The 72,089-nt window shown below is 37.7% G+C and overlaps 1 pseudogene; it reads left to right on the forward strand.

Moving 5' to 3' along the window:
• Positions 1-3,992: 3,992 nt before the first annotated feature.
• On the forward strand, positions 3,993-44,977 carry LOC120882063 (annotated as a pseudogene).
• The last annotated feature ends 27,112 nt before the right edge of the window (positions 44,978-72,089 follow it).

Below are 72,089 nucleotides of genomic sequence, written 5' to 3' on the forward strand. Positions count from 1 at the left end.
AGCATCTGGAAGTTATTCTTAAAGAAATATGGCATTAGCTAAAATTAGAGTGGTGGGTCAGTTTCTATTTATCCATTCATTGGTCCGTGCTGATGAAAGGTTAATGCAATTTAAACTAAAATCTTCATCCTGTTTTTCATTCTCTTCCTTCTTGTTCCATCATGCTTATTTCCAAATGTGTTTGACAAACATATATTGGTGGCACTTTGCTAAGACTTATATGGACTATTTGCTTAGTTGCTCAGTCATGTCCCATTCTTTGTGGCCCCATGAACTGTAGCCTGCAAGGGTCCTCTGTCCATGAAAATTTCCAGGCAAGAATACTGGAGTGGGTTGCCATTCCCTACTCCAGGGATCTTCCCAACCCAGGGATCAAACCTGTGGCTTTTGCATCTCCTGCACTGGCAGGAAGATTCTTTACCACTAGCCTAAGAGTGGTAAATACTTTTAATCACTCAAGTGAGAGAATTCCAGCATAGGATGTATGCAGTCTTTGGACCCAGAGAGACCTAGCTTTAAATCCAAGTGACATCATTTACTGACTGTAAAAACTTAAGTTACTTGTCTTCTCTAAGTTCTCTATTTATATATATGTGTGGATTAACTAATTACTTTGCAAGATTATTATTAAGAAGTGATTTAGGCAAAATGCTCGACTCATAAGTCGACTCGTAAGTGCTCAGTAAACTGAAGTATTTCTGCTATTGCTGACTGATACCTCACATTTTGTGAACATCAAAATACATTAGAACCACTGTTTGTTTGGGATCAGGTACAGTTTATGCCCATTGGGTTGTATTTTTGATTTTCTGTTTTTTTTTTTCTTTTTCTATTTTTAAAATTTATTTTTCAGTTCAGTTGCTCAGCCGTGTGGGACTCTTTGCGACCCCATGAATTGCGGCACACCAGGCCTCCCTGTCCATCATCAACTCCTGGAGTTCACTCAGACTCACGTCCATTGAGTCAGTGATGCCATCCAGCCATCTCATCCTCTGTCGTCCCCTTCTCCTCCTGCCCCCAATCCCTCCCAGCATCAGAGTCTTTGCCAATGAGTCAACTCTTTGCATGAGGTGGCCAAGGTACTGGAATTTCAGCTTCAGCATCATTCCTTCCAAAGAACACCCAGCACTGATCTCCTTTAGAATGGATTTGTTGGATCTCCTTGCAGTCCAAGGGACTCTCAAGAGTCTTCTCCAACACCACAGTTCAAAAGCATCAGTTCTTTGGTGCTCAGCTTTCTTCACAGTCCAACTCTCACATCCATACATGACCACTGGAAAAACTATAGCCTTGACTAGACAGACCTTTGTTGGCAAAGTAACATCTCTGCTTTTCAATATGTTGTCTAGGTTGGTCATAACTTTCCTTCTAAGGAGTAAGCGTCTTTTAATTTCAAGGCTGCAATCACCATCTGCAGTGATTTTGGAGCCCCCCAAAATAAAGTCTGACACTGTTTCCCCTGTTTCCCCATCTATTTCCCATGAAGTGATGGAACCGGATGCCATGATCTTCGTTTTGTGAATGTTGAGCTTTAAGCCAACTTTTTCATTCTTCTCTTTCACTTTCATCAAGAGGCTTTTTAGTTCCTCTTCACTTTCTGCCATAAGGATGGTGTCATCTGCATATCTGAAGTTATTGAGATTTCTCCTGGCAATCTTGATTCCAGCTTGTGCTTCTTCCAGCCCAGTGTTTCTCATGATGTACTCTGAATATAAGTTAAATAAGCAAGGTAATGGTATACAGCCTTGATATACTCCTTTGCCCATTTGGAACCAGTCTGTTGTTCCATGTCCAGTTCTAACTGTTGCTTCCTGACCTGCATATAGGTTTCTCAAGAGGCAGGTCAGGTAATTTGAGGATAATTGCTTTACAATGTTGTATTGATTTCTGCTGTACAACAGTGTGAATTGGCTATAAATAAACATATAGCCTCTCTATCTTGAGCCTCCTCCCAACCCTCCCTCATCTCACCCCCCTAGGTCATCACAGCACTGAACTGAGCTTCCTGTGCTGTATACATTGACTTCTCATTAGCTATATATTTTATACACAGTAGTGTATTTTCAGGGAAGGAATAGAGATGCAGATATAGAGAACTGACTTGTGGACTGACTTGTGGAAAGAGAGGGTGGGATAAGTTAAAAGAGTAGCATGGGTTTCTGTTTTTAAGTAAGAAAGTATAGTAAGTAAGAGCGCACATTCTAGATCCAGACTGCCAAATTCATATCTTCCTTTATCATTCACTAGCAATGTATCTTTGGATAATTTAATAGACAGTTTACTCAGCCTTTCTGTTTTGCTCACCTCATCTTTAAAAGAGGCTTCCCTGATGGTTCAACAGTAAAGAATCTGCCTGCAATGCAGGAGATGCTGGTTTGATCCCTTTGTTGGGAAGATCCTTTCGAGGAGTAAATGGCAGCTCACTCTAGTATTCTTGCCTGAAAAATACCATGGACAGAAGAGCCTGGTGGGCTACAGTCCAAAGGGTCACAAACAGTTGGACATGACTGAGCACCATCTTTAAATCAGGGTTAATAATGATGTATCTTAGGAGTTTGTAAGGTTTAAATATGTATTTGTAAAGCATTTTACAAGAAAAAGCATCATGTGTGTTAGAATTGTTGATCATATATATATATTTGGGGTTTTTTAGTAAAGTTCATCCTTTACCTGTGCTTTTTTACTTTAATAATAGTGAATATGGTTTATCAAAGAAAATTATGGGTTGTACTTTTACATTGGTCTCAACTTTTTGATGGTGTAATAGTGCGATATGTCTCTGGATTGTTTTATAATCCTTACCCTGAGTAGAGGATCCAGTTCTTCCAAGCATGCGAGCTGTTCACCAGGAGTCAATTACTTGTGGGAGCTTCAATTAATCATCCAAATCAGAGTAATTCATAGAATTGCTTTTAGTAAACTAATTAGTGCTCATGTGATCCAAACATGTGAAAGAACTGTCTCAACATACCTGACTGACTCTCAAAGAAGTAACATTCCTTATGAGAGCTCTGCTCACAATTGAAATAATGGGAGAGAATGATCTAATCTTTTTGCCTTTCTGACAGCATATAGCAATAAAATGTTCTGTGCGGTGGATGCCAATATATGTGATGAATGCTAGTAGAACAACAGAACAATATTTTCTTATATATAAGAGAGAATATCATATTATGCACTTTTTTTATGTTGTCTACTGGAGAAAATTTATTTCAAAGACTGCCTAATTCTTAAAATAAAAACGATTATACCTATATTGTTAGAAGAGAAGTTTCTGTCATAACATTTGCTGTCATGGCCATTTGGGCAGAGAAATATCCTCAGGTGACCAAGAGTGTGAATGTCCTGTGAATACTGTTACTGATGTTAATTCATTCTCTAGGCTGGTGGGTGATAAATCTATGCTGCCTTGAGAAAATTTCCTAGAATGCGTCCCCTCCCTCTTCTGCTTTTGAGAATTCACATCTTAAAACTAAGAAGATGCACTTGTAACACACATTGAATTGATATTAAGTATCACAATTTTCCTGATGTCTGCACAGCCCCAGGGATAGAAAGCCACTTTGCTTTCCTCTCATAGCTGTGATAAGAGCACTTCGAACGAATGGAGAAGCAAGTTATTATGTGTCAGCCTGTTTGGATTCCCAGGGAGAGGGCAGTTGTCTTCTCGGTGACTTTCACTAAGCATTCAGAGGTTTATTCCACCAACACTGAGATTCTCATGTTTGAGAACCTCCTTTCCTGCATTGGAGAAGGAAATGGCAGCCCACTCCAGTGTTCTTGCCTGGAGAATCCCAGAGATGGGGGAGCCTGGTGGGCTGCTGTCTATGGGGTCGCACAGAGTCGGACACGACTGACGCGACTTAGCAGTATGATGCAAAGCATGAGGACGTCTGAATGTGGCCGTTGGAATCTATGGGGGTTGGGTAGTCCCTGAGGGAGCGATACCTTGAAACTTGCCCCTTGGGGCACCAGCACACCAAGTGTGAGGCATGGATGCAGGGCAGGTGTCCCCGGGAGGACAAGGACAAGCAACAAATACGTGGAAAGAGCTCAAAGAGAGAAGCAGTTTCAGAAGAAATGTACCACCCTGTCCAGAATGTGCAGCTGCAGAAAAGAGAGAGTGTAAACGCAAAGGGGAGAGAAGAGAAGGAAAGTGTAGAAAGAGGAAAGACAGCTTATCTGGATTCACCTCACAAACCACAGGACCCTTGTAGGACCCCACCTAGATACTGAGTAAATAGTGGTTCTCAATTCTCTGGGGACACATACACAGATTCAAGAGAAAAGCAGAATAGAAGATAGTTTTTCAGGAGCAGGAATGACGTGCTGATGGAGACACCTACGGCTGGACCGTATTTATGGACACTTTGTGAAGCTGGCTTACTGTTCAAAGTTAACCTCATACTCGTCTGATATGCTTATAATTCTATGTCAGGTTAATTTTAACTATTCATTAAAGTCAGTTAATGGTTTATCTTTAGTTTTGTCGCTTTTAAGCAAATCCTGTTTGTTTTATAAATTCAAATAAAATACTTTACAAAAAGTATGTTTAATAAGGCATGTTTCCTCACTAGTATCCTTGGCATTAAAAAGTAATTGTTGGATTTGTTTTCGGTGTGACTGAATGTGAAATAATAAAGGTGTGCACATAACAAGCAGTCTGGAATATCTGAAACTTCTCAAGGGATGTACTTTGAGGTGGAACTGCTCAGTGTTACTGAAAGCTCTGTGAACAAAATACTATTCTAGTACATTCATCTCATGGTATTAAATTGTCCAGGGAAGACACTTGTTTTGATTATTGCAGATTTCATTATAATGATTCATCACATCATTAGCACAGTAAAAGAAATATCCCTTTAAAACATATTTATTGTGAAGTCTGTTTTTGAGAGAATATTATTTGTGATATCACCAAGTTCCATTTATGGGGAACATTTTTCTTCATACCTGAAAAAGTACTGACAACTAGTTTGCTTTTATCTTGTGGACCGTTAAATCATATGATTGATTATGTTTCCCACTTTGTGTGGCTTCTAGAGAGATTTTAGAGGCAAAATTGTGGCCCATCTAGATCAAATTCACTGGATCTTATTACATGTATTTCATGTACTAGACTAATCACTGGTTTCACTTTCTTGACCCTCATTTTTTATTTTTCCTTTCCTCCAGTTTCCTCTAATTAAAAAAAAAAAAAAAGTTTACAGCTCTAATTCTTCTTGGACTTGGTGGATGCCCAGATGTGTTTACTAAAGTCTGGGTAGCTCCTAGCATCCTACCTGCAGGCCTCCTGGTTAGAGGAAGTTCGGGGTTAGCAGTTCAATAAAGGTAAGTTACCCAAGCTCTCAAAGATATCCAGCCAGTTATTCCTAAAGGAAATCAGTCCCAAATATTCACTGGAAGGACTGATGCTGAAGCTGAAACTCCAATACTTTGGCCACTTGATGCAAAGAACTGACTCTTTGGAAAAGACCCTGATGCTGGGAAAGATTGATGGTGGGAGGAGAAGGGGAGAACAAAAGATAAGACTGTTGGATGGCATCACTGATGTGATGGACATTAGTTTGAGTAGGCTCTGGGAGGTGGTGATGGACAGGGAATCCTAGCATGCTGCAGTCCATGGGAGTCAGAAAGAGTTGGACACGACTGAGTGACTGATGGAGAGGGAAATGGCAACCCGCTCCAGTTCTCTTGCCAGGAAAATCCCATGGACAGAGCACCCTGGTAGGCTACAGTCCATGGGGTCTCAAAGAGCTGGACATGACTTCAATTTCACGTTTCACATTCATGCATTGGAGGAGGAAATGGCAACCACTCCAGTATTCTTGCCTGGAGTATCCCAGGGATGGAGAAGCCTGGTGGGCTGCCTTCTATGGGGTCACACAGATTTGGACGTGACTGAAATGACTTAGCAGCAGCAGCAGCAGAGCGACTGAACTGAGCTGAACCAAGCTTTCTAGTTCTCACTGATGACCAGTTCTTTCTATTCTTTCCACTGCCCTCCCCCACCATACCTTACTTCTGTGGCTTTTTTGTTAGCTTACTATTTTACTTGACTTTTTGGAGGAGACTTTTTGCTCTCTGATTACTCATAAATGATTGTACTTCTTTCTGAAGTGAAATGTTTTTGTATTTTGATTAGAGACCTCCTTGATTTCATAAGCCATTGCTTATAAAAGATTTATGAAACAAATTAATCCTGTTGTGCCCTCTCCTCACATTATATTTAACCAAATACATAAAAAGAAGTGTCTTTGATCAAACTTCATCATTTAAGTTTGCCTAAATAAATGAGAATTTGACTTCTGTCTTAAGCTAAGAAAAGGAAACACTTCCAGAACTTATAAAACAGGTGGCTGGAGGAAAATATGGTAATGTATTAAAGCAAAATCTATTAAATGACAGAACAAAGTCAATTAATAATTCTGAGTTTATGTACAAAGAGTTCAGCAGAAAGAAATTTTTACTTAAAGGTTAAACTGAATGATAGAACTACTCTGAGAATAAAAAATAGGTTGTTTAAAAACAACAACAAAACAAAATCCCAGTTTTACCTTACAGAATACCTTTAGGATACCAAGAATGCACATGCATGTATGCTTTCAGTACTGGGCCAACCCCCAAACCTGAGCTTCTTATTTCTACCTGTATGATTCTTTTGGTATTAAAATGTGCCTAATATTCAAACAGAGGGTGGATGGCAGGTGAGGCGGCAGCAGCGGATGTAGCAAGGAAGTCTGATAAAGTGATTTTTGAACAGAAACCTGGACCAAAACTTGGAATTTGCAGAAAAAGAACATCCCAAGCAGAGAGCACATCACTGCAAAAGCACTACCAGCCCTTCAGTAACCGCTCAGCACACAGTTGGTTTTCTTCTGTAGGATCATGTATGGCCATGTAGGTGATAAGAGAAAAACCTGTAAGAAACCTTGTACTCACACATTTGCATAGATCTCCAGTCTTAAAATTACAGCCAGATTTGTTTTAAACATTAACTTAAGATAATTCATTACCTATGATGCCACATCTCTCTAATCAGCTTTTGTAGGTCTTCCATTTCTAAACATATAAAGGGATAACATAATTTATAAGAAAATGGAACCACAGGAAAGAAGGAAAATGATAGCACTTTGTGATATTCATAACTGAATGTTTCTAGTTTAAAATTCTGAATATCTCAAAAGTAACTTTCAACTAACATTTCATGAATATCAACTCTTTCAGATGATCCTGGAGGGCAGAGCCAGGTCTCCCTTACAACTCAGTGCAGTGACCGTGAAGCTGCAGAACTGTGTCCCTCCGCATATGTTACAGAATGATTTAAAATGCAATTAAGTAATTCCAGAATTTGTTACTACAGCTCATCTGGCTCTTCCATCCTTATTTAAGCTGAACCAGGATAACAGGATTAACTGCAGGGGGCAATGCACATATGATGGATTGTGCAGTGCATGCCTGAGGGTAGAAAGAGGAAACCAAGCAACAGTATCCTTGTGTCACAACTTGCTGACTCTCTATGTTTTCAGAAAGTCTGGTGGCCCTGTCTCTTTCAGACTTGAGACACAGGGGCCCCCACATTTCTACAAATCAGATAGCCATCTGTCAGACTGAGTTGAATCAGATTTCCATGATGTGGAAAAAAGGCTCAAGAGTATTGTAGATAAAGCCATCAAAATTATGTTCCACCTGTGGCCATAGCCAAGCAAAACCTGCCAATTTTATCCCATGGCAGATCTAGTGACAGCTCTCATCACTTGGCTTTGCTTGCTTCGTTCTGCCTTTCTAAATTTCACTCCAAGCTGGATTTTCTTCAAGACAATATAGGCTTGAACAGCAGGTGAATCCAAATGACGAGAAATTCACTGAAAAAAAATCTGAGCCTATTTTCACATGCATAATTCACATTTGTAATGGTTTCATTCAGGTGGCTTATTGAATTCTTTTAAATACAGTAGGGTTTTTGTGTGTGCATTCCTTGACAAAATGGATTTATCTTACACTGTATAAATACTCAGGATAAACTATCAAAAATTGTCTCAAACTGACCAAAATGATTTCTATAGTATATAAAATTAAGTATAAGGAAGAATATAAAATTTAAAATTTGTGGCCTTTGTCCTTTAAATTTTACCTTTCTGGAGTAAATTTAGAGTCCTTGATATATATTAAGGACAAGTGAAGTGAAGTCACTCAGTCGTGTCCGACTCTTGGCGACCCCATGGACTGTAGCCTACCAGGCTCCTCTGTCCATGGGATTTTCCAGGTAATAGTGCTGGAGTGGATTGCCATTTCCTTCTCCAGGGGATCTTCCCAACCCAGGGATCGAACCCGGGTCCTCCACATTGTAGACAGATGCTTTACTGTCTGAGCCACCAGGCCTGTCCTTGATATATATTAATAATAAGAGAAAAGCAAAGAAAATTTAACGTAGTTGTTTTGTAACAGTTTAGGAGTTATTAGGAGTCCATAACTCTAAAGCTGGAAAATAAAATTAATTTAAATATGGAATTCTTTCTCTGAATACGAGTATGTTATTATATGTATATATGCATATATATGATTTATACACACATGTACTTGTTACATGTCAAACCAACCTCACACACAATACACACATATACCTATACACACACCTGTATACACATATATATTATATACATAGGTATAGCTTCATGTGTGTGTATGTATGGTTGATTTCGTTTGGCAAGTAGAAAGGAGACAAACAACCTAATAATATATCATTCTGATTCTGTCTTTAACACCAAGCTTGCTATTGACTTGTTCTAACTTCCCAAGCCTTACTTTACTGTTTTGTAAATAAGAACTAAAGAAATGGAGAAGATTCAGTGATTTTTCCAGATGGTGCTGTGGTGAAGAATTAGCCTGTCAGTGCAGGAGACTCTGGTTCCATCACTGGTTGGGAAGATCCTCTGGAGAAGGAAATGGCAACCAGCTCCAATATTCTTGCCTGGAAAATTCCATGGACAGAGGAGCCTGGCAGGCTACAGTCCATGGGGTCACAAAGAATCAGACACAACTAGGTGAGTGAGTGCAAGGGCTGACAAATACAGATGGGATATATTTTTTACTGGCTATACTATTATACCTGAAGTGTCTGTTGATTATTCTACCCCTATGAAGCTGCATCTTAAAACTCCAAAGTTGAAAATCCAAATTTCATTATTTGTTATCTTCAGGTAAGCTTCAGCTCCCTAATACTGACAGATGTCATTTTAAACTCTGCTGGAACAAGGAAGAAAATAAATAAACACATTCAGAGATACAGATCTTACTGAACTTAAAAGAATTTCAGGCAAGAGGCCAACTTGGGATTTGGACTGGAATTGACAGTATGTCCAGATAATGTTATTAACTAACATTTATTGAGTGCTTACTATGTGCCAGATACTGTTCTAAATGCCATAGCATGCTAACTCATTTAATCCACTTAAAAATGACTATCTTAATTTTACAAATGAAGAAACTATGCCTTAGTGTGGTTCTGTAACCCAACTAAATTTGCCTGGATTTAGAATCAGGGAGTCTGATTCCTAAGTGGTATGACTATTCCCAGGCTAATAACAGTCATCAGCTAAGTCACTTCATCTCTCTAAGCTTCAGGTTTTTCATCTGTGAAATGGAAGTAAACCAAAGTTCTTCTTTCCTAAGGTTTAAATGAGATAATAAGAATTTAGTATTCTAGGGATTAAATGAGACAATACTTAAAACCACTTAGCACAAGGAAAATAGTTTGGTAATTGCCTAACATGCACTTATCATATGACCCAATGGTTCCATTTTATTTATCAAAGATAAATGAAAACATATATTACCACAAAGACCTTACCTAAATCAAATGCTTTATTTATAATTATAAAAACTGGAAGTGACCCTAAAGTAATTCAATAGGTAAATGGAAAACCTGTGGTATTATAGAATATTTCTCATCAAAAAAGGAACAAAATATTAATACATGCAACAATATGGATTACCCTCAGAATCATTATGCTAAAGCAAAGAGTTTACACACAAAAGGCTAATGATATATAAGTTGCAGCTCCATTTATATGAAATTCTGGAAAATTATAAATCAACAGGTACAGAAATCAGATGGTCACTGCTATCTAGTGTCTAGAGGTAGGGTTTTGGGGAAAGAATTGATTACAAATGGGGACAAATGAATTATTTGGTGTGAATGAACAATTCTATAATTTTATTGATGTTGCATGACTATATACATTTGTCAAAACTCAGAACTTTACATTCAAACAGGTTGAATATTACTCAACATAGATTAAACCTCAAACAAGCATTTTACCAAAAAATGTTTTTTAAAAAGAATATTTAGCAAAGTTCCTAGTATATGTGTGCATGTGCACAGTTTCGTCCAACTCTTTGTGACCTCATGGGCTGTAGCTTACAAGGCTCCTCTGTCCATGAAATGTCCCAGGCAGAAATGCTGGAGTGGGTTGCCATTTCCTTCTCCTCCTAGTATATAGTAATCATAAAATATTATATATGATTACAGCCACAATGCAATGTGGCTTGCTTGCTCCTTGGGAAAAAAGCTATGACAAACCTAGATAGCATATTAAAAAGCAGAGATGTGAGAGATGGACTGTTAAGAGGGCTGAGCACCAAATAATTGATGTTTTCAAATCATGATACTGGAGAAGACTCTCCTGTGGACAGCAAAGAGATCAAGTTAGTCAATCCTAAAGCAAATCAACCCTGAATATACATTGGAAGGCATATTCATTGGACTGATGCTAAAGCTGAAGCTCCAATACTTTGGCCACCTGATGCAAAGAGCTGACTCATTAGAAAAGACCCTGATGCTGGGAAAGAGTGAGGGGAGGAGGAGAAGGGAGTGACAGAGGATGAGATGTTTGGATGGGACCATTGACTCAATGGACATAAATTTGAGTGGATTCTGAGAGATGGTGAAGGACAGGGAAACCTGGTGTGCTGCAGTCTATGGGGTTGCAAAGAGTCAGACATGACTTTAAGCTATTGAATAATAGCTTATTTGTCTTTCATATTTGATCTTTCTTTTTTAAACATAATATATAATGGCTGAGTCTAAATTAGAATAAAACTGCTTTATTAAATGGATGGCTATTAAAGAGTAATGCTCTCTAAGGCACTTAGTCCATTACACTGAAAACAACAACTCTAAATTTATTCTTGACTTGATTTCTTGTGAGTTTGGGGCTTCCTCTCAGAAGTCTTAACCTTACTGAATATACTTAATGGCCTAACTTTTATCTTCAAATGATAAAGATGACTGCTTCCTCAAACTACATACCACATTGAAATCATTTAGAATATCCATCTCAATAATGTTCAGATGAAATACAGTTCTCTGTATTCTCACCTGCCAGTGAGGTATTTTATGATGAATTCTCTTATCTTCCATACCTCCTATATCAGTCAGGGGTTTGGGGATACCACTGAGAGAGCTGCTGTAATTTGGGGTTCACAATTTACTTTGCCAACAAAGGTCTGTCTAGTCAAAGCTATGGTTTTTCCAGCAGTCATGTATGGATGTGAGAGTTGGACTATAAAGAAAGCTGAGCACCAAAGAATTGATGCTTTGGAACTGTGGTGTTGGAGAAGACTCTTGAGAGTCCCTTGGACTGCAAGGAGATCCAACCAGTCCATTCTGAAGGAGATCAGTCCTGGGATTTCTTTGGAAAGAATGATGCTAAAGCTGAAACTCCAGTACTCTGGCCACCTCATGCGAAGAGTTGACTCATTGGAAAAGGCTTTGATGCTGGGAGGGATTGGGGGCAGGAGGAGAAGGGGACGACAGAGGATGAGATGGCTGGATGGCATCACTGACTCGATGGACATGAGTTTGAGTGAACTCCGGGAGTTGGTAATGGACAGGGAGGCCTGGCATGCTGCAGTCCATGGGGTCACAAAGAGTCAGACACGACTGAGCAACTGAAGTGAACTGACCTGAATTTGACAAGATCATAATCACTGGTAGGTCTGAAGGACAAAGGGGATAGGCGGCTCTTGGAATTCAGGGAGGACAGTATAAGGAGGAAGCAGCCTGATTGGAGACCTTTGGAGGAATTTCATGGCCAAACCACAGTGACCTAACAGGAATGGAAAGTGAAAGTGAAAGTATTACTTGCTCAGTCATGTCTGATTCTTTGCAACCCTATGGACTGAAGCCTTCCAGGCCCTGTCCATGGAATTCTCCAGGCAAGAATACTGGAGTGGGGTGCCATTCCCTTCTCCAGGGACTTTTCCCAACCTAGGGATCGAACCCATGTCTCCTACATTGTACATTCAGAGTCTTCACCATCTGAACCATCACAGAAGCACAATTAGGGAATAAATATCTTACCTCACTCTCCTTCTCTTCAAAGTCTGCAGGTGACTTTCACTGCCAGAGGAAGGAGAACCTGTTGGAATCTATAAAGACGTTGAGGTTGTCAGCCTTCCAAGCGGCTCAGGGGTAAAGAATCTGCCTGCCAATGCAGGAGACACAGGTTTTATCCCTGGGTCAGGAATATCTCTGGGAGGAGGAAATGGCAACCCACTACATATACTTGCCTGGGGAATCTCATGGACAGAAGAACCTGGCAGGCTGTAGTTCATGTAGTTCCTGAGGCTGCAAAAGAGTCAGACACGACTGAACGACTAAGCATGCACACGTAGAAGCTGTCATCACAGACACAGGGTGAATCCAAGTGGAGAATGGATCTGGAGGGGTTACTAGAAGACGGCCAGCACGTTGCCCTAAAAATATTCAGAACCACGAAATTTCTCTTCCAAGTATTTTCTGTTTTGCAGATTAGTTTCCCATTCTCTTTTGTTTGTTTTGCACATTTTCAATACTTTTCACTCTCCTCATTATTTACCTTGCTCTTGTCAGATCCCTTTGTCAGTCTGAAAGTGCAGGCAGGGACCTGCCTCCGTCTATGGCCATACCACCCTGAATGTGCCCAATCTTGTCTGAAAATGCAGCTGGCTGTCTTTTCGTGTTGACCTAATTCAGGGTCTTTCAGTTTGGCCAAATGGCCTAAACCAAAGTTCTAGAATGGTGTAGGAAGCCGAACTATGGATGGAGCAGATAGGCTGGCCCCTGGACACAGAAGGGGGTAAGTAGGACAAAAGAAGTGAAAATTTACAGTTTTAAGAGAAACTGGGGTTGTGGGGCAAGTGAGGAGCATTTTGTCATAGAAAAGTGTCTGGGACTTGGAGTAAACTATCTGGGTTTTGTTCTGGGCTCAACAAAGATTTACCATGTGGCTTTGTACACCTTTACCTAGTGGACTTTGGTTTTCTTATTTATAAAAGGAGAACTACCAGAGGCCCTATGTGGGGATAGTACAGAGGTTCAGGTGTGGTTATAAAAGCCAGTGTGCCTGGATTTGAATCCTGACTTTGCCACTTACTAGTTGTGCAAGTTACTTAACTTCTCTGAATTTAAGTTATCATGAAGTATCTATCTAGCTCATAGAAATTATTTAATAAAGGTGAATTACTAGTATACCAGACCTAGAGGTCAGTTACAGTCATATTTAATCCTTCAGTTAATTACTAGCAACATAGATTATAAATGATGCTTTAGTCAGTATTTAGTCAATTATCCTTAGAGTTTGGGCTATGAACTGTTAATCACTATATTAATTATGTATAGGATATTTCTTTGCTGTTGTTCAGTTGCCCAGTCATGTCCAACTCTTTGCAACCCCATGGACTACAGCACGCCAGGCTTCCCTGTCCTTACAAATAGGATAAAATTCTTCAAATATTTATATGCTTAGCAATGGAAATTTTTAATAAAAAGATGGACTTTAATATAAGAAATATTATTTTTAATATTCTAGTTTTGAGTGTCCATTTTGTCCCAATTTTATTAGATCTCCATTAACAGTGAATTTTTTTATAATGGCATAAAATATTTCCAAATGATTTGCCATATGTCTCATATGTATTTATAGTAAAAAAAAAGATGCATTTACTACACTACCTATTTTTCTAATTGAGACTCTAAAGAGCTATATGGACAAAGTCAAAACACGTATTTCTAATCTTCATTTTAGGACTTTGTTTCCTCTCAGAATAAAGGTCTGTGAATATATATGATATATGTATGCTTCAGTCATGTCCAGCTCTTTGTGATCCCATGGACTGTAGCCTGCCAGGGTTCTCTGTCCCTGGGATTTTCCAGACAGAAAAAATTGGATAGGGTGGCCATTTGCTACCCACTGTAGTTAATTATTGTTAGTTAATTAACCCAATGTAGTTAATTATTAATCACTAAAATATTTAAATTATTATATAAATATTAAATATTTAAAACTATTATATAAATTAATTTTAAGTAACAGATTTGTTGAACTATTTCTAAATTTAATAATGAATTCAATTGTATTTCATTGAGTTTCCTATGGTTGGTTTAATTAATTATATCAGAATGGAAACAATCCAACACATATATCAGGAAGCATGAATAAAATATTTCTAAGTTTCTCTTTTAACAAAGGAAAATAACTCTTTCCTGGATATCTTCTCCTTATATTTATCTCCAGCTATTTAGGGAGTCCAACAAGATCTTCTTTACATATACCCTTTCATGAGATTGTAAGTGATCCAAAAATTAGTCCATTTAGAATAACAATTTATGGTATTGTTATTGATTGGTTGGCAGTATTTGTTGCTATTGTCTTCCAGTTAAGTTTAACAATGGGAAGAATCAATACAACAAGATAAATTCCATAATTGTCACCTACTAATTTATGGAGAAAACTTTTTTGTAATGTCTGACTTCAAAACAAAGTTATAAATTTTTCCTGAATAACAGTATATAGAAACATTATTTAATGAGATATATCTAGCTATAAATATCTAGAAATTTTATTAACAGCAATAATTAACAATAATAACTAGTAATTAAGTTAAACAATAATTAACAATAATAATTAATAATTAAGTTAACTTAGTTTTATTAACAATAAATTAATGTTTGTTTTATTAGTTCCTCTGTTAGCACTCTAGACATTGAAGTTCATTTTTTGAAGTTATGATATTAATTTTAAAGACTTTTATTTATTTTATTTTATTTTTATTTATTTATTTATTTATTTAATTTTACTTTACAATTCTGTATCGGTTTATTAAAGACTTTTAATATGGCATTTATAAATATCAATACTGTTTCATTTGCATAGGAAATGAATATGCATGTGTTTTTTGAAATAGACACTAAAAATTCATTAATTTCATTAGTTTCTTTAAATGACTACAGATGATCCACACCTGTTTTGTATTTTCTGAAACAAATTCCAAGAACAAAACAATAAAACAGCCTCTAGAAAACATTTTGTCTTCTGGGAACAGAAAAAAAATGCAACTTCACATGAAGGATTGTTAGATCATATATGTTAGAAAATTATTTTTAAAATAAACTTTTATTGCATGCTGTCATGGAGTTAGATTGCAATTTCATTTGTCATAGTATTATAACTTTGTTAATTTTGAGAAAGAAATTTGTTTTTATGCCAGTGTATCCAAACTGAAAATAAAAATTAAAAAATAAATATTCATCCATTTTTTCATTTATTCATTCAATAGGCATTTTGTGAGTATCGATTAGAGGGCAAATATCATGTTAGACATTAAGGTGAGGGGATGAATGGCTCCTTTCTTGAGGTGTCTACAGTCTGGTGGAGGAGGCAAAAATTATGACAAAATTATGAACAGGATATTAGGAGCCACTAAGGATGAGTGTCTATCTCAAGCAAAGGAGTGGAAAACAGAACTGAATCTTGAAGGATAAATAGTATTGTGTAGTCAGAGAAATAAAATTTAGTACTCTAGGAACTCAGAATAATTTTTTTGTTTTCTACTGAAATACCCTGTAGCACTCCTTAATCTGAATGCTGAATTTTAGCAACTGATGAATGGTATCAGATCTGTTTTCTTGAACTCTGCCTTAAAGCTTAAGGACATTTAACCCTGTCATCCAAGATGGCTGAGTATGTTAAAAAAAAAAAAAAAGTCAATTTAATTGCAGTATATTATGAACATTTAACATAGGATTCCTATGAATCTTACATATCCTAGTGACTTCTCAGTTTATCTGTATTCAAAATACCTGTTTTTTTAAAAAATATAAATAGTATAGAAAATGATGCTAAAAGCAATTACGATTGACCCTCAAACAATGCGGGGTTTATGCGTTGACCCTCAAACAATGAAGATTTTCAACTGAAATGCAGGTTTCCAACCCTCCAATCAGTTGAAAATCTGAGTATAATTTATAATTGGCCCACCTTACACACCGTTCCTTAGTATGCACAGTTCCGTAGTCACAGATTTAACTAACCACGGACCAGTATCAGTTCAGTTCAGTTCAGTCTCTCAGTCGTGTCCGACTCTTTGCGACCCCATGAATTGCAGCACGCCAGGCCTCCCCGTCCATCACAAACTCCCGGAGTTCACTCAAACTCACGTCCATCGAGTCGGTGATGCCATCCAGCCATCTCATCCTCTGCCGTCCCCTTCTCCTCCTGCCCCCAATCCCTCCCAGCATCAGAGTCTTTTCCAATGAGTCAACTCTTTGCATGAGGTGGCCAAAGCACTGGAGTTTCAGCTTTAGCATCATTCCTTCCAAAGAAATCCCAGGGTTGATCTTCAGAATGGACTGGTTGAATCTCCTTGCAGTCCAAGGGACTCTCAAGAGTCTTCTCCAACACCACAGTTCAAAAGCATCAATTCTTCAGCGCTCAGCCTTCTTCACAGTCCAACTCTCATATCCATACATGACCACAGGAAAAACCATAGCCTTGACTAGACAGACCTTAGTCGGCAAAGTAATGTCTCTGCTTTTGAATATGCTATTTAGGTTGGTCATAACTTTTCTTCCAAGGAGTAAGTGTCTTTTAATTTCATGGCTGCAGTCACCATCTGCAGTGATTTTGGAGCCCCCCAAAATAAAGCCTGACACTGTTTCCACTGTTTCCTCATTTAGTACTGTGGTATTTACTACTGAAAAATATCCTTATATAAATGGACCCATGGAGTTCAAACCCATGTTATTCAAGGATCAATTCTAATGTAAAAGTAGCAGTTTAACATAAATATTAAAACAAATAATTAATATAAAATCAGTCTGTCAATATATTAAGCTTTCCCCCATTAAGTCTTTTAAAACATGATTTGCTTTTTTTGGGAAAAAGTTTCCCTCAAATATAATAATAACACATTTAAAGTATGATGCATATTGATAATTAAAAATAAAATAATCTTTAATAAAATATTTTATTAATATTACCTAGAAATTACAAGTTGCAAATATAGTGTCTATTAGATATTTAATTCAACATCTTAAGTATTAAAAGAAAATAATAATGCGCTAAAAGAAATAGGACATACTATATTCACTTGAAAAATTCGACCCACTAAGAAATATTAAAAGCAGTCCCTGATATCCAGAAATTGGCCTGACATGAGCAACAAGGCCCCAGTGTCTTAAAAGCTGGCCTGGCCCTTACAGCTAGGCCATTCTGTTCTTCTGGACGCAGTCTCAAAGAATACCAAGATCAGATGAGGTCACTCTGAGACCATGATAAAATGAGACAAAAGCAAGACCATTGCACAATTTTGTCTAGGTGCCAACAGAAAACAAGGTCATTGTGTAAACCACAAAATACCAATTATCTTCTCATGATTAACTTGAGTGACTGCTGATTCTTCACTAGTTACAGCTTGATCCTCACCCTAGTCTTTTCTTCTTTTTATAGGCAGAATTTTTTGAGATTGCCAATCATAGATTTGCACTCACTTTCTGACAGCATCTGTAAGTGAAGGAAAGTGAAAGTCACTCAGTTGTGTCTGACTCTTTGTAACCCCATTGGAATTCTCCAGGTCAGAATACTGGAGTAGGTAGCCTTTCCCTTCTCCAGGGGATCTTCCCAACCCAGGGATCAAACCCAAGTCTCCCGCATTGCAGGCAGATTCTTTACCAGCTGAGCCACGAAGGAAGCCCTAGTGGATTCTGATAGCATCTAGACTTGGGTAAATCCTCCCTTCCTTAAGCCCTCCTGAAAGTCATCCAACCAAAGCTCAAATTGAAAATAGCTATTTCTAAAACTCTCTTGCAGATACTACAGATTTCCAAGATGTGTGTTCTTCCATGCTATGGTGTAAAACAAACCCAACTTATTCAACTCCAGGTATTTTCTAGCGGTCCTTGGCTGTAGTAAATTAATACTAGCTAAAACCGTGCCCTAGATTTAGATTCTATATTGTAGGATAACACAACCACATTACTAGTAACTGATGCTGTATCTTAGTACAGGTCTTCACAGCAGATCTTATATTTAAGAGCATGCACTTTGGATCCATATTCCCTAAAGTCAAATTGTAGCTCTGTCATTCATTAGCTATGTGGTTCTTAGTAAATACTTAATCTCTGAGCCTCTCTCTATTGATATATCCATAAAGTGGGGAAATAATCGTACTTCTTTTATAGGTTTTTATGAAAGTAACAGTTCTTTGGAACATTGTTAATGCTAAATAAATGGTAGCAATCATTATTTAAAATTATCAATACTCAAAAAGAAGGAAACTTTTTACCTAAAATATGAATATTTCAGTAATGGGAGTAGTCTGAAACCTGATTTATGAAACATATTTTTGCAAACATACTGTCATAAAGATGAAACTCAATATATTGATCTTTCGGTACTGTGTAGAGTAATCTGAGACATTAAATGAATAGATATTCTATACCAATTTAGGCCCTGAGTCTATAAATTTTTTAAGTTCAATTTTTTCTTTTTGCATAGAGGTTCTGTCTGAATTTTTATATAAAGTCTTAGTTTGAGGTCTGGTAACTGATCTTCAAAGATGGCTCCTCAGTGAGGCATGACCCCTGATGTATCCAGGCCCTTGGGTGGTTCCTTCCTCTTGAACTTAAGTTGACACTGTAACTTACTTTTGAACACTAGAATATAACAGAAGAGATGCCATATGACTCCTGAATCTGGGTCACGGGAAACTTGTGTCTTATTGCCTAGGTATTATGGGACACTTGCTCTTTGGACACTCCATCTTGAAACCAAGCTACCATGCCATGGGAAGCCCATGGCACATGGAGAGGTAGGTTTAAGATGTTAAAGTTTATAACACCAGCTAAACTTAGAGCCAACAAGCTTCATCAACTGTCAGGCACATGAGTGAACCCTTATGGCTATATAGTCCTGTCGAGTCTTCAGATGAGTATATCTCCTGCTGATATCTCACTGCAAGGGTACAGAAGACTTCATCTGAGACCACTCTGTGAGCTCAGTCAAGCCCCAGATTCATTAGGATAATAACAAAATGTAATTTCAAGATATTAAGTTTTGGGTGTTTATTACATAGCAATAAATAACTGAAAAAAGTGTACGGTTTTAATGGTTTGTGTCCATTTGAATATTTGAATAGACTGACTGCAGGAAAATTTTTGCTAGCCAACATATTTTTGATGAGGTCACTAATTTGATAAAAATAACACAAAGAGTCCAACACCTTTGAACACACTCCATAAGTATTTCCTTCATGGTCAATGTTCAAAGAGTTTCATTCTCATTTCTTTTTTATTCTGATATTTTAAGTTCTGGTATTTATCTTTTCCATATGGCAGAAAAAGAACATATTAGCTGTTGGAGAAAAGGGGAAAGAATCTATGACTTAAGCAACACAAGAAGTGGCTTATCATTCTTGATAGCTCTACAAGAAACAGATGTCACCATGGTGACTTCCTGCCAGGGAGTGTGAGAGGAATTCTGGGAAAGCAAATTGGATACCAGCAGAAGTGTGCTAATGAATCATGTGATAAGCCACATGGTAATTGCTAATAAGTGGAATAAATGATTACTTCTGGTGGAATGATAACTTTGATTGAAATATTTCATGTCTAATAGTCTCAATCAACTTCATGTGTGCCTTCTGGATGCTCCAGGGAAAAAGTACTTTGCAGATGTTTTTAAATACAACTGAACTTTCCCTGAAACTACCTCCTAAATTGTTGGTCTGATTCACTACCAAATTTTATGAGTTTCATATTGGCATCAGAGATTTCTTAAAGTTACATAGATGGAAATCTGGATAAGAGGCAAAACAATTCTAATGAGCCTGTAAAACTGAAAAATTTAGACAAACATGAATTAGTAAAACAAGATGGAGATATTTAATGGTAGAAATAGATGGAAGAGAAATGTAAAAAATATTTTCAGTAATCATCAAAATAATGGACTCTAGGATTTTTTTCCTCTCTCTCTCAAAGGAAAGTTTAGAAATGTGATGATCAGTTCAGTTCAGTTGCTCAGTCGTGTCTGACTCTGCGACCCCATGAATCGCAGCATGCCAGGCCTCCCTGTCCATCACCAACTCACAGAGTTCACTCAAACTCACATCCATCAAGTCAGTGATGCCATCCAGCCATCTCATCCTCTGTTGTCCACTTCTCCTCCTGCCCCCAATCCCTCCCAGCATCAGAGTCTTTTTCAGTGAGTCAGCTCTTTGCATGAGGTGGCCAAAATACTGGAGTTTCAGCTTTAGCATCATTCCTTCCAAAGAACACCCAGGACTAATCTCCTTCAGAATGGACTGGTTGGATCTCCTTGCAGTCCAAGGGACTCTCAAGAATCTTCTTGAGAGTCAAAAGCATTGATGATGCTTTTGAGTTCAAAAGCATCAATTCTTCAGTGCTCAGCCTTCTTCACAGTCCAACTCTCACATCTATACATGACCACTGGAAAAACCATAGCCTTGACTAGACAGACCTTTGTTGGCAAAGTAACGTCTCTGCTTTTTAATATGCTGTCTAGGTTGGTCATAACTTTCCTTCCAAGGAGTAAGTGTCTTTTAATTTCATGGCTGCAGTCACCATCTGCAGTGATTTTGGAGCTCAAAAAAATAAAGTCTGACACTGTTTCGTTTCCCCATCTATTTGCCATGAAGTGATGGGACCAGATGCCATGATCTTAGTTTTCTAAATGTTGAGCTTTAAGCCAACTTTTTCACTCTCCTCAATGTGATGATACGTAGATTTTTTTTTCCCTTAAAAGTGTAATTTAAAAATGTAAGTCATTTCCCCCATTTTATTTCCTTCATCTTTGTTACATTTATCAAAATTGACAATCTCTCCCTCAGTCACAAATAAGTAGCATTTTTCTTGTGAATATATCCTTACTACTATTTTTCCAAAATATTCCTCTTCTTTAGTAAATAATGTTGCTTTAATCTGGTTTGGTGGTGCCAGACCATATATTTATTTTATTTTTTGGATTACCTCTTGGATTCTCTACATTTATGAAGCACTTTCTTATTTACAAACCCTGAGTATAATTAAAGGAACTATGGGTACTTGCAAAGAATGCAGAAATTCTGGCTTCAATTTCTAGTCATAGGTTCACTCTGCAGTCACACTTGTTATTTACCATGTTTCTGGAATGTTATGTGAGAGGTGATATGTTCTTTTAAAAGAATCTTGGGCTGACGTATCTTATCCACGTGAAAATAACCAAAGTAAGGAAAACAATGGGACTTACTGTTCCCTAAGAGCCACTTTCTCCTGTTCGTTCAAATGAATGGCAGTTATTTTTTATAAGATCTGATGGCAATCGCCTCTCTTTCTGGTCTCCTTTCTCCATTCACACTATCTCCTTTCTCCTTTTCAATATTACAGAGTTGAGCTTGACCACCTAGTCCCCATTCCCAGGCCATGGGCCATAAATGATGAGATATGACCCTGTGTCTTCTAGTCTGGTCTGAATTGTTATAATTTCCTGGAGTGAGAAAAATCCAAACCCACACACCGCTGGCAATTTGGCCAAACTTATTGAGACTGGGTCTTTTTGAGTGTTTCAAGCTACACATGGCCTTAATAATGAAACAATTCCTGGCTTGATCCCTGACTTCAAAGATTAAAGATCCAGTTTTCCTAGGATACATCCCATTCTCAATCTTTTCCCCTTGATTTATGTCCCCAAGTGCCCACTATATTTCTCAAAGCATGTGTTTACACCACTTTGCATTTGGAAATTGTCAAATTTTACAATTTGCAGCCCATCCAACACATTGTTGCTGGAGTTATCTTTATAAAGCACAGATCTTATTTTTTTCTGATTATGGCACTTCTTAACTCAAAGTCCAACTGAATGGTTCTCCCTCTAAACCCTTCACTTGCTCTGTTACAGCATGACACAGGTGTACCTCAGAGTTGACTCATTGGAATAGACTCTGATGCTGGGAGGGATTGGGGGCAGGAGAAGAAGAGGATGACAGAGGATGAGATGGCTGGATGGCATCACCGACTCGATGGACGTGAGTTTGGGTGAAATCTGGGAGTTGGTGACGGACAGGGAGGCCTGGCGTGCTGCGATTCATGGGGTCGCAAAAAGTCGGACACGACAGAGCGACTGAACTGAACTGAACTGTGGTCAACTGTGTACAGTAGCATTATGTTTAATAAAACAGTAAGCATACCTTAATTTTTGAAATGCTTTATTGCTAAAAAAATGCTATCATCTGATAGTGCAGGATTGCCACAAACCTCCTGTTTGTGTAAAAACTGCGATAACTGTGAAGCTCAATAAAAAGAGCTATGCCTGTATGTTTTCATTATGATAGATCGTCTCCTTATTGTCCCACATTTAAGAAAAAACAGGCACTATCAATATTATAAGAAAATAGATACAAACCTAGAATTACAATCATGCTAACTACAGGTCACTCTATTCCTCATGATTTAACACACCAGATCCTCAGTCATTCCACAGCCAGGCATTTCAGCTTTCGAGTAGTTTTTCTTTTCCTCAAAACAATAATTATGATTGCTAATATTAATGTAGTAACTCACTGCATCCTCACAACAACTCAAGCAATTGATCCTATTATCCCTTGTACATAAGAGGAAACTGAGGCACAGAGAATCTAGGGAACTGATTAGTCACTGATAATGCCTGAAGAATGTGAAAGTGTGTGAAAGTAAAAGTTGCTGTCATGTCTGATTCTTTGTGACCCAGAGGACTGTAGCCCACCAGGCTCCTCTTTCCATGAAATTCTCTAGGCAAGAATGCTGGAATGGGTTGCTGTTCTCTTCTCCAGGGAATCTTTCATGACCCAGGGAATGAACCCAGGTCTCCTGAATTTTTGGTGGACTCTTCACCATCTGAGCTACCAAGGAAGCTATGAGAGAGCCAAGATTCAAAGGGGAACAAGGCTGGCTCCAGGGCCCTTTCCTGTTAATGTTACTGAAGGATTTTTTCATTCATTTACTTCCTAAATTTCCATTCTTTAGGAAGAATAACACAGCATTTGAGAGAAGTCCTGAAGTCACAATCTCTGGGTTCCAGTTTGGGCTCCACCAGATGGTTGGCTATGGGTAAGTTATTCAAGTTTTCTAAGGTTCCATTTACTTCGTTTTCTATGACCCAGTTTTAAGGGTCATTGTGATGGCTAAGTTAAATCATGAAAAGATTTGAGTATATAGCAAGCTCATGATGATTAGTTTCTATTAATATTAAATGCTACCTCTTCCTCAAAGAACTTCAGTTTCCCCATTGTTGTAGCACTTTGTTTTCTTGCTGTGAACCTTGGAGAATTACTGACTGGAGAAACACTTAAAGACTTCTGCTGCAGTTCAGATTTAATATCAACATTTCTAAGGGTGGGACTAGCCATCAGCATTTTTTTTTTAACTTCCAGGTGATTCAAATATGAAGCCACTGTTGTGAAAACTGCCTTAAAATTTTTCTAATATGAAAAATCTTTGTGCATATGTTTCTCTTTCCATAAATTTCAAGGTCCTTGATTGCAACTGCTCCATCAAATTCATCTTTGTTTTTCCAGTGGTAACTAGCACAGTCTTACATAGAGTTGGCACAAACAATTATTTATTCCTTTGAATTAAAACATCCCCCAAATATGCTCACTGTTATAGAATGAAGGATAAGCTCTTTTTTGCCATCACTAAATTGGCCACCTCACGCAGAGAGTTGACTCATTGGAAAAAGACTCTGATGCTGGGAGGGATTGGGGGCAGGAGGAGAAGGGGACAACAGAGGATGAGATGGCTGGATGGCATCACTGACTCGATGGACATGAGTCTGGGTGAACTCTGGGAGTTGGTGATGGACAGGGAGGCCTGGCTTGCTGCAACTCATGGGGTCGCAAAGAGTCGGACACGACTGAGCGACTGAACTCAACTGAACTGAACTAAAAGAACTCAATGCCTGTCTTAATCAAAGATTGGCAGGATTCAGGTAAACATATTCGGATGGGAAAGTGGCAAGAATGTGGTGATAAAACAAAACACCTCGTTTTTAATTTTAAAATAACAAGCTGCAAACTTGACTATGCTTTATAATCATCTGGGAAGATTTTTACCAAAAAAATTGAGACCCTCTGTTTCCCAGGAAAATTTCAGTGTTTTATCAAGCTTGAGAAATACTGACTTAGATGGATCATACAGACTCAGGACCTGCCTCGTTTTACCCCAAGGTTGAAAGTCAACCACTGCAGTTTACATTTAAATACCAAGTAATGAAAAGAATAGAGAACACCCTGTTGTGTAAGTGTACCTGCATATCTAGGAGAAGCATGACATCAGGATGGGGAAACATACATGCATGTGCAGACACACATAATACATTTATCTGTTTTAAGTTACCTTTCACCACAGACAATGAGAACCAGAGTATAGGATCAGTCCATAAAGACAGTATGTCCAAGACATTGTTATTGGTGAGGTCATTCTTTTTCGGTGAAGGAGTCAAGGAGATAGCTTTGCCAAATAACTACCAAATATGCAGAGTCATTTTTAAGGGGGACACTTAAGTTTAATTTACTGTATGATAATCTGGACTGAATCTAGATGATGATAAACTTGCTACCTTAGAATTACCATATCTAGCGTTGTGAAGTACTAGAACCGTTTTTGCCATGTTTCAACCACAATTAATTCTCAGATGGGAAGATTTCACATTATAATATTAGCCTGTTCAATGCTCTTTAATATTTTAACAAATAATAGGAAATAAAAGATTAAGGGTACAATATATTGACACCGTGATAAAGAATGCACCTGCCAGTGCAGGAGACGCAAGAGACTCGGGTTCGATCCCTGGGTTGGGAGGATCATCTGGAGAAGTAAATGGCAACCTGCTCCAGTACTCTTGCCTGGAAAATTCCATGGACAGAGGAGCCTGGTGGGCTACAGTCAGTGAGATCACAAAGAGTTGGACATGATTGAGTGACTGAGCACACACACTAAAAACAATATGAATGCTGTTCTATGATGTACAGGTTGCTAGCATTTTATATATTATTTCAAACTGAGATAAAACAGTGTTTGTACCATACTATATTCTTTTAAATTGTTGTAAACTTTTTTTCAACATGCCACATCATTCATCCAAATATCTTTCAATTTAAGTTAATCTTAAAGCTATTTGTTTTCTCTTTCTTGATAAGAAAAAGAAAAATCATGATAAACAAAACATGTGAATAACATCATATTTTTAAAAATTAAATTTTTTTCAAATTTTTTCAAAAATATACCAATAATATATCCCTAATTATTGGTCTTAACATCTTTTTTGTAAAGAGATCAATTAATATGATATTATTGATGTACATAAGAAATACTTAAAGCCAGATAATATTGATATGTAGTGGAAAATTCTCATCATATCATCCATCTACTATGAACAGATAAAAATGAGTAAAGCATGATTTATAGTCAACTTCCCAAAATCAACTGCAGTATTTTAAACAAAAAAAAAGTAAATGAAAAAAATCCATTATTATTTCTCCGTCTGTGTGCCCCAAAGAACTTTAATTACACTTTTTAGTCCCTATTTAAAGTTTTTATGTGTTATACTAAGTTATTAAATTATAAACTGCTTGAGAGAACATATATTAATTATTTCTGGATTTTTTGCAGTTCCCAACAGGGTAATTTATACATACAATGTGTTCAATAAATATTTTATTGAACTAAAGTGTAAAGCAGTTTTTAAAGGCTGCCACATTCTAACCTTATATTAAAGCAGTATAAAATGAAAATGTGGTCCACGGATGAGCATCAGCATAGCTGTGAACTTGTTAGAAACGCAAATTCACAAGGCCTACTCTATCAGAATCTCTGTGGTAAACCTATGTTTAACTAGCTGATCTTTTAATCCAGGTGATCTTTATGTCTTAAGTGAGAGGACTGACAGTATATTTCACATCAATTTCTTATGCAAATGGGTAATACATATTAAATCTGCTGATTACCACTAAGCTGGCAATGATAACTAAATAGACCCATCATTTTGAGGGGAGGGAGATTGAATTAAAATTCTAAAACTAGAATAATTGTTGTTTCTAATAGAATAATATTAAATATAGATAAACATAGGCTATTGTACATTAACCATATACTTTTTTAACAGCAACTATTTGAGCAAATTCTGGGAGATAGTAGAGGATAGAGGAGCCTCATGGGCTACAGTCCATGAGGTCACAAACATTCAAGACAAGACTTAGGGGCTGAAAAACAACAGCAACAACATTATATCAAATACTATGCCAGATAATGGGATGGATACAAATATATTTCCTGCTTTCAAGGAGGAATATTTAGGCTGAAGAGACACTTATCCACACAAATAACTTAAAGTTCAGTGAAATAAGTGTGTCAGTTGTTTAGTAATTGTCTCCCAGTTCAACATCTACCACCATATACATCTTCATTAATGTTTGGGCTGGGACACCACAAACCACATTTTTGGATGGGCAGCTGGCTCCCTTTTAACCTCTGAGTGGGATGCTGCTGCTGCTGCTGCTGCTAAGTCACGTCAGTCGTGTCCGACTCTGTGAGACCCCACAGATGGCAGCCCACCAGGCTCCCCCATCCCTGGGATTCTCCAGGCAAGAACACTGGAGTTGGCTGCCATTTCCTTCTCCAGTGCATGAAAATGAAAAGTGAAAGTGAAGTCGCTCAGTCGTGTCCGACCCTCAGTGACCCCATGGACTGCAGCCCACCAGGCTCCTCCATCCATGGGATTTTCCAGGCAAGAGTACTGGAGTGGGGTGCCATTGCCTTCTCCGGATACTAAGGTGATAGTTGGTTCCAATCACACCAGCTGAATTCAGTTTGCAGTTTTTTTGAATACTTTTAGAAGCAGCCTCCTCTGCACCTCTTTAGAAACATCAAAACTTGTGGGCTAGTCCCCCTCCACAGAGGTCTGAATTCCAGCTGCTAACAAAGGTCTGTCTAGTCAAGGCTATGGTTTTTCCTGTGGTCATGTCTGGATGTGAGAGTTGGACTGTGAAGAAGGCTGAACACCAAAGAATTGATGCTTTTGAACTGTGGTGTTGGAGAAGACTCTTGAGAGTCCCCTGGACTGCAAGGAGATCCAACTAGTCCATTCTGAAGGAGATGAGCCCTGGGATTTCTTTGGAAGGAATGATGCTGAAGCTGAAACTCTAGTACTTTGGCCACCTCATGAGAAGAGTTGACTCATTGGAAAAGACTCTGATGCTGGGAGGGATTGGGGGCAGGAGGAGAAGGGGATGACAGAAGATGAGATGGCTGGATGGCATCACTGACTCAATGGACGTGAGTCTGAGTAAACTCCGGGAGATGGTGATGGACAGGGAGATCTGGTGTGCTGCGATTCATGGGGTCACAAAGAGTCAAACATGACTGAGCGACTGAACTGAGCTGAACTGAAAGTCCCTTTTCTGGGCTAAGAACCAGCGCTAGCTCAGAGGCCATCATCAAAGCATCTCAGGTTTAACAATCACACTGTCTTCTGTTTATTCTCTAGCCCTACATGTGGTTGCTGCTTCCTCCAGCTGCTCCCACCACAATAACCTAGTGCTCCATTTTTGCCTTTGTATCTTAATCAACTTTAAATCCATTAACAATTTTTTATATTATCTGTGTTAGAATAAACTGGTGAGTTTTCTGTCTCCTCACTGGACATTAACCAATGTAATAAATGATAGAAGACAGGGAATGTGAAGTGGTTAAACAACAACAACAAAAATCCCCAAACTATTTAAGTCATAGAGTATATGTAATTGAATTCGATTCTAAGACTCATAGCAACCACATTTTTGGCTAGTTGAGAAGAAATAACTTTTCAGGTCTGACCTCATTTTGGAAATGAATTTTAATTTTTTGCCAAATGTAGAAAACACCTGTATTGGGGAACCATTTATTCGATATTGTTGTATGGTGAAAGTCTGTAATTGGAAAGGTCATTGAATTAAATGGCAAATTAATTTTGGGGGTTCTATGATAATGGTATTTGTATATTAATTTTATTATCCCCTTTTCCAGCAAAATAAGTGTTTCTTGAAATGCGTAGAACATGCAAAAGGAAGTAAGATAAAGGAGTGCATAAACTGAATGTTTATGTCCCCACATAATTCATAGGTTGAACTTAATCCCTGATAGGATGACATTGGTATGTGGTGCTTTTGGGAGGTAATTAGGTCTTGAGAGTAGAGCCCTCATGAGTGGGATTAGTGCACTCATGAAGGAGAATCCAGGGAGCTCACTCAAACCTTCTACCAAGTGATGACAAAGTAAAAAGAAAGTCATCTTTGAACCAGGAAGTGAATTCTCACCAGATGTTGAATCTGCCAGCACTTTGAACTCTGACTTCCCAGCCCTCAGTACTGTGAGAAATAAGTTTCTTTTAAAATATATATATTTATTGAACTATAGTTGGTTTATACTGTTGTGTTAGCTTCTGCTGTACAGCAAAGTGACTTAGTCATCCACATATATACAATCTTTATTATGTTCTTTTCCATTATGGTTTATCTCAGGATATTGAATATAGCTCCCTGTGCTATACAGTAGTACCTTGTATACATTTCTATTGTTTATAAGCCACTCAATCTATGGTGATTTGCCAAAGCAACCTGAATGTACTATGACAGGGAGTAAGATCAGAGTTAGAGGAGGACGTTCATGGTACTTGACTGAAGCCTGCGTAGGTGGTCAGGTACTGGAGCAGGGCGGTGTATTAAGAAAGTAATTGTAAAGAACTTGGGCAAATAGGCTGACAAAAAAAAATCCCTCCTATCTCTGGACCCTTCAGTCCTAGTAATAAGCAAGGTCAGAAACCCCTGCAGCTGAGGTTTGTCCTTGTCTCAGCTTTCATAGGCCATCTTTGAAATGCTCTGTTCCAGAACAGCATGTACACATGGAAAGTGCTTATCTGTGAGATGGTTGCTTTTTCAATCTTGGTTTTTTCTTTTTTTTAAGTTTGCTAAGATAGTTGCAATAAATTTGAACTTTATGTTATATTGGAACATGATACAAAATTCTACTGACATTTCCAATACAAATATTAGAAAATTTTCTACAATATCATCATCAGCCGTGACAACAGCACATTTTATTGGAATATGTCCCTTTAAAATTTATCCAAACATAGTAAATAGACAGCAGCAAGAATTCTTAGTGTTTATGAGATATTAGAAACACATGCATGCCAGTTTCTATAAATGATGTAAAAAGAACAATCTTATATAAGATTGGCAAGTGTGTTGGGATTAATTAGACAAATCTGCCAAGTTTTAGACATAGCATTTTGTAGACTTCACATATAAATGTATTAGGGTGGATTCATATTCATGGGAATTGTCCTATTATTTTACTTTTACTTAAACAATGCTGAAAGTTGCATATTAAAAGTGAGGGAGACTACAATCTGTATTCTTTGTTTATAATATGCCAAATATCCCATTATTTAGAATATCCAAGTGTTTAATTTCACTTAGACTCTAATGTTTAGTTAGTGAACTAACATTTCATTTTGTATCTCAGTGCTATAGCTTCATAAATACATAATCAAGAAGGCAAAGTTTTAGTTTTCCAAAATTAGAGTGTATTCTTGAGGTTTTATTACATACTACATAAGAAGTTATAAAATTCGTATTGTGGCAGGACATTAGATAGAATTTTCTAGATATCTACTATTCACTGACATGTATCTTATCTTTACATCAACCAAGCCCTCTGACTAATGAGAATAGAAAGAGTATTATTTCACCTGAAAATGTAATGTTCAGAGGGAAACTTTCAAGGAACAGGATTGAATATTTTCTTCAACAGTTCTTAAAGACTGTCTTGGAGAAGGGAATGGCAATCCACTCCAATACTCTTGCCTGGAGAATCCCATGTACAGAGGAGCCTGGCGGGCTACAGTCCATGGAATCACAGAGAGTTGGACACGACTGAGCAACTAACACAACACAAAGACTGTCTAATAAATATATTAGGATTAAACACAATACTTTACACTATTCTTGGAACTTTAACACACATTTTAAAGGTTCACTGAAGTGATGTCATGTGTCCTACGACAAGGATCCTCTTTATTTAGATTCATTTATCATTATTTTCATTGCAGAAGACTTGTGATACTGAGACGTGTTTGTCTGTAAGTAAAGTTCTGGAGTGGTCAATTGTATTCTTAAATACCCATTTTAGCTATGTTGGTCATTTAACTATATTTCCATCCCAATAGTTCTATGTAAAGCTAAATCACAAAGTTAAGTGAGAAACTTTTAAAATCTCACGTCAGAGCCAAAACTCGATAAAGTCTGTGTTAGAAATGGAAGTATACACTGGTGAATCTGACTTGAAATATCTATTCTCTTAAGACAATATGAGTACAATAAAAATGGATTGTTTTTCACTTTTGATTGGTACTGATTACAAAAGTACCAAATATGTTTACTTCTCAATGGGAGATCTGGTTTCCATGGGGACCAAACCAACCTCATCTGCTGTTTTGCAGACCGTGCTCCATGTACCACCTCCACTTTGGCAGGAGTAGAGAGTGGCTGAACACAGCTACCCTGGCAAGTGTGCACAGCCCTCTATACAGTTTCTCCTTCATTTTCCATCCCCTTCCAAGAACAGAGCCCGGGGTGGTGGCGGGGGGAGGCTTCAAAGATGCGCGGCTTTCCTCCCACTTTCAAGTTGCATCACTTGTGATGCTCTTTGAAACTGGAACATTCTACATGATGATGATAAACATCCGCCATGTGTCACAATGTTTCTTCAAGTTAAGTGTCAAATTATCTGGCACTATAAATAAGTGCCTATTTTTTATTGTTTTAATGCCTCTGTTACAGATCCTGCACAGATCAATGATATTTCTTACACAGATGGATCAAATATCTATCATATGCTGGCAATTTGCCCTATTTGATAGATATTTACTACTAATTCAGGTGTACATCCTACACTTAACAGAGCTTGCTATGTGCCAAAAATTGTTCTAAGCCTGAGGGATATAGAGATGAGGAAAACGAGTTCTTACTCTCAATAGCTTAGAATCTAGAAGAGAAATAAGAATCACAGAAGCAGTATTTATAAACCACTGTGGTAAGTTTAATGATACAATATTTACATTGAAAGATATGGAGTCACAGCAGGGACCCCAATCTCATCCTATGGCATTAAGAAAGGCAAAAGGAGGCTTTCTGGGAGGCTGGCTTAAAAGAATGAAGACAAATCAGATGGTGAAGAAGCAGTAACTTCAAGCAGTAAAGTAAGAAAACAGCAGCTTCTGGTTTCAGAGACAGAAGCAATTTTGTGCTTGACCAAAACTTGTGAGGTGAGAAATAGTAAAACCAGTGAGCTGAAGTCAGGTCATCCATCCCCCAGTGAATATTAGAAATTTTGGATTTTCTCCAAAGCCACTGAAAAATATAAAAAGGAATCATAATGAGGACCACTGGTCAGTTGTGTGTTATTGAGTAACAAGACCCTGTGAAATATTTGAAGATCATGAAATGCTTAAATAAATAAATGGTCACTTAGGGGGCCAGAATATAGCCTTGATGAATGTTAAAGCCAAAACTTTTAACATTGAAAACTCAAGATTTCACTGAATACAGTTCATGTGTTATCTTTAAAATCAATGTGTTACATTTTATTTCCACTTAGCTTAGAAAAGAGAAATATGGTGGGAGGATGGCATACCAGCAGGCCTGAGGACATGTGAATAACTGTGGCTCTTTGGGTCACTGGCATATAGTGAATCAATGGACAAAAGGTATAGGGAGTCAAGAATATTCTTAAAATTTGAGCTTTTTCCTTTGGATTATCAAAAAATATTGTGAATTTTTCACTGTCAGAAGTAGAAAGGCAAAAACCTAATAATTTAAAGGTGCTCAGAGATTACTAGTTCAATTATTTTATTTTGTAAAAGTGCAAACAAAGATTAAACAGGTAAAATGATTTGACTAAATCACACAGGGATTTCTACTTGCTCTTTGTTCATAGTTTTTTTTTTTTTTTTTTTTTTCTATTCAGTTGAACAAAGTACAGAATAAACAGAAGATATAAAAAGATAATTTTGGGCATTGGGAGAGATATTAAATATATCATTATATGGTCCTATCCTAGTCTAACTCTCCATGGGTTTTTAAAGATGTTCTACTTTAAAATTTGATAAAATGTTGGCTAATGAGTTGAAACCCTCTGACTCCTCTCCAGTCAAAACTAATTCATTTGAAATAACCATATTTTTTCTCATTATCTTATTCCTATTACTTTTTTACTTTATACTATTATTACCTTGTTGACAGTTTAGAGTATAAATTATTGTTTACTATAATTGTTTACAGTAAATTACTATTTATTTAATAAATTTACTGTTTACTAAACATGAATTGATGGGCAATATAGGTAAGACAGTTTCTCTATTATAGAGAGAGGTGCAGCCAGTGGCATGATCATATATCATTAAAACAACAAATCTTATTCCTTAGGAAATTGACTTTAGATCATTCTGCTAGTCATTTATAGCAGTGTTTTGCAATAACACAAATAACACAAAGCAAGGAGCAATATTAACTTAAAATGTGAAGCCATTCATTATGAGAAAAAACTCAGAATGGATGAAAATTTGTTTCTTGAAAACTAAAAAAAATCTGGTAAGATGCAAAGCCAAAGATTTTGAATAGTTTAAGAAAAAGTCTTTAGAAGTATTTTGGCAAATACTATTAGAATATTAAATGAAAAGGTAAAGCATTTGTCTTTCATCCAGAATAGTATTAACTATTATTCAATATTTCAAATTAGAAAATGTGTGGACATTTGTGTCTGTGTGGGTGCCATTCAGTTTGGTCTTGGGCAATTGAAATGGCTAAATAACACCCATATGGTAAACAGCTTGGTACGCCCAGTATAAAGGAAAAGGTGTTGGCAGGGAATCTGTGAAGGAGGCATTATTATTTGCACTCTTGGAGGTGATGTAAATATCCAGCTTCAAGGGCTTTGTTTCTTTTCTTTAGTTTTTTTCTTTTCCTTTCTTTCTTTCTGAAGAGGTGTTAGACTTTGGCTGGGTTTTCATAGAATAGAATATTTTTCAATATTAAATACTCATGTCCAGATAAAAATTATGTAGTTTGTTGCCTTGGAGGGTGATGGAAGGAAACCTATATATTTAGTTTCTATAACAAGAATCAGGGGTATTAGAGAGTTATGGAAAAACATAAAATGATTTTTATCTGAAAAAAAACTTGCATTCTTTATAGGTCAACATGATACATGAAGGAAAGATATTCAATAATAATGCTTAATCATATTAACAGTTAACATATACTGAATATCAATTATCTGCCAGGGCCCTTTGAGAAGGAAATGGCAACTCACTCTAGTATTCTTGCCAGGAAACTCCCATGGACAGAGGAACCTGGTGGGCTCTAGGTTCACAGGGTTGCAAAGAGTTGGATCCTTTTGAATGACTGAGAATGTCAAGGCCCTTATTAATAATTTCCATGTATTGTCCATTGATCTAATTTCATTTCATTCCCATAATATGTCTATGAAACTAGCATTATGACGTCTCTGATTTTGCAGGTTTAGGAACTGAAGAACTGAGAGGTTAATTTAAACCACTGAGTGTGGGGTCAGGAATCTAATCCAGGCAGTCTTGTTCCACAGACATACTTGTCACTAGAGTGGTATGATGCCTTTTTGTAGTAAGATACCAATTTTTGATGTTTTTGCAACATTTAAAAAGTTGTGGGACTAGAGAAGACATTTAATATGATGTTTATAATGGACGTGAGCAAGAGCTCAGAACTTGGAGTAAAGAGAACATAGCTTCACTTCTCCATTCTGCCAGTCTTAGGAAGTATTTACCTTCCCAAAAAGGTAAAGTGAGTCTCACTGTCTTCATCTTTTTTTCTCTTTCTTTTTTGTTTTTTAAATTATGGATATGGGTATTTTTAATATATTATAAATTATATTTAAAATATATTTAAGGTATGATAACACATTTACAGAAGACTTTTAAAATGACGACATCTTTTCCCACATAGTGTTGTTTTCAGGATTAAATCTATACGTGTAATGCATTTACCTAATTGCTCGTGTGCTTTCAGTGAACTGTTATTTTTTTCAAAGCAAAGATCAAATGTTTACAGAGAATATATTGTGTGAACCATTTATCTTCATTTAAGCAGAGTGACATTTGAGCATCAAATAATTTCTGAGGCTTATATTTCTGAATTAGAAGATGAACATTAAGAAATCATTTCCTTTTTTATTTAATTTTGGAAGTCAATAGTACATATACTTAATTCTGGTGCAATATAATAATTTTAATTTTGAACTTGAGTTTAGAAGATTCAAACTGATACTCACCAAAAGTAAAAATTGAATTATTTGTCTGTGTTACAAGAAGTAATATTTTTAACACACAGTTTAAGATTGCTAACATCAGGGACATTAAATACTATACCTAGACTAAATAAGTAACTTTTCTGAGGTTTTACATGGATTTTTCAATAGAATGTAAAAAAAATTATATATCCATTCCTAGAAATATTTCTTAGTAATTACCATAGAGGGTGATGTGGAAGACAATTTTTATGTTTTCTTCTTATGTAACAGGAATCAAAACTTTAAATTCTCACAGAAAATTTAACTAATCTGTTAATTTTTAACATGTTTTGAAATATAAGATTACTAAAACAATATATCTTTGAAGTGGAATAATATTATTAAGTATTATTAAAAAGTAGTCAAAACGTGACATAATAATATCCTAAAACATTTTCTTATTATATTTAAAAATAAATTTTTAGATATTTTATAAGTACATCATTTAGGAAATGATGTCCACAATATAAGAATATCTTCTGAAAATGAATCTAAAAGAGATTAAGCACTATATTTAGTGGGAATAGTCTGTCATAGGCAATTGAACACAAACCAATTTAAATAAGATATTCCATAAATATGTTAAATAAATAAAAATCTGATGTAGAGCTCATACATTACATAAAAAGAAAAAATATGACACTTTCACTTTAATGAAGCTTAGACTTTTTATGTATTTTATACTTACACAAAATAAACTATCACTTAGATCTAAACTTTTAAGGATTTTCACTTATAAAGACTCAAAACTGTAGGACTTTCAGAATCATCTGCCTTTTGACATAGATTTGAAAACTCCAAATAACTTTTAGTTTCAATTCTGTGGCAACAAGGGGATCATCACCACATGCTGAAGTATCAGTATTATTTAACTCCTCCCCTGGACACTTAAAGGAGCAGCCTACGATGTGGTTTGGGACAGCTGGATCCCATGGGCCTTGGTTTCAGTATTTATCACTGGGGTAGGTGAACCTCACCTTGAAATGTGGGCAGAATAGTCTCTTCACTCAGCGTGCAGAAGGCTATGTGGCAGGGTTGAAATCAATATTCACACTTGCCCTGTGAAATCTACTTGATTCAAAGTTTTCCCTTTGTGGTATTAGCAATGGTGAAAGATGATATTAAACTCCATAACCAGTTGGAATTCATGAATTTCAAATTAAAATTTGAGTCTTCTATAGTAAAAAAAAAATCACATCTTCTCCCTCTGGGGTACATGGAAAGACTTCAGGGGACCAAGGGGCCTGGAACCAAGTTGAGATTGTGTGCTGTTCCATGTGTATGCACATTTTTCTATGAAGCAGGCTCTTAACTTCTATACTTCTGGTACATTCTCATGAGGATATGTAAACTATATATATATATTTATATATAAATATATATAAAACTATATAGTTATATATATATATATATATAAAGAATGTAAGAATCATTATGTTGAGAGAAAAGGAACTCCAAACTTCTGTCACAGGTTTTAAAGAAGCCAGGAACAATTGACATGAGCTTAAATTTTGTGTCAAAAAAATTGCTTTGTACAGGCTCTCTAAATAATACTCAGAAATGCCATGAGGCAATCAGGGAATTATCTTTAATATAGCAGGGGCAGCTGCGATGGTGCACATAGTGGCTGAGAGGAGCTACCCCACGTCTGAGGTCAGGGGCAGCGACCGGGAGGAGCAACCCCACGTCCAAGGAGTGGTGGCTGTGCGGGTGCAGGAGGGCCTAGAGGAGCTATTCCACATTCAAGGTCAGGAGGGGTGGCGATGAGAAGATACCCCTCATCCGAGGTAAGGAGCAGCGGCTGCGCTTTGGTGGAGCAGCCATGAAGAGATATGCCACATCCAAGGTAAGAGAAACTCAAGTAAGATGGTAGATGTTGCAAGAGGGCATCAGAGGGCAGACACACTGGAAACCATACTCACAGAAAACTAGTCAATCTAATCACACTAGGACCATAGCCTTGTCTAACTCAATGAAACTAAGCCATGCCTGTGGGGCCACCCAAGACAGGAGGGTCATGATGGAGAGGTCTGACAGAATGTGGTCCACTGGAGAAGGGAATGGCAAACCACTTCAGTATTCTTGCCTTGAGAACCCCATGAACAGTATGAAAAGGCAAAATGATAGGATACTCAAAGAGGAACTCCCCAGGTCAATAGGTACCCAATATGCTACTGGAGATCAGTGGAGAAATAACTCCAGAAAGAATGAGGGGATGGAGCCAAAGCAAAAACAATACCCAGTTGTGGATGTGACTGGTGATAGAAGCAAGGTCTGATGCTGTAAAGAGCAATATTGTATAGGAACCTGGAATGTTAGGTCCATAAATCAAGGCAAATTGGAAGTGGTCAAACAACAGATGGCAAGAGTGAACGTCAACATTCTAGGAATCAGCGAACTAAAATGGACTGGAATGTGTGAGTTTAACTCAGATGACCATTATATCTACTACTGCAGGCAGGAATCCCTTAGAAGAAATGGAGTAGCTATCATGGTCAACAAAAGAGTCCTAAATGCAGTACTTGGATGCAATCTCAAAAACGACAGAATGATCTCTGTTCGTCTCCAAGGCAAACAATTCAATATCACAGTTATCCAAGTCTACACCCCAACCAGTAATCCTGAAGAAGCTGAAGTTGAATGGTTCTATGAAGACCTATAAGATCTTTTAGAACTAACACCCAAAAAAGATGCCCTTTTCATTATAGGAGACTGGAATGCAAAAGTAGGAAGTCAAGAAACACCTGGAGTAACAGGCAAATTTGGCCTTGGTATATGGAATGAAGCAGGGCAAAGACTACTAGAGTTTTGCCAAGAAAATGCACTGGTCATAGCAAACACCCTCTTCCAACAACACAAGAGAAGACTCTACACATGGACATCACCAGATAGTCTACACTGAAATCAGATTGATTATATTCTTTAGTCTACACCGAAATCAGATTGATTATATTCTTTGCAGTCAAAGATGGAGAAGCTCTATACAGTCAACAAAAACAAGACCAGGAGCTGACTGTGGCTCAGATCATGAACTCCTTATTGCCAAATTCAGACTGAAATTGGAGAAAGTAGGGAAAACCACCAAACCATTCAGGTATGACCTAAATCAAATCCCTTATGGTTATACAGTAGAAGTGAGAAATAGATTTAAGGGACTAGATCTGATAGGTAGAGTGCCTGATGAACTATGGAGGGAGGTTCCTGACATTGTACAGGAGACAGGGATCAAGACCATCCCCATGGAAAAGAAATGCAAAAAAGCAAAATGGCTGTCTGGGGAGGCCTTACAAATAGCTGTGAAAAGAAGAGAAGCAAAAAAGCAAAAGAGAAAAGGAAAGATATAAGCATCTGAATGCAGAGTTCCAAAGAATAGCAAGAAGAGATAAGAAAGCCTTCTTCAGCAATCAATGCAAAGAAATAGAGGAAAACAACAGAATGGGAAAAACTAGAGATCTCTTCAAGAAAATCAGAGATACCAAGGGAACATTTCATGCAAAGATGGGCTCGATAAAGGACAGAAATGGTATGGACCTAACAGAAGCAGAAGATATTAAGAAGAGGTGGCAGGAATACACAGAACTGTACAAAAAACATCTTCACAACCAAGATCATCACAATGGTGTCATCACTCACCTAGAGCCAGACATCTTGGAATGTGAAGTCAAGTGTCCCTTAGAAAGCATCACCACGAACAAAGCTAGTGGAGGTGATGGAATTCCAGTTGAGCTATTTCAACTCCTGAAAGATGATGCTGTGAAAGTGCTGCACTCAATATGCCAGCAAATTTGGAAAACTCAGCAGTGGCCACAGGACTGGAAAAGGTTAGCTTTCATTCCAATCCCAAAGAAAAGCAATGCCAAAGAATGCTCAAACTACTGCACAATTGCACTCATCTCACATACTAGTAAAGTAATGCTCAAAATTCTCCAAGCCAGGCTTCAGCAATAGGTGAACCGTGAACTTCCAGATGTTCAAGCTGGTTTTAGAAAAGGCAGAGAAACCAGAGATCAAATTGCTAACATCCACTGGATCATTGAAAAAGGAAGAAAGTTCCAGAAAAGCATCTATTTCTGCTTTATTGACTATGCCAAAGCCTTTGACTGTGTGGATCATAATAAACTGTGGAAAATTCTGAGAGATGGGAATATCAGACCACCTGACCTGCCTCTTGAGAAACCTATATGCAGGTCAGGAAGCAACAGTTCGAACTGGACATGGAACAACAGACTGTTTCCAAATAGGAAAAGGAGTACGTCAAGGCTGTATATTGTCACCCTGCTTATTTAACTTCTGTGCAGAGTACATCATGAGAAACGCTGGGTTGGAAGAAGCACAAGCTGGAATCAAGATTGCCGGGAGAAACTCAATAACCTCAGATATGCAGATGACATCACCCTTATGGTAGAAAGTGAAGAGGAACTAAAAAGCCTCTTGAGGAAAGTGAAAGAGGAGAGTGAAAAAGTTGGCTTAAAGCTCAACATTCAGAAAACGAAGATCATGGCATCTGGTCCCATCACTTCATGGGAAATAGATGGAGAAACAGTGGAAACAGTGTCAGACTTTATTTTTTGGGGCTCCAAAATCAATGCATATGGTGACTGCAGCCTTGAACTTAAAGATGCTTACTCCTTGGAAGAAAAGTTATGACCAACCTAGATAGCATATTCAAAAGCAGAGACATTACTTTGCCAACAAAGGTCCGTCTAGTCAAGGCTATGGTTTTTCCATTGGTCATGTATGGATGTGATAGTTGGACTGTGAACAAAGCTGAGCGCCGAAGAATTGATGCTTTTGAACTGTGTTGTTGGAGAAGACTCTTGAGAGTCCCTTGGAGTGCAAGGAGATCCAACCAGTCCATTCTGAAGGAGATCAGCCCTGGGTGTTCTTTGGAAGGAATGATGCTGAGGCTGAAACTCCAGTACTTTGGCCATCTCATGCAAAGATTGACTCATTGGAAAAGACTCTGATTCTGGGAGGGATTGGAGGCAGGAGGAGAAGGGGACGACAGAGGATGACATGGCTGGATGGCATCACTGACTCCATGGATGTGAGTCTGAGTGAACTCCTGGTGTTGGTGATGGACAGTGAGGCCTGGCGTGCTGCGATTCATGGGGTCTCAAAGAGTCGGACACGACTGAGCAAATGAACTGAACTGAGATGGATTAACTGCTACTGAGAAGACTATGCCTGAGAGTCTGAAATACATAATCAGAGGGAGGGGTAAAAGTTAGAAAGTGAAAAAGTCATCAGCAACTATTTAGGAAGCATTATCTACTAGCCACTGAAGTAGGCATGTTACATATGTGAATATAGAGCGACCTCAAACATCACTTGGCAGTTATCACCATTATTCTCAATAGACAGATTACAAAAGGAAACAAAAGTTAAGAATCTTGATGAAGTTAACACAAATAGCTTAAGAGGGAGATCTGAAGTCCTTACCAAGTTCTGACTAGACTGCAGTATTTCTGATATATCATTATTTTTTGTGTTTAAAATCTTAGCATTCTATAAGTAAAAAATTTCAAGAATTTTGTTTTATTCACCAGTATGTAAGGTTAAGTTTGGTGCCTAGAACAAAATAGGAACTAATTGTAAAATGAATGCATCTAGCCCAAACTACCATTTAACAGAGAAAATAGGAGAACAAGAGAGGGAAAATATCTTATTAAAGGCCACTCACCTAGTTAGCAGCAAAAGTAATGGAAGCCCAATATCCTGTATCCTAGATAAATATGTTGTCTACTGCATATGAGTGGTAAAGCCCATTCCAGAATACCTCTTTATCTTGGATCAGTACTGGCTCTCTGAAGTAGATGACTTCTTCTAAATTATTCTATGTAATTGTACCCACAAAACACTCTATCTGTAACAAGTTTTCATTCTGTTCTTAAAAAGAATTTGTCCTTAATTATGATATAGTTTCCTTCATCTGGTATATTTTGCTAATGTTCTTATTTTGTCCTTCTGATCTATAAAGAATCATATAATTCTTCACACCCTATAAATTCACCTTCAGTATATGTCTAGCAAATAAAAGAGAACATGTCCCAAACTGACTCTTGCAATGCAATTTGTGTTGATTACAGAGTTCAGCTCTTGTTTTAAACTTTCAATTGCTCCAGCTATATTGTTTATTCTTCTGAATCCTGATAGAACTTTTTACCTCAATTTAAGCAGTCACCAAGCTTTATAATTATTCTTGTTTGTGTATACATTTAATCTTTCCTAAAACAGAATTTACATGTGATTTTATATCTTACCTAAAATAACTCTTGTTAGGTGCTCATGCCTTGCTAATAACCTTGCATCGCTCTGAATTAGAGTTGGGGCTTTGAGGTAATTCTAGTCCTGAAAAGTTATTTAATAGCTGTAGTATTTATAGAAGCTCAACTTTCCCTCAGCAATTACCAGGCTACCTCCTTTGTCCTTTTACATTTCCTCATATATCCTTAATTGATCTCTGTACAAACATGTATTTTCTGATCATCTATTTATTAGGTAGAAAGTTAGGCCTGAGCCTAGCAGAAAAGGATGCAAGCAGATCTCTAAACCCCACCCTAGTCAGGGGCCAACAGGGCCCAGGAGAACTCACAGATATCTACAAAATAACCACAGAGACTTTTCTAACTCTGGCACCTGCATCCTAGGTACACACGATACAAACTAACCATAGGGGCTTCTCCAACTCCAGTATGTGAATCCTTGATACACAGCTGTATCCCCAAGTGGCCATAGGCAGCCAGGAGCCCATTAAAGGTTCATAAACATTCAATACACACATACATCTGATTAAAGCAGACCAAATTATGGGAAAGACATGCTCAATAGAGCCTGTTGTTAGGTAACTTGTAACTGTCAAATCAAAATTGTCAGTCTAAGCCCCTTAGATGAATATGTAAAAGCCGTATCTTGAAAACACTGTACCTCATCATTCCAGCACCAGTACCTTTCTTGGCTTGGCCCACCTCTTGCTGAGGTATTCTTTCCTTAGTAAACTTGTTTTTGTCATAGGTAGGATTTCAGATTCTTCTTTGTATCCTTACCAAGTTCTGACGCCCATGAGGGAGGGTCCTCTTTGATGCTCCCAAATCCAGTTACATATTAATACATTGGCCAACACTGATCTCAGGTCCCTGTTGTGTCTTTTAGTTGTCCTAAAGATTCTCTAGGCTGAGAAAATTGTTAATATTGCCAAATATACCTCCTGATATCAATAAGATACAATTATCATCAACTTCTTATGAAATGAAAACAATACAAAACAAGGCCACATAGGCCCCAAGGAACTATATTCTCTGAGGTACAGATTACACTTTAAATTCTGAATTTTACTTTAAGATACTGTTTATCTCTACCTTTCAAAAATATGGAAAGCAGATATATATATAATTGAAAAAAATTAGTTCTATTACAGTTACCTCAGGTTTTTCTCCCCTTTCTATGGGAAATACACTTGGCTTTAGCAAGAAGGACTGGAAGAGAAAAAAATTTGCATTTAATGTGTATGCCAGACACTGCTGAGGAAAATCATCCTACTTCATTTGCTTACCATGTTCTTTCAGAGTAAATTTCCTTCAGTTAAAGGGAGATTGTTAATGTCAGATCTTTCTATATCTAACCAAAATATATCAAATATTGTTCAAAGAGCTGACTCACATTATGTCTGTGTATTGTACAAAGGGTGCATTAAATATAAGTTTTTAATAACCAAGAAATTACTGACAGACAATCCTTAAAAAGAAGCCATATAGTGAATGTGGGATTAAGCCCTTAACAAGAGTCCTTGATACTTGCAGACGTCCTGCAGCTCTCTGAATTCCCATCATGGTTTTAATCATAATTGCTTTCTTAGCACCCATCTGGGCTGCTATCAACAGAGGCCTATTACTTCCAGAAAAGAATAAATAGGGAGGCAAGTGAATTCTTCGGAAGCTCCAGTTCTGCCTTGGTGCAGATTTCTCCATAATAACATAAAAGAAGGAAGCATTAAAAAAAAAAAAAGATTTAACTGAAGCAAGTATCCCTAAATAGATTATTTTCCACAAAGAATCAGTGGGTGCTAAATGTTCCCTTGTTGGCTATAAAATCACTGGGGGAGAAATAACAATTCCAGCAATCACAGCATTAGTTTAACCCTACGAACTTAGATACAAAGAAAAAATGAAAAATACTTTCAAAAGACCATCCTAAAGAAGGCCACACAATTAAGATGGTCATTAGTGGGAGGTTTCCAGCTTCTTTGCTTTTGCTCTGGAAGGGGCTCCATAGGGTCTATGATTACCCTTCAAAGCATAACAATATGTGTTTCTGTTCATGGATTTTGGGGATTGAATATGTTATTAAAAGAATCGCTGTAGTTTCATCACTTCTAGTATCTCCTGGGGCATTGTATACAGCTGCATTCAAAGAAAATGAACTGTTTTAGACTTGATCATATTCGTCCCTTGGGCTCATCTGATTACAAAATTGCCCAATGAGCTGTTACAGTATTTTCAACTAATTAAGTAACACATATATTGGGATTTCTTTCTTCTTTTTTTGCCTTTATAGTATATGTTTCACCTGTCTCTAACAGTGTGAATGTCTCAGTGTTTGTTGTGCTGCCAAAACACTCAAACCGCATCCCTAAAATACATCTTTCCTCACATCCCTCTTCATGTCAAGGAGATGAATAGTGCGCATTTGTTTTGCCGTTTTATTGATTCTTAATCAGAGCCATTAGCAAATCTATTCAATCCAGGAACTCTGAGAGCTACATTTGACTACCAGATCATGCAGTTTCCTAAATCAGTGGGTGACAATTCAAGAGTCCTTTGGGACATAGTTACTACATTGAAGCAAGGAAACAGAGGCACATCTTCAGTGAAATCAACTGTCACATAGAGGAAGAAGTGAATCCTTCAGAATGAGTGTTTTTGCCATGTTGCAAATTTCTCTTTGAAATCAAGGAATGATGCATTAAAAAAAAAAAAAAAAAAGCCATTCAGTGCTACTGAGAGAGGGTTCCATGCAGCACTGTTTTGGGATCCCAGCTTAATTCAAAGGGAAATTTTTGCAGTGTCTAGAATCCTTGATATACTACAACTGAAGGAAGAATATGTCCTCAAATTCCTTGTAGCAGGAACCCATCAGGTGGCACCAATCTGGACTTCCAAATTGAACAGTACATCTACAAAAGGAAAAGCGATGGCATCCACATCATAAAAACTTAGTTCACAAGACCTAAGATCATGACATCTGGTACCATCACTTCATAGATGGGGTAAAAATAGAAACAGTTACAGACTTTATTTCCAGGGGCTCCGAAATCACTGTGGACAGTGACTGCAGGCATAAAATTAAAAGATACTTGCTCTTTGAAAAAGCTATGACAAAACTAGACAGTGTATTAAAAAGAAGAGACATCACTTTGCTGATAAAGGTCCGTATTGTCAAAGCTGTTTTTTTCTAGTAGTCATGTACCAATGTGAGAGTTGGACCATAAAGAAATCTGAGTGCCAAAGAACTGATGTTTTTGAGCTATGGTGCTGGAGAAGACTCTTAAGAGTCCCTTGGTCAGCAAGGAGATCAAACTAATTAATCTTAAAGGAAATCAGCCCTGAATATTGATTGGAAAGACTGAATGCTGAAGCTGAAGCTCCAATACTTTGGCTACCTGATGTGAAGAGCCAACTCATTTGAAAAGACCCTGATGCTGGGAAAGACTGAGGGCAAAAGGAGAAGGTAGATGGGATGGCTGGATGGCATCATTGGCTCAATGGACATGAGTTTGAGCAAACTCTGGGAGGTGGTGAAGGACAGGGAAGCCAGTGTGCTGCAGTCCCTAGGATCGCAAAGAGTCAGACATGACAGAGTGACTGAGCAGCAACCACATCATAAATCTGAAGAGAACCTGGGAGAAACTTCTTCCAGCAGCTGTGTCATTGTTGCCATTGAAAACAGCCGATATTAGGGTCTTACCCTCCAGGAATATTGGCTAGCGAGTTGTACTGAAGTTGGCTGCTGCTTCTGGAGCCACTCCTACTAGTGACTGCTTCACTCCTGGAAGCTCTACTAAGCTAGATCCAGGCAGCTATTGCTCTGTGTAACACAGACTTTCCTCTTTGTTATGTGGACGTTGCGATCTGAGCAAGAGCAAGGGAAATCACGCAATGGGTCTGATGTGCAGGATGCTGGCCTAGGAAGTTCTGCACACACATGGCACCATGTCCCCCTGAGCAACCTTGAGAGGTCTTGCCTGATATTTGCTTCCAGGGATAGTAAAGAGATTTCTAAAAAGGCTTGTGACCAAGGAGGAAGGTCAGGGCAAGTGGACCAGTCCAGCTTCTGAGTTTGTTACTACTCAATCTGAGGTTGCAGACTAAAGACACAGAGGAGTCCTCTGTGTCTGTCCAACAGTTTCCTACTAAAGATGGGGATGGGGCTTCCCTGGTGACCCAAATGGTAAAGAATCTGCCTGTAATGCAGGAGACTGGGTTCTATCCCTGGGTCAAGAAGATCCCCTGGAGAAGGAAATGGCAACCCACTTAAATATTCTTGCCTGGAGAATCCCCATGGACAGAGGAACCTGGTGAGCTACAGTTCGTGGGGTCAAAGAGAGTCAGACACAACTGAGCGGCTCACACACACACACAAAGATGGTGGTACTCAGTCCACCACCAAAGGCTCATGGGCAGCTCCCACTGCTCAGGCCACTGAATGGCTAAGAACAGCCCCTAGTGGTTTTAACGTGCTCCTTAATCTTAAGAATTAAGGGTGGGGGGAAATAACCAGTTTCTTTGAAAAAATGATTCAGCAATACAAGTGTTATGGATAGAATGTGTACCCCTAAAAGGCATGTATTGAAGCCTTTCCCCTCAGTGTATTTGGAGACCAGGTCCTTAGGGAGATAAGTAAGGCTAGATGAGGTGGATCTTGATCCCACAGGATTGGTGTCCTTAGCAGAAGAGAAAGAGGCACTACAACTTGTGCCCTTTTCCCTCAAGAGCCAAGGGAAGAAGCCATGTGAGGACACAGAAGGGGCAGCTGCACGCCAAGAAAAGCACTTTCTTCAAAAACCGACCCTAATCCTGCTTGCACTTCTGACCTCCAAACTGTGAGAAGATTAATTTCTGTGGTTTAAGTCATCCTAGTCTGTGGTATTTTTTTATGACAGTCCTAGCAGAGTAGTACAGTTAGCTCTAAGGAAATTATTCTATAGGAGAGCAAGGACAGTTTTCCTAAATTAAAAAGAAATAGTTTGTTGTTTAGTTGCTCAGTTGTGTCAGACTCTTTTGTGACTCCATGGAGCCCACCAGGCTCCTTAGTCCATGGGATTTCCCAGGCAAGAACACTGGAGTGGGTTGCCATTTCCCTCTCCAGGGGATCTTCCTGACCCAAGGATCGAACCCACATCTGTTGCATCGACAGGCAGATTCTTTACCACTGAGCCACCAAGGAAATCCCATATAATTCAAAATAAGTGAATAAAAGTACAGTTTAGTTCAGTTCAGTCACTCAGTCATGTCCAACTCTTTGCAACCCCATGAACTGCAGCACGCCAGGCCTCCCTGTCCATCACCAACTCCCGGAGTCTACTCAAACTCATGTCCATCTAGTTGGTGATGCCATCCAGCCATCTCATCCTCTGTCGTCCCACTCTCCTCCTGCCCCCAATCCCTCCCAGCATCAGTGTCTTTTCCAATGAGTCAACACTACATGAGGTGGCCAAAGTACTGGAGTTTCAGCTTCAGCATCAGTTCTTCCAATGAACACCCAGGACTGACTTCCTTTAGGATGGACTGGTTGGACCTCCTTGCAGTCCAAGGGACTCTCAAGAGTCTTCTCCAACACCACAGTTCAAAAACAGCAATTCTTCAGTGCTCAGCTTTCTTCACAGTCCAACTCTCCCATCCATATGTGACCACTGGAAAAACCATAGCCGTGACTAGATGGACCTTTGTTGGCAAGGTAATGTCTCTGCTTTTGAATATGCTATCTAGGTTGGTCATAACTTTCCTTCCAAGGAGTAAGCGTCTTTTAATTTCATGGGCTGCATTCACCATCTGCAGTGATTTTGGAGCCCCCCAAAATAAAATCTGACACTGTTTCCCCTGTTTCCCCATCTATTTCCTATGAAGTGATGGGACCAGATGCCATGATCTTCATTTTCTGAATGCTGAGCTTTAAGCCAACTTTTTCACTCTCCTCTTTCACTTTCATCAAGAGGCTTTTTAGTTCTGTACAGTAAATGCCAAAAAAGCTATATTCTTGCCAAGATAATCATAAGAACAAAATGCTATAAATCACTGTCTGTTTTCATTCAAATCTGCAGTAGAATCAAAGCACTGTACTAGTCACATGTCACAGAGCTTCTCAGAATCCAGCATACTTCGGTGTTGTCTTTTAATGACCTATATATGACATCATCCTTTTTTGATAGTGGACTTTGAGATGCTGCAATGAACAGCATAAAGATGGCATAAAAGCTCATAACACATTGTGGGGCTGTTACTCGTTTAGAGAAGGCCTGTGCCTGAGAGGTCACAGTGCATCCAAAGGCAGTAGATGGACAGTCAGTTCATGATGTTACTTGGAACAGTGCCATCTTCAATGTCTTATCAGATGCCTGAGTGGATTTTTATTAAATTAGTACAACATGATAATATAGTCAGTGTGATAGTTGCAGAGTTGTGTAAAAATAGCTAATATGATTGCTAGAATCAGATCTAATCATATGCCATCTTAATAAGGTATATTGACTGCATGCGAAAATTTCTTCTTATAAAGGAGATATAAGATAACTGAAATAATGAGATTATGTTTGTGAAGTTCCCATTGGCATTATTCAGAGGGCACCTCAACATTCTATTTCCTAGTTATACATGTAGCCTAAATATCTCCCAACCCCCGAGCCTTTCCCATGATTAGACATAAATCTCTTTTCATGGGAGATACAACAGCCATCACAGTACTATGGATGACTGCTTAACTTTCTGTGCTTTCTCTACTACTTTGGATTCTCAATTCTCTCCTGCCTTCTCGTTTCCTTCAGCTGCTGTTCTTTGTTGTGGCTCCTTCTACTGCCTTAAACGGGCAGAGACCATTTCTTCTGTATTCACCAAAGTAAATCTAACATGAAACTTCTGTGCAGAACAGAACTTTTACTGAAAATTTGGAAGTAACAGAGGAAAAATATCCCCAACAAAAGAGGAAAACATGAAAACTGCTATTTTCCTGTTGGTTGCTCTTGTAGCAGGGAATTTTCTCTAGCTTGCTCACATTGCTGCGGGGTTTTTTTTGCCAGTCCTTTCTTGTCCTTGGGAAGGGAGTTTTCAGTTTTCCCAATGTTTAACTTATGTGACCATAAGGCAACTGCATAATCCCAATTATTTCATTTTACAAAGCAAATTATCTCTCATTTTGTTTTATGGTCTTTCATCAGACCAACACTGAAACATATATTTCAAATTATCATTCAGTAAAATTGCATTTTTACTCTACTGTCTTAAGATCTTTAATAGATACTCACTAATCAGATTATAGAACAGTTCCATCACTCAAAATTCACTTGTTCTATGCCTTAGAGAAAGCCCTCTCCCATCCCTAAGCCTTGACAACCGTTCATCAATTCTTTATCACTATAGCTTTTTGAGAATATCACATAAATGGAATCATAGATTATGTAACCTTGAGGGTGTTTTCTTTCATTCAGCACAATGCCTTGAAATTCATCCAAGTTATTGGATGTATCAATCATTTCAGCCTTTTTACTGCTGAATAAAGTTCCATTGTGTGGATATACCACTGCTTATGTCTCATATGCTAAAGAACTTTTGAGTTGTTTCTGGTTTAGATGATTATAAATAGGATTGCTGTAAAATTCTGCATAGAGATTTCTGAATAAGCATGAGTTTTGTTTTGTTTTGTTTTTAATTTCTCTGAAGAAAATATCCAATATTTTCCAGAACATCCAGTAAATATCCAGTAAAATATCCAGAACAGGTAGGACATATGGTAAGTGCATGTTTAACTTAAAACAAAAACCTGCCAAACTTATCCAAAGTAGGTGTATCCATTTTTTTTTTTTTTTTTTGCATTCCTACCAGTAATGTATGAAAGTTTCAGTCATTCTACAGCATCAGTCACACTTGGATTGTCAGATAATTTTTAGCTGTTCTAGTGTTCTTGCCTGGAGAATCCCAGGGACGGGGGAGCCTGGTGGGCTACCGTCTATGGGGTCACACAGAGTCGGACACGACTGAAGCGACTTAGCAGCAGCAGCAGCAGTAGGTATATAGTGGTATCTCATCATGCTTTTATTTTATATTTCCCTAATAGCTAACCATATTGAGCATTTTTCATATGCTCATTGTCCATCCTATATCCACTCTGATGAAGTATCTTTTCAAGTCTTTAGCCTACTTTCAAACTGGGTTATTTGCTTTTATAATAAGTTTTCAGAGTTCTTCAGATATTAAAAAAATTTGTCTCATCTACAACATTTTCTGATTAATTTCTAAAGGGCAGTTATTCTGATGTTTTCTCCCATTACTGCTTTTAAAAAAATACAATCTCAAAAGAAATACCCTTTCCATTTGCTAAGCCTAAAATCAGTACCTATGTTCATCATCTGTATTCCTCTATTTGTGCTATCTGTCTTATGCTCCTTCAGTTACATTCTTTTTGATAGTTCCAAAATCTTTTGCATGGTCCATTCTTTCTTTTAATGTTAAAATCTTTATATTGAATATAGAAATAACTTATGACTCCTAAGTCACTGCCTTTCTGTCATTGCCATTAGGCTTCCTGAAAAATGTACTATACTTTCTGCCAAAGTATAGTACAACTTTGTAGTACTTTATATAACTTTATAGTGTTTATGCAACTCAAACTCTGCTTTCATTATCATTTTAAAAATGATCTCAAAACAATCATCAGCGACCAGCAGTTTCCTCTTTTGAGGGCCTCTTTGTGTTCATTCTTAGATGACACACTTGCCTACGACTTCTCTCTAGATAATGAAAGTATCACAGAGAAATCAATCATTGTAGTTACAGAGAAAGAGTAACGTAAATATTTTTGGAAACAGAATCTTATGCTTTCTGAAAAAAAAAGTTTTATAGAAAAATTCATGTGGATAAAAGATGCAGAAATGCTCAGAATTTAGCATCCACATAAAATTTAACTGGGTATATTTATATGTGAAAGGCATTTGTGTTCATGGTATCTTGTTTCATTTGAACTCGTTCTTCCAGATTGAAGTATGTGAATTTGGTTTACTGATGTAATCCTTCAATGCTTTGTTTTTCTGATTTGTGAAATGGAGATAAAAATAGCAGCTAACCCAAAGAAGTTTTATAAATATTGTAAAAGATTATGAGTGTAAACCCAAAGAAGTTTTGTAAATATTATATGAAATTATGAGTGTAAAGCATTTATTAGAGTAATGAAATACAGAAAACAATTAATAGGTAATCTGATTTTTTTCTTTTGCAGTATTTCTCTAATTCATTTAAAAATATGTTTTAAAGATATGACAGTTCATTCAGTATGAGTCATTGACACTGGTGACCTATAAATTTTGTGGAGCTTTGAACAGTTTTTTCCTTTTAATTGTGAATGTTTAGATGTACAATATATGGTGTTTATATGCCTTTTACATATGTTGGGTAAGTTTTCTCTTTGCTTGCCTGCAGAGAACCTCTACATAAACCAGATTTGTAGAGTTTAACCAACTCAGTGGGAACTCTACATTATGAATGTATTTTAACTGACAGAGAAGAGAATCATGAAAGAGTTCAACCAAAAGTTTGAGTGCTAATTAACAAAAAGCTTATGCTTAGTTATCTTTTCTTTCTTAAAATCAGTTACTTGTAACAAATTATTACATAAATTTTTGTTCATATAATTCAGGTCCCAAGATATTCCTGGGTGCTTTTATTCTGTGTAATTCTTTAAAACATTCTGCATTATCTATCATTTTAGGAGTCTGGTGATTTATTCTCTGTAGGATAGCATATGCATACACTGGAGGGTTTTTGTTTTGCCTATTTACTTCCTTTGTCTACATAATTCTGTTGAGAGTTTCTTGTATAAACCACATTGTCTTTTCCTTTTTTATTTTTAAGTATTCACCTGTGCTCTTATAATTCCAGTTTTACAAAGAAGCAAAGGCTATTAATCAAATTTAACTGAAAATAGCTCTTCTTAGGACTGTTTCTTTTGGCAAGAGCAAAGAAGTGAATCATGTAAAAGGAATCCATTAGAATCATCATACCTAGCATTCCTAGAAAATAACATATTTATGGGTTTATGGCTAATTATAATAATGTTCCTTGGTAATATCTTGATTTTATACTTGAACACACAATAGAAAATTGCTCAATGTTCTTATTTCTCTTCATCCATTAAAGACGGAACAGTTATTTTGAAACAAGTTTCATGGACATGTGGACTATGCATCTGTGTGTGTGTGTGGGGGGCAGTTAAAATCTTATTTTTTCCTGTAAATATCTGGCATATATTTATTTTAAAATGGTTTTTTAATATGTTTGGTTTATTTATTTATTTATTTTTAAATTAATTAATTTATTTATTTTTAATTTTTACTTTACAATTCTGTATAGGTTTTGGCATTTTTTTAAAGGTGCATAAGCATATTTATTATATAGGATGTCACCTCTGAGTGATTTTGAAATATTCAAATTTTAATTTAATTAGTTTTAATGTTGGTTTCAAAATTTTCACAGTAAAATATAATTTGTTATTTAATGCAAATGCACTTGTTTATTTTTTGTTGTTGTTTTGTAAAACATTCAAACAATACAAAGTAGATGAAGCTAATGGATTGCATTACCATATCCATTGGTGATAACATAATATGGCTTTATTTAGGGCTTGGCCTGGTAGCTCAGCTGGTAAAGAATCCACCTGCAATGCAGGAGATGCAGCTTTGGTTCCTGGGTTGTGAAGTTCCCCTGAAGAGATAGGCTACTCATGCCAGTATTCTTGGGGTTCCCTGGTGGTCAGATGGGAAAGAATCTGCCTGCAATTCAGGAGACCTGGGTTCAATTCCTGGGTAGATCCCCTAGAGGAGGGCATGGCAACCCACTACAGTATTCTTGCCTGGAGAATCCCCAGGGACAGAGGAGCCTGGTGGGACACGACTAAGTGACTGAGCACAACACACATGTCCACACATTAAAGTTGATGAACTACAATATTACTTTTTTCTCACAATTTTTCAACTCCCTTAGATAAACGAAACTCAAGTAAATAACATTAATTTGAAACTCGTTGTGCAAAGTATTTCAACTAGAAAGGGGAGAATCTCAGGTCAAATCTCCTCTAGTTCTTTACCTTTTCATCTCAAAATTTACTGTATGTACTGATTACCTAGTGTTTTAGTCAATCTGGGCAGCTCTAACAAAAATACCATAGACTGGGTGGCTTAAGCAACACACGTTTACTTATTACTGTTCTGAAGGCTGGGAAATCCAAAATCAAGGCACTGATATAATAGGTTTCTATTGAGAACCTCTTCTTGGTTCATTGCCCTTAGGCTTATTGTGTCCTCACATGGCCAGAGAGCTCTCTAGAGTCTCATTTATAATGACAGCAGTCCCATTCATGAAGGTTTCACTCTCATGACCTAAATACCTTTCAAAAGTCCCCATCTCTAATTGCCATCACTTTTGGAGATGCATTACGGTTTTGTCAGGTAGTTAGAATAGGAAAAAGGGGTCCAAAATGGCAGCTAAAAGACAAAGAAGGGAAAAGCCCTCAAAAATAGAACAAAGGAAGATCTGAGGACTGGAGTGAGGACCTCAGATAAAACAAACAGCCCTCCAAGCTAGCCCAATTTACACAGAGCAGGCTCAGGGGGAGGAGCCAAGTGTATAGATAGAGGAAGCCTAGAAGGATTGAAGCCTCTCTTTGTCTTTTGGGTCATTGTCGTCCCACCCTCACTCCTTCAGGGTGTAGTATCCTTTGTTTTTCCTAATAAAACTGAGCTATGACACTGGTCTGTCTATCGCTTCAAATTTTTGCTGCGGTGAGACAGAACAGAAGAAATTACATACTCCTACAACAGTTTCAACGTGTATTTTTTGGGGAGGACATAAACATTCAGTCTAGGATACCTAAAGAACCTCGCCAAAAGGCAGATTGTGATTCAATATATTTGGGGTGTGACCTGAAATCCTGCTTTTCTAATGGCTCCTAGGTAATACTGATACTTTCCCTGTCTAGACTGGGCACTATCAAAAAAATTATTTAAGAAGGCAATTTAGAAAATACAAACAAAGTTTATTTAATATTTCTGCTGCTGCTGCTAAGCTGCTTCAGTCGTGTCCGACTCTGTGCAACCCCATAGACAGCAGCCCACTAGGCTCCTCTGTCCCTGGGATTCTCCAGGCAAGAACACTGGAGTGGGTTGCCATTTCCTTCTCCAACACATGAAAGTGAAAAGTGAAAGTGAAGGCGCTCAGTCATGTCCAACTGTTTGAGATCCCATATACTGTAGCCTACCAGGCCCCTGCGTCCATGGGATTTTCCAGGCAAGAGTACTGGAGTGGGTTGCCATTGCTTTCTCTATTTGGAGAACTGCAAAATGGGGCAGAAGACAGGAAGTTTTTATAGGATAAAAAATAATCAACAAAGGAAATATAGGAAATATGAGATTGGTTAGGGCCATATAGTTAAAACTTTCTTGGCATGGGAATGAACAAGAAAACAAGTATAGAGTTGGCTTGGCATTCCAGAATTGGCTATTGGATGTACTGCATGTATTGTCAAACAGAGCATTCATAGTGATATAAGTGTTACCTGAGTTTTGGTGTATTGTCATGAAACCCTAGGCAGGAATATATCCATCCTGGACCTAGAAATTTATTTCAGCAGTACTGTGATTATTCTCCAATATTCGGCAGTTTCTTATGGGGAGTCAAGGCCATCTGGCAATAAACAGGGTACTCTATTACCAATTATTTCTTTTTTTTTTTTTTCCTTTCGATGTGCAAACTTTGTAAACTTTTTGTTTTGGCCTTGGCATTGATGTCAGACACGGAGAAGGGAAGAGGTGTAAAGATCCAAGCCTATCTTTGTACCAGATGCCAGCAATGTTCAGACCCATTTGGATCGAACTTTTCTAGTTCGTTATGGGTAGGTGCTTCCTGTCACAAGCTGTCAGTGGACCTCCCTGAGTGGGGCTTAAAGTGGTCATTTCATTGCTGGGCAGATTCTGGCATCCCTCAACTCCAGGTGTCATGATTCTCAAAGGCTGAAAAGGATACAGTCTTGCAAAAAAGCATAAAAAGTATTTGGTATTTTAACTTGTGTAATTTTGATTGTTTAAAGGAATATAGAAGTTCTTAATTTTCAGCAGAATATTTTATTGGCTTTTAACAGTTTGATCCATAAACATCCTAATACCACTTCTAGTCCTGTATGGATTCCTAAGTATGTAGGTAGTACCTAGTTAAGGCAAGAATGGTTGCTCAATTCTCTCAGTAACAGCTGGATCTGGATTTCCTTGTTACATCTTTTTAAGTGAAGAAAACAAACATACAGAGGGAATATGGAAATGTAATTTATAAAAGGTGAGGGAAGAGACTTCCCTGACTTCTAAAGAAAAATAAAGCAAGACATTTGAAAGCTCCTAATGCTATTGCCATGTTTAAGGCATTTCTTATATTTCTATTGCTTTTCCATTTTGCTTTGTTTTCCCAGAATAGCTTGTTATTTGTGGGCAATTGTCTGGAAACGATAGGAAATTATTTTTAAATTGTAGACATCAATATGTTACAAAGCCTTTGCGTTAGGCACTGGCTTCTATAAATTTATAAAAAGAATTATTGAAAGGAGCCAAACTCAAAGAAGTTTGAATCATCCAAACATTTTAGACCATCAGGAACTCAGAGGTTCTCGTACTTGTAAACACAAAAGCAAGTTTAACAACAGGCTTTGTTTTGCGTGAGACTGATGCATAAATTACTCTCAAGAAAGCAGAGAAATTTATTGCTCTACCCTTCCCTGCAGGAATACTTCAAAGGAAAACTAATTAACAGTACTTTGCAAATTTTGTAAAGCTACAGGAACATCACAAAGTCATCATCTATGGCAAAGGTATCCTAATGTGCTTTGGATGCTAAATTCATCTTTTATGAGGTGAGAATGCAAGGTCCATCCTGCTGAGAAGTCTTTGTTAAAAGATTTATGAGGGACAATGTACTTGTCTCCAACACAACCAATGGTTCTTGGGCCTTTGTATTTTAAAGATGAATAAATAGCAAAGCAAAAAAAAACAACAACAAAAGACATGGTGTAAACTAATTTAACCAAAATAAGTGCTTCAAATAAATCAGTTATTATCACTATTATTTCTATAAAGAAATGACATTGTCATTACTATCATTCCTTAAAAGAAATAGCATGTTAACACAGAAATGTAAGTAGGGAAAATCTCTAACATGACACATGTTGACTAAAAGAAATAGTCACAACCTAGAAATTGAGAGTTATATTTTATTTGGTGGGAATTGTTAGGACTTGCTTAGTGGGTAAAGAATCCACTGGCAATGCAGTAGCCACAGGAGATATGGGTTTGATCGCTGGGTGGGGAAGATACCCTAGAAGAGGGGATGGCGACCTACTCCAGTATTCTTGCCTGGAGAATCCCAAGGACAGAGGAGCCTGGCAGGCTACAGTCCAAAATGTCGCAAAGAATCTGACACAACTGAGTGACTCAGCATGCACGTATGGTAGGATTTTAAGCCTGGATACATTCAGTACTAAAGACCAATATAGGATCTCTCAGCTGTCAGTAAATTGCTCTCATTCTCAGACCATGGAAGTGATATAAATATTCTCTTTGTCTTTTTCATGTGTTTGTTTGTTTTTGTTTTACAAATAGAATATAACTAACTACCAACTGGTGAAACTTCATTTCATCGGGGGAGTTTGTAATTTCCTCGGTTCTGTCTCGTCGTGACAAAAATTTGAAGCAACGGACAGACCAGTGTTACAGCCCCGTGTAATTTCCTCTGACAGACCAGTGTTACAGCTCTGTTTTATTTAGAAAGTAAAGGAAAATACATCCTCTACATGTCAGGGTGGGCCAACCCAAAAGACATAAAGAGAGTCAGAGCTCAGTTTTGGCTTCTCTTTTTATACGTTTTTCCTCCTCCCCCTGAGTCTACCCTGTGTAAACTGTACTAACCAGGAGGGCTGTTTGTTTTACCTGAGGTCCAGACTCCGGGTCCTTGGACCTTCCTTTGTTCTATTTTTGAGGGCTTTCCCCTTCTTTGTCTTTTAGCCACCACTATTCTGGACTGCTTTTTCCTATTCTAACTACCTCACAATTTCAAATCATGGTTCAAGAATAACATACTGGGAATTTTTCCCTTGGTAAAGTGGCCAAAGCACTAAGATTACTGGTTCAATTAGAATTAAACTTATGGACATTTAATGAATTAGAATTTAGCAGAATTAGTTAATAGATTGTGGCTTTCATGAGGAGAGGAGTGGCAGCTTAAATTCTTTTTTAAAAAATTATGGTCTCTTTATGAAACTATTCTAAATTAATAATAAAATAACATTTTACCACAACAGGATATACATACAAAGACAGAAGAACACCTCCCATGGAAACTTATACATCACCTTCTTATTGTAACCAACAGCCCCACTCACTTGGAGGGTGGGAGGATGCTGGCATGTCCCTCAACTGCACTGTGAAACATTAATGCTAAATCATGTTCTGAATTGCTGTGATTGTTGATCCTTCTTAAAACTTCTTCAGAGGAAACAGGCACTTTCAAGAGGGACTATAAAGTAACTCATTGAGATGTTTTCACTGATAAATGTATTATATGCATATTTAAGTAGTCATAATCATTTGCAATATTTGAAGCAATAATTAGACTATAATGCTTGGTTCGTGTAACAGTGGATCCCTTGAGAGCTCATAAAATATGATGCAATTTAAAGTATATTAAATATATTCATCTTCCTGGGATAAGAAAATATCCAAGCTAAAGCAAAGGTCAGTTCAACAAATCAGTCTTTAGAATAAAATTTGACTTTACATGCTCATTTTGAAAGATGACTAAAAGTAAAACTGGAGGAAGAGAGATAAACAATGCTGTCCTCTTATAGCATAATTATTCTATGTTATGGGAAATAAAACAATATTAAAATATTTGAAATGTGGTATTGGAAGCACTTATTAAGAGAATGATAACCACTTTGGTTCTATTTAATGAAACTTAAAAAAAAAATCAGTGCGTTAGAGTACTGAACAAAAATGAGATAGTGTGGTAAATATTTGGCTGAATTAAGTATCTAGTGTAATGTTGGGCACTTACTATGCATGAATGCTGAGTCGCTCAGTAATGTCCGACTCTTTGTGACCTTGTGGGCTATAGCCACTAGGCTCCTCTGTCCATGGGATTCTCCAGGCAAGAATACTGGAGGGGGTTGCCATTGCCCTCCTCCAGGGGATCTTCCCAACCCAGGGATAGAATTCACATCTCTTCTGTCTCCTGCAATGGCAGGTGGATTCTTTACAGCTAGTGACACCTGCACTTACAAGGTATTTAGGAAATATAAGATTAATGAGTGAATGAATAAAAAGGCAGCTGAGTTTTTGAGTTTCTCACTTCTTTGATAGTATTTCTGCATGTGTGTACATATGCAAATTATGTAAATAGCCTGCAATTCAAAAGGGCTTTAAGGACTTAATTGCTCCATGCCTCAGGCATGGGGGGATCTTGTTCCTGGGACCAGAGATCAGACTTCATTCCCTGGAGTAGAAGCAAGACGTATTAACCACTGGGACCAGAGAACTTCCAAAGTGTAGGGATTTAAGATGAACGCATAGATATCCTTACTTGTGAGAAATTCATAACTATACAATATTTAAAATGTGGAATTGACAAAGTAGGGAAGAAATTTATTTCTATTACCACAGACTCAGTGGGTATTTTCAGCCCATGCTGTATTTTATGGATAGAAGTTCTGTGTTTATGTTCAGTAAATTATTTAAGAAAACATACATATTACAAAGTCAAAAATTTTATAATTTTTTTCAGAAAACTTGGCTATATAATAAACTCAATATCTAAAGAGAGAAAAAAATTTAAAAAAACTCAGTATCAAATGGAGGCAAAGGAAGCAAATTCCTACAGGAAAAAAATATTTCCTGTCCTCTTGAGTACAACAAATGAATGATTTCCAAAGGAAATACCAGTTGTAACATGTATGTATATACTAGTCTCTGGGATATATAGATTAGTTTGCTAAAAAGACAATAACATAAATCTACTTATTAAACCTTTTAATATCAATAGCTCTTGAATGCAGAGTAGGGTTGTTGTTGGTTTTTTTCCCCCTATGAACACATCAATCATTTTCTTCTGGGCAGGAGTTACCTTTCCAAAGCAGCTTTGTTAGAATATATCTTGAGGACAGTTTTACAAAGAACATGAAGGCAACTTATCTCAGTGCAGTGATTTGGACTGACAACTGCATTTTGGTACACAGTTTACTGATGCATAGTAATGTATATTAAACTCGAATTAGAAGATCGTGAGCTGCAATGATACAAATTGCTTTTACAGAGTATTTCTACATGACACAGCATACAGTAATATATGTCATTAATAATAATAGTCAATTAATATTTTATTAATTGATACCAACTAATATTGATATATTAATTGATATTAATCAAGTAATGTGTTATTAATTGATTAATATCATTAATCTTTTATTTCAAGCCACATTGTTTACTTTCTCTTTCATCTTTTTAAGTAGCTGTATATGTAATGCAATGCAATGTATCTGCAATATCAAACCTGGGTCAAACCCAGGGTTGGGAAGATTCCCCTGGAGAAGGGAAAGGCTTCCCACTCCAGTATTCTGGTCTGGAGAATTCCATGGACATGTATAGCCCATGGGGTCGCAAAGAGTCTGACACAACTGAGCCACTTTCACTTTCACTCTCACATATGTAATGCTGAATACAGTAAGTCCCCTACATACAAATGAGTTCCCTTTCTGAGAGCACATTCAGAAGTCCAACAAAGTTAGCCTAGGTATCCAGCTAACATAATTGGCTATATAGTACTGTAATGTAATAGGGTTATAATACTCTTTACACAAATAATACATTAAAAAAAACACAAAAATAAAACATTTTTAATCTTACTGTATAGTCCCTTGTAAAGCATAGTAGTACAGTACAATAGCTGGCATACAGGGGCTGGCCTTGCATGAACAGGCAAAAAGAGTTACTGACTGGAGGAGGGAGAGGAGGTGGGAGAAGGTACAGCTGAAGTATCATTAGCATTAGGAGATGGAGGCAAGCTATAATTTCACTCACACTTGATGTTGATGGCACAGGTTCTGGTTCCTTGCAGATTCAATTCTATCTACCCTCTTGAAAAACAATTCAGTGATTTCGAAGTACAAAGGTCCGTCCACTCAAGGCTATGGCTTTTCCAGTGGTCATGTATGGATGTGAGAATTGGACTATAAAGAAAGCTGAGCACAGAAGAATTGATGCTTGTGAACTGTGGTATTGGAGAAGACTCTTGAGAGTTCCTTGGACTGCAAGGAGATCCAACCAGCCCATCCTAAAGGAGATCAGTCCTGGGTGTTCATTGGAAGGACTGATGTTGAAGCTGAAATTCCAATAATTTGGCCACCTGATGCGAAGAACTGACTCATTTGAAAAGACCCTGATGCTGGGAAAGATTGAGGGCAGGAGGAGAAGGGGACGACAGAGGATGAGATGGTTGGATGGCATCACCAACTCAATGGACATGGGTTTGGGTGGACTCCGGGAGTTGGCGATGGACAGGGCGGCCTGGCGTGCTGCGGTTCTTGGGGTTGCAAAGAGTCGGACGCTGCGGTTCTTGGGGTTGCAAAGAGTCGGACATGATTGAGCGACTGAGCTGAACTAGGTGGTCGCTCTTTTTTTCTCATCATGGATGATCTGGTAGCACTGGACTGCATTCTGAATGGCTACTGCAGCCTTTATGAACAATTCCACGTTTGGGTCTTATGTCTCAAAAACTAACAGTGCCTCCTCAAATAAAGAAAATCCTCTTGCCATTTCCTGCATCGTGACTCTCTTCAGTTCTTCAGCTCCTTCTTCTCCATTTTGGCTCTCTTTGTTTTCTCTGAGCCTCCACTCCCATCAGGTCTTCATTGGAAAGCTCCTTGTGCTGCACGGCAAGGAGTTCAGTGGTCTTCCTCACACAAATCTAGCTCCAGCTTCCTGCTGAGGGTCAATAAGTTGCTGAAGACCTCTTTGGATTTCTCATCCTCCTTGTTTTCATGTATAGTGGATCTAAGCAGACTATTCCTAGAGAATAATTATTTAGCCACTTAAAATTGTTGATTGATTCCTCAAATGAACACCTGAGCATTATTAGAAACATCTATTGATTCATACAAAAACTCTGGAAACCACTCATCTTGTTCTTCAGGTGATTATTGATGCTGCTCTCAACTCTTCAAGCAACCGTTCTTGTAGAAAGGTTTATTGGTTATCACATAAATGTTTAATAACCATTCATTGGCCTCTGACAGTACAAAAAAATAGGTGGCAAGCTATATTTGGTCCATTGGCTGTAGTTTGCTGACATTTGTACAAGACAATAATGATTCTGAGAAATGTACACTTCTTAGCACAGAGTAGACCCTCAATAGGCTAACTCACTATTATAAAAGTGTGTGTGTGTATACACACATATATGTATAAATATTTATATATCTATGTGTCAATATGTGTTAATTTTTTGTATAAGTTCCACTAAAAATAGACATAGATGAAAATATAAACCATGCAACCCATTTTTGGGGACAGAATTATGTGCTGGGGGTAGCTCAGATGAGTCAATTATTAAAATTACTGAAATTTTGAGCCCCAAATTAAATTATATATACTTACAGTGAAACAAACTATACTAGAAAGATAACAGTTACTCAAATTTTACCTGTACATAATTATCTTTCCATATTTTACTGTTACATATGTTTTTGAGGTTATGTCTATTGTATTAATACCTTTATGTTGGAAATAACATACAAGGGTGTGCAACTATGAATTACTTTCCAAATCTGTATTCAGCAACTACACATAATACATGTTAAAATTGGCTATGAAGGGTATTTACACACAGCGATAGGCAAATTCCACAAGTCAGGACCTGATGTACAGTTTTCTTGATTGTCTAGAGATAAGAAATTAATGGAGGAAAGAGTAATACAGATTAAATATAAACATGTATTGGGTCTGTAGTCATTACATTATAGAAAATGCACCCATATACAAATCACATTAGAAAACTATTATCCAAATTAACAGGGAAGTTGCTCACAGAGAAGTCACTTCACGATAACATGAATATCTGATGTACATCCATGTTTTATTTCCTTTCACTCACTAATGTGCTTGAAAATAGCAGAGGGCTGTGTGGTGACCATTCCCAGTCCACCATTGGTCCCTGAGGCTGACTGCTTGGACCCTACCAGGCTGACCCTTAGTCACTGGGTGTTTGGGTGCCTTTTAAAGGAATGACTCCAAAGGAAAGAGGGGGAAAGCACAAAGGAAGAGCCTCCCTGGAGCTGACTGCTCATGGTTATCACTGTGTTGATAATGCAGTGCTCAGTGTGCAGTCCTCTGTAAATATCAGCTTAGCAGAAAGTGATAACCAAGAACTGATCCCTCAGGGCAGGGTTGGTGAGGGTCATGTGGCGCCCTGAAGTGCAGTTCTGAGGCCCTTGGAGGGAAGTCTACTGCTCAGAGTGGCTGTCCCTTCTGTCACATCCTGCCTTGAGACAAAGTCCGACCAGAGTCCTGCTTTTGATCCCGAGGGTCTCCCTGGCAAGCTTTATGGGCTCTACAGGGCCTAGGCAGGATGGATAGCAAGGGTCAGAGAACCTGGTGGCCTTGGCACATCCAACCATTCCCTCCTTCCCCCTAGGCTGCTTATTGTTCAGCTTGCCAGGCTGATAAAGTTTCTTTACAGAACCCTATAAAGTAATGTCTCTTTATAGGAATGGAGCAAGACAGTTCAGTTCAGTTGCTCAGTCATGTCCAACTCTTTGCAACCCCATGAACTGCAGCACGCCAGGCTTCTCTGTCAATCACCAGCTACTGGAGTTTACTCAAACTCATGTTCATGGAGTCAGTAGTGCCATCCAACCATCTCATCCTCTGTTGTGCCCTTCTCCTCCTGCCTTCAACCTTTCCCCGCATCAGGGTCTTTTCAAATGAGACAGTTCTTCACATCAGATGGCCAAAGTATTGGAGTTTCAGTTTCAGCATCAGTCCTTCTAATGAATATTGAGGGCTGATTTCTTTTGGATGGGCAGGTTGGATCTCCTTGCAGTCCAAGGAACTCTCAAGCATCTTCTCCAACACCACAGTCTAAAGGCATCAGTTCTTCAGTGCTCAGCTTTTTTATAGTCCAATTCTCACATCCATACATGACTATTGGAAAAACCATAGTTTTGATTAGATAGACCTTTGTTGGAGAAGTAATGTCTCTGCTTTTTAATATGCTGTTTCGGTTGGTCATAACTTTTCTTCCAAGGAGCAAGTGTCTTTTAAATTCATGGCTGCAGTCACCATCGGCAGTGATTTTGGAGCCCCCAAAACAAAGTCTTTCACTCTTTCCATTGCTTCCCATTCTATTTGCCATGAAGTGATGGGACTGAATGCCATGATGTTATTTTTCTGAATGTTGAGTTTTAAGCCAACTTTTTCACTCTCCTCTTTCACTTTCATCAAGGTGCTCTTCAGTTCTTTGCTTTCTGCCGTAAGGGTGGTGTCATCTGCATATCTGAGGTGATTGATATTTCTCCCGGCAATCTTGATTCCAACTTGTGATTTATCCAGCCTGGCATTCTGCATGATGTACTCTGCATGTAAGTTAAAACAGCAAGGTGACAATATACAGCCTTGACATACTCCTTTCCCTATTTGGAACCAGTCTGTTGTTCCATGTCCAGTTCTAACAGTTGCTTCTTGACCTGCATATAAATTTGTCAGGAGGCAGGTCAGGTGGTCTGGTATTCCCATCTCTTTCAGAATTTTCCACAGTTTGTTGTGATCCACACAGTCAAAAGCTTTGTCATAGTCGATAAAGCAGAAGTAGATGTTTTTCTGGAACTCTCTTGCTTTTTCCATGATCCGGTGGATGTTGCCAATTTGATCTCTGGTTCCTCTGCCTTTTCTAAAACCAGCTTGAACATCTTGAAGTTCACGGTTCTCGTACTGTTGAAGCCTGGCATGGAGAATTTTGAGCATTACTTTGCTAGCATGTGAGATGAGTTCAATTGTGTGGTAGTTTGAACATTCTTTAGCATTGCCTTTCTTTGGAATTGGAGTGAAAACTGACCTTTTCCAGTCCTGTGGCCACTACTGAGTTTTCCAAATTTGCTGGCATATTGAGTGCAGCACTTTCACAGCATCATCTTTTAGGATTTGAAATAGCTCAACTGGAATTCCATCACCTCACTAGCTTTGTTCATAGTGAGGCTCCCTAAGGTCCACTTGACTTCATATTCCAGGATGTCTGGCTGTAGGTAGTGATCACACCATTGTGATTATCTGGGTCATGAAAATCTTTTTTGTATAGTTCTTCTGTGTATTCTTGCCACCTCTTCTTAATATCTTCTGTTTCTGTTAGGTCCTTACCATTTCTGCCCTTCATTGTGCCCATCTTTGCATGAAATGTTCCCTTGGTATCTCTAATTTTCTTGAAGAGATCTCTCGCCTTTCCCATTCTTTTATTTTCCTCTATTTCTTTCCATTGATCACTGAGGAAGGCTTTCTTATCTCTCCTTGCTATTCTTTGGAACTCTACATTCAAATGGGTGTATCTTTCCTTTTCTCCTTTGCCTTTAGCTTCTCTTTTTTCTCAGCTATTTTTAAGGACTCTTCAGACAACCTTTTTGCATTTCTTTTTCTTGGGGATAGGCTTCATCTCTGCCTCCTATACAATGTACAGAACCTCCGTCCATACTTCTTCAGGCACTCTATCAGACCTAATCCATTGAATTGATTTGTACTTCCACTGTATAATCATCAGGGATTTGATTTAGGTCATACCTGAATAGTCTAGTGGTACTGTACTTCATGAGAATACTGTACTTCAAGTCACACTGAAGATTTAATAAGTGTGATTTGCATGAAAAGATAATCAATATTGCTAGTTATTAGAGAAATATAAATCAAAGCCGTAGTAATACTCATACCTCTTAGAATGATGATCATCATAAGGTCTACAAATAACAAATGCTGGAGAGGATGTGCTGAAAAGGCAACCTTTCTATACTATTGGTGGCAGTGTAAATTGGTACGTCCACCTTGGAAACCATTGTGAAGGTTCCTTAAAAAATTAAAAACAGAGTTGCCATATGATCCAGCAATACCTCTCTTGGGCATATATCTAGAAAAGATAAACTCTAATTTATAAAGATACATGAACCCCAATGTTCATAGCATGATGATAGCCAAGACATGAAAATAACCCAAATGGCCATCAACAGATGATTGGTTTAAGATGTTATACACACACACACACACACACACATATATTACTCACCCATAAGAAGGGATATAATATTGCCACTTGTAGCAACATGGACAGGCCTACAGAATATCATGCTAAGTGAAGTCAGACAGAAAAAGCTAAATGTTATATCAGTTGTATGTGAATCTAAAAAATAATACAAATGAATTTGTATACAAATGAGAAACAGACTCACAGGTATAGAAAGCAAGCTAATGGTTACTAAAGGGGGAGGAAAAGGGATGAATTAGGGATATGGAATTAATAGATACAAACTAGTATACCTAAAATAGATAAGCAGTGTGGATTTACTGTATAACACAGGAAATTATATTCAATATCTTGTGATAATGTAATGACAAATAATCTGAAAAACTGTGTAACTGAATCACTGCTATACACTTGAAACTGACACAATGGTATAAATTTACTCTACTTCAATTAAAAAAAAAAAGTGTGCTGGGCTCTGCTTACCCTATTGCACTTGGAACATCCCCCACTAGAAGAAGTCTATATGGGTCTTTAGTTGTGGGTCTTTGCATAAGAAACAGATCTGAATGGAGCAGACTTGAAACTCAAGCCCATCTGTGTCTAGGGTACCAATCAAAAGAACTAAAATTGAAGAAGTAAATGCTTATGGTCATAAGCTACAGGGATTTGAAAGTTATTCACTATGTATGTTATGCATCATTGTTATTGCAGGAAAACCTGCCTAATATACATATATGCATAGGGAAGAACTGATCCATCCAAATACCCTCCATCTCCTGTCCTAAAAGCACTGGAAATAGCAAGTGATGAAAAATAGATCTTCTCTCTGAAGACATGGACATATGTGATATGCACAGTCAGCAAACAATCACATACATATATAATTATATAACTACACATTGTCACATGTGTTAGACCAGAAAAAATGGAACAGCATAGGGTGTGAAAATAAAGAGATACAGGAGGAATTTCAAATGGGAAATCAGTGAAAATTCCTTCAAGTACTTCTTATTTAAAATATGAAAGAGTCAGAGAAAACAAACAAACAAACAAAAAATAAAGTAAGCATTTTTGTCTATAGGAACAGAGTGAATAAAAGAGATGCAGGACTTTGGGACTCAAGGCACTAGCTGGAGCCAAAAGAGGGGTTTAATGGCTTTTATGCTAAACACAGAGCAACTCGTGAACTAGTATTCCTTTAAACTTATATTTATGTATGTAAACATATTAGTCTCATAACTAGAATAAATTCAGCCTTCAGTATACACAAACTTGAAATTTTTAATGTCTCCAGATGTGAAATGTTCTTGTAAAACTCTTGCCAGCGTCTGTATTAGAGGAGACTTTCAAAATTCCATCAGAGTACAGCCCATATCCTATCTAGAAAAAGGAAAAAAGGAAAGAATTTACTCATGAAATTCACTTTTAAATAAATGACAGCTAGGAAATATTATCCTAAGATATAATTTTATATTTTAATTTTTGAAAATTTAATTGTAATCTTTGAAAATTATATTTTTTCATTTGTGGACTCATCACTTAACTATAGTGAAACTAAGCAAGAGAAAAATTCCTCCTTTAGAAGAGACAAAAATTGCTATGTTTCTGGCTCAGCAGAAGAGCCTTGCTAAATATCAACCATAAAAACTATGTAATAGCACTATCTAAAAATCAAGTAAAATAGAAACATTTACTCATAAAATTTTCATTTATAAATATACATTTATAAATCACTATTGAAAGAATTATAATCTATGAAATTTCCATTTGAATTGTTATATAATCATTTAAATAATATCAGTAAAGTCAAAAGTTAGAAATGCCAGGCTGGATGAAGCACAAGCTGGAATCAAGATTGCTGGGGGAAATATTAATAATCTCAGATATGCAGATGACACCACCCTTATAGCAGAAAGAGAAGAGGAACTAAAGAACCTCTTGATGAAAGTAAAAGAGGAGAGTCAAAAAGCTGACTTAAAACTCAACATTCAGAAAGCAAAGATCATGGAATCTGGGCCCATCACTTCATGGCAAATAGAGGGGGAAACAATGGAAACAGTGACAGACTTTATTTTCTTGGGCTCCAAAATCATTGCAGATGATGACTGCAGCCATGAAACTAAAAGACACTTGCTCCTTGAAAGAAAAGTTATGACCAGCCTAAACAGCATATTAAAAAGCAGAGACATTACTTTGCCGACAAAGGTCCATCTAGTCAAAGCTATGGTTTTTCTAGTAGTTATGTATGGATGTGAGAGTTGGACTATAAAGAAAGCTGAGCACTGAAGAATTGATGCTTTTGAACTGTGGTGTTGGAGAAAACTCTTGAGAGTCCCTTGCACTGCAAGGAGATCCAACCAGTCCATCCTAAAGGAAATCAGTCCTGAATATTCATTGAAAGGACTGATGCTGAAGCTGAAGTTCCAATACTTTGGCCACCTGATGTGAAAAACTGACTCTTTGGAAAAGACCCTGATGCTGGGAAGAATTGAAGGCAGGAGGAGAGGGGGACAACAGAGGATGAGATGGTTGGATGGCATTGCCAATAGATGGAAATGAGTTTAAGCAAGCTCCAGGAGTTGATGATGGACAGGGAAGCCTGGCGTGCTGCAGTCGATGAGTTCTCAGAGTCGTACATGACTGAGTGACTAAACTGAACTGATGTCAAAACAGAAAAAGGTCAAAATTATTTTTAGAAGACAAAAAAAAAACTGTTGTATTTCTGGATTATTTTAGTAGAGTTGTTGACAATACCAAACATATGACAATTATAGTATTTGTAAGTAGAGTAAGATGAAGCAATTAACTTATATAATTCAGCATTTTCTTAAAGATTTATGATTCTATCAAGCTTTCATTCGATTCAATGCATAGTCACTTAACTAATAACAATAAAAGTGAGAGAAAAAAATCAAAATAACTTCAGCAGAGAGAGAAGAAAATGTCTTAAACTGAGGTTCTGGATCTTCAGCACTAAGCTTATTGGGAGACAGAATCACCTTAGAAGCAGAAACACTTCTGTTTTCAGGTTGAATGGTGGGGAAGAATGAATTCAGCCCTGGTGCAGAAGCATTTATTGTCCATGGAGGATGCTGCAGGTCATGGAGCTCTCTTGAAGGAGCTGATTTCTGGAGAGGCTGGTTCTTGCTTTCCAGGAGGGGGGCAGGCAAACAATCCCTCTTCTCAGAAATTTACCGTTGGCCCCTTCTGTAACCTGCGGCTTCTGATGGGAGGGTAGAGTGCAGGACCAGAAAGTGCATTCAGATTTGGAGGGTTAGATCCACAAAGGTCCTGAGTTTCTGCCTTGTAAGAGGACTAGGACAAGCTCTTTCTTTGTCTTGTTGGGGAGTTGCTGTATCTTTTTCTAAGGTCATAGGGATGGCATCCCCCTACTAGTCATGAGACCATCAGTCCTGGCCCCGTCACAGCATCTTATACCTCTTCAAGATCTGTCAAACAGAATTCCCTAGTTGTCTTCCAGGGCCTATGCCAAGTGCCCAATTTAGAACATCAGGGACATAAAAATACTTTTTAAAATGTTCAAATTAAATTCTAACTCAAATATTTGTCTGAAGTTTTTATTCTTTCTCCTTAAGCCATCAAAGTTATTCTTAATCATCAATATTTCCTACCTGTAATCATGGGCTTTTCCATCATGGGAAATATACTCTGATAGTGTTACTTACCAGTGAGTATTTCCAACTTTTTTGAAAGATTTTGAATTCTATTTTATATGTGTTCAGCTCTTCACATGCATAACTGATATATTGAAAAGATTCTCCTCTTTTCACTCTATATGGAGTATTTCATGGAGATGAATTTTATTTTATCCTTAATGAAGTTCAGAAAGGACACAAAGTCTATATTGAAGCTTTTTCTTTTTAGTTTCTAACAGGTTTTCTGATTGCAGCAAAACTGCTCAGTTTGGATACTTTTATTATGATCTTTAAGTGCATTAATTATCCTATTTTCTTCAGCTAACTTAGTGTGCATTTGGTTTCTTTTTCCTTCAAAAGTTTTTGAAGGACATTAGTTTCCTATGGCTGCTATAACAGATTAAAACAAACTTAGTGTCTTAGGGCTGACAAAGGTCTGTATACTCAAAGTTGTGGTTTTTCTAGTAGTCGTGTATGGATGTCAGAGTTAGACCATAAAGAAAGCTGAGCACTGAAGAATTGATGCTTTTGAACTATGGTGTTGGAGAAGACTCTTGAGAGTCCTTTGGACTGCAGGAGATCAAAACAGTCAATCTTAAAGGAAATCAATCCTGAATATTCATTGGAAGGACTGATGCTGAAGCTGAAGCTCCAATACTTTGGCCACCTGATTCGAAAAACTGACTCATTAGAAAAGACCCTGATGCTGGGAAAGATTGAAGGCAGGAAAAGAAGAGGACAATAGAGGATGAGATGGTTGGATGGCATCACTGACTTGATGGACATGAGTTTGAGCAACCTCTGGGAGTTGATGATGGAAAGGGAAGCCTGTCGTGCCCCAAAGAGTCGGACATGACTAAGCAATTGAACTGAACTGAACAGAGTGGCTTAAAAACAGCACACATTTATTATCTGACCACAGAAGGCTGAAATTAGTTTCACAGGGCTAAATTCAAGGTATCAGCAGGGTGGTGTTTCCTCTAGAAGCCAGGGGAAATTCATTTCTAGTGCTTCATCGCTTCCTGCATTCCTTGGCTCAGGGCCACATCACTTCAACCCTCTGCTTCTATCACATTATTTTCCTTTCTGACTCTGATCCTTCTGCCTCCCTCTTATAAGAGACCCTTGTGATTACAGTGGACCTACCCAGATCATCCAGGAAACACTGCCCATCTCAAGATTCTTAACTTAACCAAATCTATCAAGTCCCTTTTGTCTGGTAAGTTTCTTGGGATTATAACATGAATATCTTTGGGAGGGGCAAGTTATTAAAGAGTTTTATTTAGCCACATCAATTGGTTTCTTCTCAAATTCTACTAAGAGGTTTCCATTTTTTCATATATATTTGTTTTATGGGATTCCCAGTTCCCACAATCCATGCTGTCTTTTCTAAGAAGAGGATCACACACAGCCTCAGAGAAATTCACCCAGTAATATGATTTTTTACTTTATAATCACTTACCACGTACATGGCACTTTTAGAGTTTTGTAGCATTGCATGTTTAATGTTCAGTTATTCTTCTTTTTCATCCTTCTACCTGTGAAGGCAATTTTATGCTCTTCTTAAGTTTGGAATTTTCATTCACAACACTTTTATTTTATTAAACTTATTTATTTAGTTTAATTGAAGGATAATTACTTTATATTAATGTGAATGGTTTTTGCCGTACATCAGTATGAATGGCCATAGGCATACATGTGTCCCTTCCCTCCTGAATGCCTCTCCCATGTACCTCCCCACCCTATCCCTCCAGGCTGTCACAGAGGCTTTGGTGCCCTGAATCATACATCAAACTCCGACTGGCTATCTATTTTACATATGTTAATGAATGTGTTTCAAGGCTATTCTCTCAACTCATCCCACCCTTTCCTTCTCTGACTGAGTCCAGAAGTCTGTTCTTTATATCTGTGTCTCCTCTGCCTGGTGGGCTGCTGTCCATGGGGTCACACAGAGTTGGACACGAGTGATGCGACTTAGCAGCAGCAGCAGCAGCTCCTCTGCTGCCCTGCATGTAAGATTATCAGTACCATCCTTCTAGATTCCATCCTATATGTGTTAGTATATGGTATTTTTCTTTATCTTTCTGACTTCACTCTGTATAATAAGTACTAGGTTCATCCACCTCATTAGAACTGAGTTAAATGCATTCCTTTCTATAGCTGAGTAATATTCCATTGTATATGTGTACTACAACTTCTTTATCCATTCATTTGCTGATGGACAGCTAAGTTCCTTCCACGTTATAGCTATTGTAAATAATGCTGCATTGAGCATTGAGGTACACGGGCTTTTTTCAATTCTGATTTCCTCAAGGTATATGCCCAATAGTGGGACTGCTGGGTTGTATGGTTGTTTTATTTCTAAACATTGTCTGAAGTCGTGCTTCTTTTTTTTAACCCTGAAGTATAATGAAGGTGGTTTTCATTGCAGCTACTTGAAATTTTCAGTGTTTTTATGTATGATTTATCATTTAAAGATAATGAAAACTTATGGAAAGAGAGATTCTATATTCTTTTTAATGGCCTCCAACTTTTGTATTTCTATTAAAGTGTTCTCCATTTTGACTTCCATTAAAGTTAATTTAATTCCTGCAAATTCCTCTTTATAATGATCTCAAAGATGTACTCTCTTTCCTTCAGAAGGACAGCCACTCCAGTGAACAGTTCTTTATCTCTAAATGTGTACATGTCTAATGACTATGGAATCCTGCTCTTATAAAACTAGTATCCTCTACTACAGTAATATGCACAGATCTGGGGCTGGTCTGAGGTCTCTTGTTGGTACTGTTGGCACTACAGAGCATCACAGCCATCAGCTGACTCTCCATGGCCTCAGAGGCCAGAGCTGAGACCCATCATGTTGCCAGCCCAGACAGTTCTGTGGACATTCTTTCTAGAACCACACCAGTGCCTAACAGTCCCATCTTAGTATAGGTGTGAAAGAAAGAGCAAGAACAGTGGAAGAGAGCCTCCCAACCTTCCTAACATGGTGACATAGCAGGGATCATAAAACAGGACCAGAGGGGATATAGACTAAGCCTCACAGTGATGTTGCCCTGGGGCTTGAGTTTCTATGCAGCCTTGCCCAGGGCCCCAGGCACCCTGGGAATCCATTTCTTGTCTCCCCTTTAAGCCATTCAGAGGCCCTGGTTGGGATGCTCCACCGATTGTGAAGGGATGGCTGTGAAGATTTGCAAGCTTCCTGTTGTCACATATATTTTATCTTCTCTTAAATAAACTTTTAATTATGTGGCCCTTTTCAGAGTGCCAGGCTTAGCAAATAAAAATATAAGGTATTCAGTTAAATTTAAGTTTTATGAACAATGTAGATGTTTTAGTATAAATATGCTCCATGCAATAATTGTGACACACTCATAAATATATATATATATATTTGGGGGTTTTTGAAGTTCAGATTTAATTGGGCATGCTATGTTTGTCTGGCAGCCTTTGTCCTGGAGGCATCATTCTCACAATGACAGCATAAAATCCTGCTTTCAGTGCCGGACCAACCTAGAAGGTATTTTGGGGGAAGGTATGGAAAACCCAAGAAAGAGTTTCAACCACTGGTATGCTGAAGCCAGATCCCACCAGCTGGCTGGAACTGACTGTAAGCATCTTCTCTCCACCCTGTACTCAGCAAGGTCTCAGTCATAGGTTGAGACAGAGCATGGCTGGCATTTAAACCAAAGATATATAGAAACATGAGGCATCAAATCTGTGTCTACTGCCCAACCCGACCAGCCTCCAGAAAGATGTTCGTTTTCATTTGCACATGACTGATCATAATCAATCCTCTTTAACTCTATCATTCTTAGGACGTGGAAAAAGCACTTTTCCCTTCTTAGAGTAAAGGTGAAGGAGAAATACCATTGCCACCAGAGGTCACTCTTAATCTCCTGAATCCAAAATTACCCAGGCTACAAAAGGAATCTCTTCCTGGAGCATAGAATCAAGAAAGACGTTTTCTGTTCCATAAAGTAGAGAACCTAAAATTCAGTCCACATTTTAATGAATCACTGTGGATTTTCCATAGAATATAAAATAGTTAAAACCAGCATTATGAATATTATTTAATATCATTTTTCTGTTGATTGTCAAGTGCAGAAACTTAGTTATTATAGCCTTCTCCCTTTAGCATAATAAAAAAATATT

This window comes from Oryx dammah, unplaced genomic scaffold, assembly GCF_014754425.2.
Source record: "Oryx dammah isolate SB20612 unplaced genomic scaffold, SCBI_Odam_1.1 HiC_scaffold_2, whole genome shotgun sequence".
NCBI classification, from domain to species: Eukaryota; Metazoa; Chordata; class Mammalia; order Artiodactyla; family Bovidae; genus Oryx; species Oryx dammah.